The 70,273-nt window shown below is 40.0% G+C and overlaps 1 protein-coding gene and 9 gene segments (V, D, J or C); all 10 read left to right on the plus strand.

Moving 5' to 3' along the window:
• The first annotated feature begins 30,373 nt into the window (after nt 1-30,373).
• LOC117374740 (immunoglobulin alpha-2 heavy chain-like) lies at nt 30,374-31,970 on the plus strand. Its single transcript, XM_033970928.2, has 3 exons — nt 30,374-30,426; nt 30,501-30,814; nt 31,653-31,970. The coding sequence occupies exons 1-3, from the start codon at nt 30,381-30,383 to the stop codon at nt 31,968-31,970; spliced, it is 678 nt and encodes a 225-aa protein (XP_033826819.1). The 5' UTR covers nt 30,374-30,380.
• A 762-nt stretch (nt 31,971-32,732) lies between these two features.
• LOC129456466 (Ig heavy chain V region XIG14-like) lies at nt 32,733-35,390 on the plus strand. The segment is given in 3 exon segments: nt 32,733-32,775; nt 32,859-33,183; nt 35,129-35,390. Coding segments are annotated over 3 exon segments (630 nt in total).
• A 532-nt stretch (nt 35,391-35,922) lies between these two features.
• Nucleotides 35,923-36,469, plus strand: LOC129456445 (Ig heavy chain V region 1-72-like). The segment is given in 2 exon segments: nt 35,923-36,017; nt 36,096-36,469. Coding segments are annotated over 2 exon segments (366 nt in total).
• A 3,165-nt stretch (nt 36,470-39,634) lies between these two features.
• On the plus strand, nt 39,635-40,122 carry LOC117374742 (immunoglobulin heavy variable 2-26-like). The segment is given in 2 exon segments: nt 39,635-39,677; nt 39,764-40,122. Coding segments are annotated over 2 exon segments (402 nt in total).
• Nucleotides 40,123-41,404: 1,282 nt separating this feature from the next.
• Nucleotides 41,405-41,841, plus strand: LOC117374746 (immunoglobulin heavy variable 2-26-like). The segment is given in 2 exon segments: nt 41,405-41,447; nt 41,531-41,841. Coding segments are annotated over 2 exon segments (354 nt in total).
• Nucleotides 41,842-42,992: 1,151 nt separating this feature from the next.
• LOC117374747 (immunoglobulin heavy variable 3-33-like) lies at nt 42,993-43,525 on the plus strand. The segment is given in 2 exon segments: nt 42,993-43,132; nt 43,203-43,525. Coding segments are annotated over 2 exon segments (372 nt in total).
• Nucleotides 43,526-47,327: 3,802 nt separating this feature from the next.
• On the plus strand, nt 47,328-47,806 carry LOC129456467 (immunoglobulin heavy variable 4-59-like). The segment is given in 2 exon segments: nt 47,328-47,370; nt 47,454-47,806. Coding segments are annotated over 2 exon segments (396 nt in total).
• A 6,714-nt stretch (nt 47,807-54,520) lies between these two features.
• LOC117374569 (immunoglobulin heavy variable 3-33-like) lies at nt 54,521-54,987 on the plus strand. The segment is given in 2 exon segments: nt 54,521-54,594; nt 54,665-54,987. Coding segments are annotated over 2 exon segments (372 nt in total).
• Nucleotides 54,988-58,542: 3,555 nt separating this feature from the next.
• LOC129456469 (immunoglobulin heavy variable 3-48-like) lies at nt 58,543-59,003 on the plus strand. The segment is given in 2 exon segments: nt 58,543-58,585; nt 58,660-59,003. Coding segments are annotated over 2 exon segments (387 nt in total).
• Nucleotides 59,004-68,104: 9,101 nt separating this feature from the next.
• LOC129456444 (Ig heavy chain V region 1-72-like) lies at nt 68,105-68,625 on the plus strand. The segment is given in 2 exon segments: nt 68,105-68,199; nt 68,278-68,625. Coding segments are annotated over 2 exon segments (366 nt in total).
• Nucleotides 68,626-70,273: the final 1,648 nt, after the last annotated feature.

The following is a 70,273-nucleotide window of genomic DNA, read 5'->3' on the forward strand; positions in this document are numbered from 1 at the left end:
GACTGAACCAGGACTAAACCAGGGCTGAACCAGGACTAAGCAATTATTGAACTAGGACTAAACCAGGACTAAACCAGGATTTAACCAAGACTAAACCAGGACTAAACCAGGACTGAACCAGGACTAAACCAGGGCTGAACCAGGACTAAGCAATTATTGAACTAGGACTAAACCAGGACTAAACCAGGATTTAACCAGGACTAAACCAGGACTGAACCGGGACTGAACCAGGTCTAAACCTAGATGGGCCGAAGCAGTACAAAACCAGGACTAAACAATGATTAAACCAGGGCTAAACAACAAAGCTAAACCAGGTCTACAGCAGGGTTCAGCTGAGGACAAGTCGCATGGTACAGGATAGAGACCACACCCACATTGCCAAAAGAAAATATACAAATAAAAAGAGAAAGAAAACCCAGACTGAGCCAGGACTGAACCAGGAATAAACCGGGACTAAACTATGCCTAAAGCAAGGCTGAACGATGACTAAACAAGGACTAAACCAGGACTAAAGCAGCACTAAATCAGGCCTAAACAAGGACTAAAGTAGGGCTAAAGCAACACTGAACTAAGACTAAACCAGGGCAAAACATGGATGGGCTAAAGCAGTACAAAACTAGGACTAAACCACAATTAAATCAAGGTTAAAAACCAGAACTAAACAGGGTTCAGCCGAGGACAAGTCGCATGGTACAGGAGAGAGACCACGCCTACATCGCCAAAAGAAGAGATGCAATGGGAACGAAAACCAGGACTGGACCAGGACTGAACCAGGGCTAAACCAAGACTAAACTAGGACTAAACCAGGACTAAGCCAGGACTAAACAACAACTAAATCAAGACTAAACCCTGAATGAACCAGGACTAAACAAAGACTAAACCAGGTCTAAATCAGGACTATAAACCAGAACTAAGCCCGAGCTGAACCAGGGTTCAGCTGAGGCCATGAGTTCACCTGAGGACAAGTCACATGGTACAGGAGCAAGACAGCGCCCACATCGTCTAATAAAGAGAGCCGAAAACCAGGACTGAACTAGGACTGAACTAGGACTGAGCCAGGACTGAGCCACGACTCAACTAGGACTAAACCAGGACTAAAACCAGGACTAAACCAGAACTAAACTTGGTCTAAAGTACTTGCTCTAAATGATGACCACTCAAGAATGAGCAAACAAGAGCAGAGCTAAAGTTCCAGCACAGTACTAGCCTTGGACTAAACCGGGACTAAACCCGGGGTTCACCTGAGGACGTACGTTCACCTGAGGACAAGTCACATGGTACCAGACGAAGACCACACCCACATCGCCAAAAGAAGAGACACGGAGAGAGAGGAGAAAACCAGGACTAAACTAGGACTGAACCAGGTCTAAACTGTAACAGAACCAGGACTGAACCAGGACTAAACCAGGACTAAAGCAAAACTGATCTAGGACTAAACTAGGACTGAACCAGGCCTAAAAAATAGCTGAGCACATGCTGAAATGGGAATAAACTTGGTCTATAGCAAAAGATGCGCCAGATGATGACCACTCCAGAATGAGAATACCCCATAAAATCTGTGCAAAACCAGGACTAAACAAGGACTAAACTAGGACTAAACCAGGACTAAACTAGATCAAAACCACTACTAAACTAGAGTTAGTCACGGAAGCGGTATCTGAGAAAGATCACGCCCACATCGCCAAAGAACAGGAAGAGGTACGGAGAGAGTAGAACTGCAAACAAGGACTAAACTAGAATCACGATTAAATTACAAATAAAATGACAGATCCAGCATTAAACCAGGGCTAAACCAGGTCTAAACTAGGACTAAACCGTGACTAAGCGCGTGCTGAATTGTGGTTCACCTAAGGTCATGAGTTTACCTGAGGACAAGTCACATGGTACAGAGACCACGCTCACATCACCCAATAACTGAAAGTAATACGGAGAGAGGAGAACAAACTACTGACTGAACCAGGACTAAACCAAGACTAAACCAGGACTGAATCAGAAGTAAACCAGGACTGAATCAGGACTAAATCAGGACTAAACCTAGGCAGGGTGCAGCTGAGGACATGGCCTCACCTGAGGACATGTCACATGGTACCAGAGAAAAACCACGCCCACATCACCAAAAGAACTGGAAGAAATACGGAGAGAAGAGGGAATCCAGTGCAAAACCAGGACTAAGCTATAAGTATAAACCTGGGCTAAACTTTCAGTGAGGAGGTTGTGGGTTAGACTCCTGATCTCACTGAGTGGATTGTGCACGTCCTCCCGGTGTTACTGTGGCAGAGTGGTTTTCCTTTTGGCGTCATTGCGTGTGATTATTATCTTATCAGGTGAAATGGCAGAATTCACTTGTGTCATATTAATTGGTCTCTAAAGGTCACCAAATCTACCACACACCCATGTTGTCGCATTCTCAAACTGTAGGTGTGGTTTGTTTTTAGATTTCACATGTTTGAGAATGATAACAAATGAGGACCGTTGCCATAGCATTTAACAATGTACAACAAAATATTACATCTTTCGAATGGGAAAAAAGTCCTCAAAATTTTGCGTATAACAGGAATCTGAAACACACAGGGGAAAAAAGTATGACGTCTGAATTCCTTTTTATAATCTAATAGTGTGTTTTAATTAGAAAATCTGAAAGGTTTGCGCTTGCGTTTGCTATATAGTTCAAATATATGACACCCGTGGATTATTATGTCATATTTTGGACATTTAAATTGCAATATTAAACTAAAACAACTTAAAAGAACAAGTCTGCTGAGTGCATTAGAAAAGTGGGAGCAGACATCGTCATAAATGTCATCACAACAAAGAGCCATGCAGCTGGCGGCACCTCTGATGGAGAGCTGCAGATCACACTAGCGAGGAAAATAACTGTGCGATGCTGCAGAATCCTACAAGTATCACCGATTAAGGAAATAAAATTGTAGAAAGAAGAAAGTACGTCACAGTTGAGCATGTATAGGGACGGTGAAAATGGGGGTTGATAAATTTTACTCAAACATGCAAGATTCACACTAAATACAACTGTGAGAAGATACATGATAAAGGGAAAAACTATAACATGATTAAAGCTCTAAAAAGTTGATTCTGTACAATAAGTCTCCTTTAAGAAAATTGCCCTAAAAATTCTCACTTGACAGAATATCATTTCTCAAATAATAACCATAGACTGTAAACATCAATGGACAGAGCTAACCTGCTAGCTGCCGTGTTTAGAATAGGAAGTGAGCAGGGGGAACTCAATCGGTTCCATTGACTCTGGTTTCAATTCACTTTCTATTGAAAAATTGTTGCTCCTCTCTCCATAGCTGCTGCTGTCAGACTCGTCATTTTGGTAATTTTAGTCTTAAAATGTCCGTATTGACCCTGGTATTTTTATTTCGCTATTATCTCCGTAAATCAAGATATGAACATTAATAACAGGCAAATCAGGCAGCTTCTTTCTCCGAGGTTGCCCCAGCTAGCGTTAGCAACAGGTTTGATTGACAGCATTGCTAAGTGTCTGCTCCCTGCTAAAACAGCTATGCGGATGGGAAGGAGGGGTTACCTTCATCAGCCTTGCTTTGGATTGGCTCTTTGGTTGCTATGATACTCACAGTTCGAATTCCAGATATTAAACTCGGCATCAGCTCAGCCTTCAACTCAATGAGGTTCATTTGTCATTTAACAGTTCATTTAACAGTTTAGTCTATGATAATACCCAATAAAATCTCTGCTGTTTCCATTGACACATCTCCAGTGCGTCATGTGCAAACAATAAGACTGTGCAATATAGTTTTGTTCAAAGAGTGATTATTAAAAGTAAAGGTTTTAAAGGGCATGCAGTAGTGTAGCAGTTGTGTGGTGTACAGTATATTATTATTGCTCATACCCCTGAAGACCTGGACCTGTGCTCAGCTAACCAAGTGTTTGTTTTTCATTTGCACAGAACCGGTTTAAGAGAGAGGAAGAGGAAAAGAGGAGAGAGAGGAGAAGAGAGAAATGGAGCAGAGACGGGAGAAGAGGAAAGAGGGAGAGAGAAAGGGGAGAGGAGGGAGGATGCCAAAGAGAAGAGAGGAGACAGGGAGCAACACAGGGGAGAGAGAGAAAGAGAGAGTGGATGGATAAAGGGATAGAGAGGGTGGAGAACCAGAGGAGAGGGGGAAGCGAATATATGAGGAGAAATAGACTGTGGAAAGAGAGAGAGAGAGAGGAGGGAGAAAAAAGAAGAGGGGAAAATGAGAGAGAGACAGAAAGAGGGAAGGGGAGTGAGAGCGAATGAGAGAATGTTTGTGCGTGAGAGAGAAGAAAGAGAGAGAGGAGAGAGAGAGAGAGAGGAGAAAGAGAGGTCATAGTCCTGCTGCTCTGAGCTGTTACATAACTCTGTTCTCTGCATTCCAGGTAAAATCTGTCCGCTCCAAATCCTGCGCCAATTGTAACAAAATAAACCAGAACTAAATCAGGTCTAAACCAGGTCAAAACCAGGACTAAACCAAGGTCTAAACCAAGACTAAACTGAGGACTAAACCAGGACTAAACCAAGACTAAAACAAGGTCTAAACCAGGACTAAACCAGGACTAAACCAAGGTCTAAACCAAGACTAAACTGGGGACTAAACCAGGACTAAACCAAGACTAAAACAAAGTCTAAACCAGGACTAAACCAGGACTAAACCAAGGTCTAAACCAAGACTAAACTGGGGACTAAATCAGGACTAAACCAAGACTAAAACAAGGTCTAAACCAGGACTAAACCAGGACTAAACCAAGGTCTAAACCAGGGCTAAACCAGGACTAAACCAAGGTCTAAACCAAGGTTTAAACCAAGGTCTAAAACAAGGCCTAAACCAGGACTAAACCAAGGTCTAAACCAGGACTAAACCAGGACTAAACCAGGACTAAACCAAGGTCTAAACCAGGACTCAACCAAGACTAAACCAAGGTCTAAACCAGGACTAAACCAGGACTAAACCAAGGTCTAAACCAAGGTTTAAACCAAGGTCTAAAACAAGGCCTAAACCAGGACTAAACCAAGGTCTAAACCAGGACTAAACCAGGAGTAAACCAGGACTAAACCAAGGTCTAAACCAGGACTAAACCAGGACTAAACCAAGACTAAACCAAGGTCTAAACCAGGACTAAACCAGGACTAAACTAAGGTCTAAAACAAGGCCTAAACCAGGACTACACCAAGGTCTAAACCAAGACTAAACCAGGACTAAACCAAGGTCTAAACCAGGACTAAACTAGGACTAAACCAAGGTCTAAACCAAGGTCTAAACCAAGGTCTAAACCAAGGTCTAAACCAAGGTTTAAACCAAGGTCTAAATCAAGGTCTAAAACAGGACTAAACTAAAGTCTAAACCAGGACTAAATCAGGACTAAACCAGGACTAAACCAGGACTAAATCAGGATTACACCAAGGCCTAAACCAAGGTGTAAACCGTGTCTAAACCAGGAATTAAACCAAAGTCTAATCCAGGACTAAACCAAGACATAACAGGACCAAACCAGAACTAACCCTAAAATTAGGTCTAAAACTGCTGTATAGTAGTAGTAGTAGTAGCAGTAGTAATAGTTTAGTAACAGTAGTAGCAGTAGACGTCTTCAGCCTTCCTCAAGTGCACATGAAGCAGGAATAGACCCACAAATTCCTGTGTACTATTTTTTGCTACAGTGCCACCTGTGCAGTAGTAGTAGTATAGTTGTAGTAGTAGCAGCAGCCCCTTTATGAGGCTGCTACTACTATAACATTACACCATAACTCTGTGGCTTAAGTGACTGTGCTGCAAAGTTAAAGTCAATATTGTTAAAGTAATATATCTGTTTTTGAAAGAAATATCCTACGATCCACAAATATTGAACCTTATCATTATTTGTTCGGGATTGGCTCCACAAACTTGTCAAACTGTTTTCTATCTTGAAGTCCTTTTAACTGTTAGTCACATCATTGGGATGTAAAGAGAAAACATTGGACTTGTGCCAGTTTTTGTTTCATACGGACAGGCCCAGTCATTACAGAGACGTTGGCCGTAAACTAGGGCAACAAACCTGCAGTCTGACAGTTTAACAGCAAATTCCACCATAAAGCTCCAGATCTTCCACGATTTTGTGATGTCCCATGAACGCAACTGTACACGTAGCATAATATAAAACCACTGAGAATCAATGAAAACAGTTATCGAATCAACAAAAACAAACTCAAAATCTGAAAAACTATCAAAATAAGATGTAAATGAATGTAATTTAAAGCGCATGACACAGGTTACACTACTAATTTCACTAAAACATTGTTAACATGTTTAGATTTGGAACTTTACCTTGTTTTTTTTTCCTTTTTTTATAGTTTCTAAGTTTAGAATTTTACTTCCTGATTGGACATGGGCTGCAGATATGACATGCATAGAGGTCGGTATTACCTAGCAACCATAATGTAAACAAGGCCAAAACATGCCTCATTTGCACGATAGTTATGATTAGATTGATACAAATATGTGTATAATAAACACATTATAGTATATATATAACAAATTGTCTCTACATTTTATATAGAAGTGATGACATTTGATGCTACTGTTGTATTTTCCAACTTTCTATTTTCTGCTTTTCTTCACAAACTGCCACTTCACTGATGTTCAATTAATATGTTTCAATTGAATATGAAGAATATAATACATCTTGTCATAAGAACAGTTTCTTCCCCTGCTGTTGGCCTCATAAACACTTTATAATCTGTAGCAAGTGACGCCTTTAGAATATTTGTACGAAACTGGACACTTTATAATACCGGTCACCTTAATACAGGGGTGTCCAAACTTTTCTCATTAAGGGCCACATATAAAAACACGGACAAAGCTGAGGGCCATAGACTAGTCATCAATACAGTGAATACTTCAAATCTGTGTGTTTATTACAAGTTAGACTGAACCACTAGACCTTTAGTCGTTCTTACATCCTCAATGGGACACATTAAATATTTGACATGGGCTTGTTAAAGTAGATTCTTAGAAATGTACAGTAAAAAGTGCAGTTTAAGGTAATAAGGGCCAATTCACCTAGAAGCTTGAGGGCCTAGAAAAATTGGTTTGAGGGCCGCATTTTGCCCCTGGGCCACAGTTTGGGCATGCCTGCCTTAATATGTCATGTTTGCACTGATGTTCTGATGTTGTTGTACTCTGAAACATTGGTTGAAAAATAATCAAACATGCTCACACAGGTAGATTATCTTCTTCTTGGGGCCTCAGAGAGTGGTCTATTGTGGTTAACTTGTTGTCATGTCTATGTGCACTTTTGTCTCATCTGTGTGTCTCTCTAAATGTTTTGTGTTTCTGACCTGCCTTAGGACAATGGATGTAAACTAGCTATTGTGCTAATTTCGGCATATTTACATTGATGCTGTTTGTTGACCTGTTGATTAATATGCACTGTCCTAATTAAAATAAATAAATAAAACTTTTTTTTAATTATAATACCTATATTTCTACTTTTTTTATATTATTATTATTATTCAGTGTTTTTATGTTGCACTTTTTTTGTGAGTTGTGTTCACTGATAATGGCAATAAAAGTCTGATTCTGATTTACCACAGGTTCTATCACCAAATCCATGTCATAATTAGACCAAATATGAGTCTGTCAAATGCATATATTTTGTCATACAGTGGTTTGCTTCTGTCTCTTGTACAAAGCAGGGCCACGGTTGTTTAGCTCGTCTTTGGGTTAGAGTTGATTCATGTTTTCACCCACTTCACAGCGCAGAAACAGCGTCGCGGTGCTGAATAATACAAAGCCGAGACTGACCTAGTTTCCCGAGTGGAGAGTACATGCTGGCCGGAAAACGCGCACTGGAGTCTGGCACTAGAACGGACCGGATTCAAGGTGGGAGGGAGGGGAGGGAGTGGAGGAGCTGCACGCGGAATGGACGAGAGCGTAGAGGGGGCGGGGCCACTGCTGAACAGCCGCAGCGGAGAGCATGGCAGTACATGTGAGCAGGGTTGCCAAGTCTGCGCATTTATATCGCCATTGGGCTTATTTTTTGGAAAGTCTCTTGCAAATTTGATCTTATTTTGAGTTCTGCTTCTCATGAATAGACTCAAACCTTTTAATGTTAATTTTATGATGATTATTTGTGATTATTTATGTTTTGATTTGTGTGATTTTAATGTTTCTTATTCTTTAAAGCACTTTGAATTACTTAATATATAAATAAACTTGCCTTGCCTTACAGTCTAAAATAATGACTGAAATAGTAGCTTTTGTGTTTTAAAGGGCACTATGTAACTTTTCTAGTGGAAGTCTGCCACCTGCTTGTCGCCATGGAACTGTTATTGCTTTGAATCCTCCACAGTATGGCATTAAACTTATCTACCTTGCATGTTTTCATTTATAGGTGTTTAATTTCTGGAAAACACTTGATATAACATGCATTTCTACTGTGAGTCGCTTGTTTTTTCCGTCACAATCTGGCAACCCTGGCGCAGTCCCGCTCCGGAGCCGGGTTGGAGACACCGGACCGCGGCTTGCAGGTGCCCGCAGATGTGATTAGAGAAGCGGACAGAGGAGCACGGCCCTCGCCCCTCCGTGAGGCCCTCCCGGAGCGAGGAATGCGCCTGGGCATGGACTCTCCATCCGAGCAACACGTGTGTCCAGCAGCCTGCAATATATCTGCATTATTCCACTTTTTTTTTTCTTTCTTTTTTTTCCAAATATAAACTGTAGTTACAATGAAAACGAGTTGTAAGCTTATATATATATATATATATATATATATATATATATATATATATATATATATATATATATATATATATATATATATATATATATATACACAACAACAATAATAATAATAATAATAATAATAATAATAATAGTCTGATTATAATAAATTATAAAATCAGAGCAGGTGACAGAGAATTTTGTAGTATAAAGTATGTCAACAAGATATTTAAATTATCAAATATTATCTCAGCAGTACAGGTCTATGTAGGACTAAAAACAGGACTAAAAAAGGTCTCAGGATTAAACCAGGACTAAACTAGGACTAAACTAAGACTTAACCAGGACTAAACTAGGACTAAACCAGGACTAAACTAAGACTAAACCAGGACTAAACTAGGACTAAACCAACTAAACCCGGGTCCACAGAGGTGCGAAGAGGTGCATTGCAACCTCATTTTAAAATGCTAGCTCCTTCATATTAAGCGGGTTAAATAGTGAAGTTTACAGGTGGAATATTGTCTTTGCAGACTTTTGAAACTCAAATGCATTCTCAGTCAGTTTGGTCTGGACCTAATACTGTCTCTACCACTTCTGTCAGTGCAGATGTGAGGGTATTTGCTCTAATAATTTGTTTATTTCCACAAACTGTTTTTTCCCCTTCCTGACTGTACGTCATGTTATTCACCACAGCCTCCCACTGGGAAACTGTAAACTCATGCTGCCCCTATAGGCCAAGTGGAGTACTGCATGTTCAGTTTAAAGCAGCTGCCATTGCACAAAGAATGATTACCCCTGTTAAAGGTGCTAAAGGTTAAAGGTACCTGATTTTTACTGTCTTAAAAATGTGAAAAACAGATCTAGTTCATTTTCAGCTGTTTACAGTGGGCCAAAGTTATTCCACCCTCACCTTATGCGATCTGAGCATCGTAATTATTCACCACGATGCATTTCTACGCTTTTCATAACTCTCAGAGAACACTAGCATTGCACACTAGAACTAGCATGCTAACACACGTTTTCTGATTATCGGACAATATATAAATATATTTTGACCTCAAGAGCTGCTTACACAATATATCTGCAGTAGGGTAAGAGTTTTTCAAGACGTTTGCTCAAATACATAAGGAAACATTCAGGTACACGGACTAAAACTTTCTTTTATCACACTGCAATGTTCGATTATTTGAACTAAAACTTGATGTTTTATTTGCCTGGAATGTTCCACAGTGAGGCATTACGTTCTAGTATCACTGTAAAGACAAGAAGTGGGTGAAATTGCGATTGCTGGTCAGATCTGTGAGGAGGCGAGCCCACACACAGTGAGATATTGCGTATTTTTCATGGCATAAGAACAAGTCTAATTGAATAAATGCAAGATAGATACGTTTAATGCATTTTATTTTTTATTGAAAGAAAAAACATTGAGTGAGTTTGGCTGGAGGATTTGACCTACTGTGCATGTTTTAAGTTAATGGGGGAAACCAGAGTGCCCAGATGAAACCCACACAGACACAGGGAGAATATGCAAACCCCACACTGAAAGTCCTAGAGTTTTACAGGACCATTTTGGTAAACAATCACAACTAAGTGCTGATATTGTACTGAAAATGGGACGACTGTAATGCAGTTGATAGAGTTTTTCCACTGATCCGAAGGTTGCCAGTTCAAATCCTGCTCTTGACGTAAACATCATTGGTTTAGCGGTCAGATGCATTGACCCATAGGTTGTTGGTGCAATTCCAGCTCCCACAGATGATAGCTGTCGTTGTGTGTCCTTGGGCAAGACACTTAACCAACCTCGCCCCCATTTTCTGCGTATACTGGTGGAAAAGCGCTATATAAAATTACTATAGAATTACTTAAAATATAACTCTGAGTAAGTCAATGATAATAATTATTAAAAACCCGTAGTTGTTTGTGTATAATATATCCTCTTTATTAAAGGTTTAGTATGTAAGTATCTGGAGATGGCATGTCACCTGCATGATTCCATCGAAAAAGAAAGTTAAAGCCATACTTTGGAGCATTCTTCATGGAGATAGATACGTTTTATGCCATACTGTGGAATATCATAGCCAGATGAGACCAGGTTTGTGGAGACTTCAGTGCAATAAACTCAACCAAATTGAATCAAACAAAACAGTGACGTCATGTTAAACTTTCTCAAAATCTACATATAACCTGAAATGTTGTTGTGTTTTTTTTACTGCATCTCTTACCTCATCCTCCCCAGTACTCTCTGGTCTCTGAAGGAGCACATTTCATCACTTCATATGAGGCTGTGGACCTTATGTGCGTGACTGTCAATATGTATGAGACAACCATTTGTGTTTGTGAGTGCAGCTCTTATATGATCATTTAAAGACAACTCCTATAGATTACTTACCTGGACGACTCAGGTGTTAGGCAGTATCTGTTTGCTCTTTGGTGATGTGCAGGTCTGCAGACTTGTGGATACATGGAGATTATAGCGTATGTACAATAACTATTTCTTATACAGAGGGATATCTGTCAGGTCACCACACCCTCTGTCATGTCTCGAGGTCCCAAAAACACGATCATCCAATCAGATTTGTTTTTGTTCAGCCACACATGTTAAACAAAGGAGCTCATCAACAACAAAATCACAGTTCGCTTAGTTTAGTGTTTTGCTCATTGATTCTGCTGAAATTGTGATGTTTTGTGATTTTTATCCCGTTCATTTTGTTTCCTCATAGTGTGTCCCTGATTGGTTGATCCACCTGTCACTCACTCCCAGTCCAAGTTACCAGAAGGTAGTATTAAAAGTAATTTTGATTTATTTTACCAACTCAAAAATCGTGCTTCCTAAATTCGACAGGAAAATTGAATTGCACTTTTGTTGTCATATCGCCATATAATTTGCATTTGTCATTATTCACTGCACAATAACTTGATTTTATTGTTGAAAAATGGCTACAAGACATTTTTAGCCCTACATGTATGACCTAGAATGCTTACAAATGCTTACAACCAAGTATAGAACTGTGGGCGGAGATAGAGGGTAGGTTAAAACAAATTTTCTGTGTACGAAAGCCTCAAATGCGAGACAATACAGGATGAACCAAAATACAGCTATGGGAACGAAGGACCACCATTATAACATTGATTTTACATAATATGTCCCCCCAAATCCTACTACAGTTTAGTAACCACATTACATCTACAACCACAGACACTGCTGCATGTGACCCCCCCCCCCCCCGTGACCCTCCTGTTGCATCATGGGAAACACAGTCACAAGAGGAAGAGCGTGAGCGTGTTATGTACTGATCGTATGTAGTCACACAGACAGGGTCATGTAATGTGCCTGTTACCATGACGACAGGTATGTTTATCTTATGAGTGCACGATTTGAGTTTCCAATCACGTCGTTTCACCTGAATTAGATTTAAAGTGATGCTTAAAGGAGGAGACATATGAAAAATGGAAGTTTAACAATGTTGTAATAGCTTGTGTTTTGGTTTATTGATGTATTTGAGGAAAAGCTAAACGTGTATCACTTTTAAAAAAATCAAAACCTGGTTATAATGATCTGCACAGGTTATAGTTTCATGTTTATATGGGAGATGTTCTTGTTTTTCTATTTATATACTGGCGGCATTGTGCCAGTGGTAATTATTAATCATAGTTTTATATCAGTCAAGTTAACCTGGCTCACAACAGATTATGTGCAGCGCTTTGAAGTGAGTTCTACACGTCTGGGACAACTCTCACTGAAAGCGACAGGGAAAAGGTGGAACGTTGCGACAAATATTTGAGTCTGAATGGTGGAAGCGTCATAACATCAGAACAAGCCAAAACAAATCAAACTTTAGTTAAATCCAGTTGAGAGAAAAGCACAGACACCTTTCCCAACATAAGTGCACAAAGCAATTCCCATTTTTATATAGCGCTTTTCCACTTTCAAGGCACTCAAAGGGCTTTACATCAAGAAACCACTCACCCATTCACACACACATTCAGCGGTGTACGCAAACACTGGGGGTGAGATACATATTGCTGTGCACGGTAGTTAAAGGGCAGTTTGTGAAGTAGAAAAATACAGGAAGTAGCGCTGAGTTTGAAAATAGTACAACTCTATCTATGTTATCAACACAGAAAATTAAATCCAAGATGCAGAGACAATTTATACACAATATATACAATTTCTGGCAGGTTAAACCTTCATTTAACAAGATAAAGGTGTCATGTATTTTAAGTTTTGACCTTTGTTTACATTATGGTTGGAAATACCTCTACGTATGTTATAGCTGCTGCCCACGTCCAACCAGGAAATAAAATGATAAACTTCACAAAATTAGAAAACTAGACAAAACTAGGCAAGATTTTTTGTAAAATAATATACTTTAATATATCAATATTAGCTATGACTTAGTAAAATGACTAGTCTAACCTGCCATATTCACTTTAAATTGTCTAAGCCTGAATTCTGCATTGTGCTAATCCTCTTGTGTAAGTTTCTGTCCTGTGTATTGAACAGTAGCTCTGGACATCTGCAGTTAACAAACCAGCAACTCCAGGGGTCACGAGGTCACACAGAGATCATGCACGGGACAGTTTTTTTCTTAATCCTTCACTTAGTTTAAAAGCACCAGAGCCACGTTTCAGCTAATCTCAACAAAAGCTACATATAAACAACATACTGCACTCTCTGAGGTAATTTAATGATTAGTATAACAAGCTCCTAGTTTCAGCTGAGATGGAAACAGGTCAGATTCTAGTAATAAAGGATTACTCAAACATCTGTAAATGACACAAAACACCACTCTGGGTATGTTTTTGAGGAGGTAACAACATTATAACATGGATAAAAACTCACAATAGTCAATTTTGCATATATATCCTTTAAGGCATGAGATGGAGCCAGGTTTGTGGAACCAATCCCAAACAAATAAAAAGGTTCAACAATTTTGTATATTTCTTCCAAAAACAAAATTTATAATTTATATAGGCTCCTGCTGTCCATCAGAAATTATAATACGGTCAACACAAGCCATATGTAATTGCAAAATAGACAAATCTGTACAAATGTTTCATATGTAGGGAGGGAAAGAGATTAAGAGTCTAACCCACAACCTCCATACTGAGAGAAGGAGGCAGGATAACCACTCTGCCAGCCTTTACACAACCCTTTCTATATAACCGTGATGTGTCCATCGAGTGTCGTTACACACTTACACATGCCATAATGCAAATGGATCTTACATCATCAACATGTGTGTTACAAAAGGAGAGGAAGGTACAGGAGAATGAAACATTTCAACTGTTTAATAATATTTAATCTAAAGGTACACATGACTCCAGGGCAAGTGAGTCAGTGGAGACAGTAAGAATATGTTCTTATAAAGGGTGAACAATGTGAACAAAATAAGATGTACTGATGTCTTCTGATCCCCATTAGAAAGAGGAGTGACCGCTGTTGTGTGAAAAGTGGTTGTTGGTTTCTGTGGGAACAGAAACAGCTGTGAACAAGACATCATTGGTTGAACAGTAAACTCCACCGACCCACAGGGTGGTGGTGCGATTCAAGCTCCCACAGGTGAATGCTGCTGTGGTGTCTGCGTACATTAGTGTATGAATGTGTGTCTGGATGAGTGAGTGGTTCCTTGATGTAAAGCGTTTGAGAGACTTGAAGATGGCACTATATTAAAATGTATAGGGCCAGGTCCAGCCAAGCAGCTGTGTAGGCCCCTGAGGCCACCAGAGGGGCCCCAAGAGCCCATACATATATATTAAAAATAATATAATGTAAAGTTTTATTGGGAACAGGGCTGTGTTTACAGCAGCCTAAATATCCCTCTCTAACCATTACATTTGTTTTTCTTTCTATACTAGCAAAATATCTGCTGCAGCAGTTTCCATCCTGGTTTAGTCCAGATTTAGTCCTGGCTTAATCCTGGTTCTGTCCTGGTTCAGCCCTGGTATAGTCCTAGCTCAGTTCTAGTATAGCCCTGGTTTAGTCCTGGTTTTGCCCTGATTTAGTCCTGGTTTAGTCCCAATTTAGTCCTGGTTTAGTCCTGGTTTTGCCCTGGTTTAGTCCTGGTTTAGTCCTGGTTTAGTCCTGGTTTAGTCCTGGTTTAGTCCTGGTTTAGTCCCAATTTAGTCCTGGCTTAGTCCCGGTTCTGTCCTGGTTCAACCCTAGTCCATCCCTGGTTCAGTCCTGGTCCAACCTTGGTTCAATGCTGTTTCAGTCCTGATTCAGTCATGGTTCCATCCTGGTTTAGTTTTGATTTAGTTCTGGTTTAGTCCTGATTTAGTCCTGGTTTAGTCCTGATTAGTCCTGGCTTAGTCCTGGTTCTGTCCTGGTTTAGTCCCGATTTAGTCCTGGTTCTGTGCTGGTCCACCCCTGGTTCAGTCCTGGTTTAGTCCTGGTTTATCCCTGGTTTAGTCCTGGTTTAGTCCTGGTTTAGCCCTGGTTTAGCCCTGGTTTAGTCCTGGTTTAGTCCTGGTTTAGTCCTGCTTTAGTCCTGGTTTAGTCTTGGTTCAGTCCCGGTTCAGTCCTGGTTCAGTCTTAGTTCAGTCTCGGTTCAGTCCTGGTTCAGTCCTGGTTCAGTCCTGGTTCAGTCCTGGTTCAGTCCTGGTGAGGGAAGTATGTAGCGTATGATTGACAGGTGAAGTGGTGCAGCATTTGACTCCATACATTTCATACAGTTTTTCTACACAGATTTTCTGTCCCGTTACTACTAGTTGCTGCACGGGTCACAGTTCCCCTGGTGTTTTTTCATGTCCAGAAGCTGTGATCTCTCTTCTCTGCTGTGCTCTGTCTTCTCTCTTCTCTCTTCTCTCTGTTGTCTCTGTTCTGAGCCAGACTTTTCCTCGTGATGTTTAGTGTCCTGCAGCTCTGACCTGCTCCAGTCTCATGACCAAAGCGTATCCTCAGACATCTCAACTCCAAACCAGACAAACGGAAGGGTTTTACTGTAGTTCAAATGAGGCAGAATGCAGGGTTAGTTTTCTAAATGCAGAACAGCTTCAAGTCAATATCAGTGTCCTAGTTGACCAAAAATGTTATTATTTAATCAGTAATTTTATGTAGATTATAATGAGTTATTTGGGACAACAGCCCAGAGTTAGCTGAAGATTTATTTGGTATTTATGTGTAAAAGGCTCATGCTCATGATTCACATCTGTCTTCATAAAAATACACTGTTTGGTAATACTTTTTCAGCATTCTGTCTATAGTTTTGCCTGAACTCCTGTGTTGATGTAGTCTTGTGAGTGCATTTTGGATCAGATTCATATAGTGATGTGACGTTCATGAGTTGACTCTTTAGACCGGTTCTTTAACAGGCAAGAGATCCGACTAGAACCAGATCTTATTTTTTAAAAGAATCAATCATCTTTTCTTTTTCTTTCAAATTTTTAGGGCTTTTTATACTGAACCATCACAAGAATCTGTACAGAAACAGAGCAGGGAAGAGCAGTGAGAGCCTTGCGAACAAAAAAAAAACAAAAACATATTTGGCATTGTAATAAGTTAGATTTTTTAACTAGGCCATTATTATTGTAGTGCAGTGTTTTATTTCGATTATTCATAGTTTCCAATGGTAAACACACTCCCACTCTCAGTTTGAACCATTTTAAACACATCTGATCTGTCTCTCTCAGTGACTATTTTGTAATTAAAATTAGTTCTCACATTGGCTTCTGTCATATAAATACATAGTAAAAGAGCCAGTCTTTTGAACGGCTCTGAAATGAACGGATCCAAAAGATTCAGATCCGCTAAAAGAGCCGAAAGTTCCATCACTAGATACATAGAGATGCGTAAAAGTTTTGAGAGCTTTCCCTACGCCCCCTAATCAAACTGTCCTGAGTTGACTATAGCCCTAGTTAATGGTGCGTTCCAGTTCTCGGAGGTCAGATTTTCAAGTTTTGATGTATGCATTTAAACTGGAACGCCCTTCCATCTCAGAATTCCTACTTGGAAATTCGCTACAGAAGTTAAGTTAGAGAATACAACACTTTTCCTTTCTGTCACCTCCTGAATTTGGGGAAAACCAGAAAACCTTACAGTTAAAATATTGATGGTTCTAGGGCTGCAGTCGACTAAAGAAATTCTTGATCGACTAAAGACGTGTCCTACCGATTCGTTGACTAAAAAGGGGGCGGAGCAAAATATCTCAAAACAAACTGCACTCTTAAGACTACACCTGCACGGGAGTTCATGCAAAAGCAACAATTTCTGCAGAAAGTAGTAGAAAACAATTTATTTATATTAAACTTGTGAATCATGAGTTTAAATTTAACACATAAATAAATTCCAAAAAATACCAAATCTACAGATAACTTACTCTTAAACGTCTCCTTTCTGCTGTTGTCCCAAATAAATCCTAAATCCTTATAATCGAAATGAAATAATTAGATGACTGATGCAGTTTTTGGTTGACCGAGACTCTATTGACCGATTAATCGACTGAAAGACTAAAGTACTTGTGTTATTTTCTCTTAAGTCAAGTCAAGTCAAATTTAATCATAAAGTACATTTAAAAACAATCACAGCGGCCCAAAGTGCTGCGTACACAATAGAACAATGCAATAGAACAATACAATACAAGTGTCTTGTTCTAATACACAAAGGAAGACTGTTCCAGAGTCAAACCAGCGACAGCAAAAGCCCGGTCCTCTTGAGTTTTTAGCCGGACACACATGGACAGACAGAAGCTTAGAGAGACAGGAAGGGGCCAACCCATGGAGACATTTAAAAATCATCATCAGAATCTTAAAATCAATCCTGAAGCTGACAGGGAGACAGTGCAGAGAGGCCAACACAGGAGAAAAGCGCTCATATTTTCTGCAGCATTTTGGATGAACTGTAAGCAGTGGATGGAGCTCTGGTCTAACCCACAGTATGAGGAGTTACAGTCGTCTAATCTGCAGGGATGGCTTCACCTTACTAAGTAAACGCAGTTGGTAAAAGCCTGATCTGACTACCTGGCTGATCTGTTGGTCAAATTTGAAAGAAGCATCTAAAACAAACATCAAGATTTCTAGCAAACTGATGATTATTGAACTCAATTTCTGTTTTTGGTTCGTTTTAGCTTTAAAAAGTCTATATTGTCCACTCTCTGCAGTTATAAATGTGCTGTTATGTTAATGTTATGCTAATGTTGCTAACCTGCACACACAGGTAATGTCAATAAAAGTAGAAATCCACTCTCAAACGTCACTTTACAAACTGTCAGGGTCTGGGATAAAAGTACAACTAAACACTAAATCCACCTTTTTTTGCTACTAATCTGTGTATATAGTGTTTTAATAGTATTTAATAGTAATGTCTACTCTTCCTAGTCATTTTTGTTGGTAATTTCAATACAAACTGACCAGCTTTCTTGTCAAAAATGCCTAAATCTCTGTGTGTGCCGCCTTCAATTTCAAGTACTATGTGACATCACTGCTACGGAGTTTGAAGTGTGGCTACCTGTTAGACCAATCACAGTGTTCCTTATACCTCCAAACCCTGCCCCTCCTCCACCCTCACCCTCTTCTTTAATCCTCAAGGTTTTGCCCAGTTTAGCAGCTCTGTTCGAAATGTGGTTGTGGGCAGAGTTTAGGTGTTTAGTTCCACTGTAACTGTCACTTGGCTATTTTGGCTGATTGTGCACTTTCCTAGTTTTTTTTATAACTCGTGTGACTCGTTACTGTACTTATACCGTAATGTGCTGCTAATTGTTTTTCCGACTCGATGACTAGAACACAAAAACTCGGAGAAAACATCATTCCAAGGTCTAAAATCTGACCTTAAAAGACAACTGGAATATTGCTTAATCCACCACCATAGTACTCCAGACCAAGTATACTTCAAGATTTGGAAATAAATACATCTAGACTGTCTAGAATGTTACATAGTATGGCATTAAAAGTATCTATCACCTTGGAGGCAAGCGAGTGATGCCACCAGGACAAATTACAGGTCAGAGCTGTGGAAATGTCCCCAATGACAGGTATTTTTGGCAATTAAACACACCAATAAATAAAATCTAATCATGTTTAAGGTCAGATATTGTGGGACGTTCAAAGAAAAGAAGATCATCTCCACAGAGACAGACAATCCATCAGAAAAGTTGCACAGTGCACCTTTAATAATGATATTTAAATGCTTTAAAATGCATGACTAAACTAAATTCAAACACAGCCTCCACAGTCTCTCGCTGCAGATTTTATCAGTTTGTTTTTTGGGGGATGCTGCCGTTGCCGTGGTGACAGTCTCTGTTGGCAACTGCACGTTTCCCAAAAAAGAGCAGAGCATTTGTCTACCCCTCCCACCGCGGCCTGTCCCAGCATGCCCCTGTCCTCACCTGCCCCTGTGCAACAAGAAGAGGGAGGGCAAGATGGCGGATGCAGAAATCTCACAGATGAAACTGAACTAGATCTATATAACTCTATGGGAGGTTCATTGTTTTTGAAAGAAATATCCAAACTTTTGATCCACAAATGTTGAACCTTACTGTTTGTTGGGCTTTGGATGCACAAACGTCTTTCAAAGTCACATACGGGCTGAATAATGGCACCACATTCTAAGTAACAAAAACTATTTCACTTTGCTCATTTATAATAACCGAGAAGACATGACACTTTTGCCTCGTGTGGATAGACTCACTAAGTACACAGATATTGTCCATAAACCAGGTCAACAAATCTGCAATCTGACAGTTAAACCGCAGTTTCCACTATAAAATTATGACCTGTCCCAAAAATCAAACTTTACTTTAATCTGTTGAGAGAGAAGCACAGACATATTTCCCTCCACAAATGCACAATAACTTGTAATTCTGTGAAAATAGGCTGAAGTACGTCCATCTGCCTCTCCGGCTCACTATTGGCCCACGCCCAATCATGAGAACTCACCTTGCTGCTCATGGTTAGCTCAAACTATCAGGATTTTAGAATATTTCATGCCACAAAAACACAAGTTATTCTAAACAGGGCTGTACAAAAGCTACTAAAATAAACGTGTGCTGCAGTGACGTTTAACTCTTACATATTCTGTTAAAGACTAAACCACTGCTGCACAAGCTCTGACCTGGAGTCTCATTACCCCCCTCTCTCTCACTCTCTCATCACCTCTGGACTCATACAGAGCTCTTCATCACTCTTCCTCCTCTCCAGAGTCTCCACGGCGACACAAGCCTCTGGTCACCATGGTGACGGCCTCCAACACAGCATCAGCACCAGCAGCAGCAGCAGCAGCTAAGATCCAATTTACACCATGCTCCATATACAGAAGAATACAATGGTACAGGCGAAATAAATCTCTGCAATAGTGCATTAAAAAGGGCTTTACACAAACACAATAACACTATGGACATATCCTGATATTCTGTTCTGGCCGTATGACTCCACTACCTTTTAGATTGTCTGATTAGTTTTAATATAACTATGTTGATTTCAATAAACAGCATTTTTTGTTATCTTCTTAATCCATTGAAATCAAAATGAGTCAAAACTAATGAAAATCAAGATTATAAACATGCTGAATATGATTGATTTGAAAATACTAAAATTTGGATGTCATATTCTAGTTTTAGTGTTTAGAATTTTATTTTAAATTTTTATTTTTTTTGTAAATGTATAAGGTTTTGTGTATTGGGTGCACTTTTTAAACCTGTTGAAACATATTGCATGTCTTACTACTGCCCTCGTGTGGACAAGATAGGTATAACAGAGACGAGACCAGAGACCAGACACCAAATCATAGACCAGAGACTTGAATCAGTTGATATAAAGTTGAGCAAAATATAAAATAAATAAAATAAATAATTAAATTAAATTAAATTAAATTAAATTAAATTAAATTAAATTAAATTAAATTAAATTAAATTAAATTAAATTAAATTAAATTAAATTAAATTAAATTAAATTAAATTAAATTAAATTAAATTAAATTAAATTAAATTAAATTAAATTAAATTAAATTAAAATAAAATAAAATAAAATAAAATAAAATAAAATAAAATAAAATAAAATAAAATAAAATAAAATAAAATAAAATAAAAAATAAATAAATACATGAAAAAAATATAAATAAATAACTGATATTTTTTAGTTTATTTAAATTTCAGTTTAATATTTAAGTAACACAAATACACAGGTGCATCAAATTATCACAGTACTGCACACATACAATGACAAATCACAAATAAAACAATTAAATTCAACACACACACATTCCTTCCACCCCATCCGCAACATTCAGCCATGAACCATATCCATTATATTTTTTCTTTTTTTTTTCCTGTAAATTAATTGAAAGAGTTTTGTTTTTTGTTTTTGTTTATTTTTTTTTTTGTGGCCCTGCACGGTGTCTGTATTGTTAAATTTAGTTGAGAAAATTTGTAACTGTAGAAAAAGCTGCCTGTAGCTGCCTAAATGACTGAACAATACTGCCATCCTATAAATCATAAATAAAGCTAATGCCATAATTATCCAACTCTTTGAAACCTACATCCATGAAGGAAGGAACTAAATTTGGATTATCAGATAAAGGAGGTAGTACTTATGTGAAAATTCCCTCTTAATTGTATTCCATGTGTTTAAAATATTGCTAACTATGAAACTGTTTTGTACGAGTAACTCTCGTTGTAAATTTTGTAGAAAAGATACTTTTGAAAGAAGTTGTATCTTACATCCTAATGATTCTAGATTGAAATTTCCATAATCTCATACAACTCAGACAGATTATTGAGCTATGACAGGCAGGTGTAATTTTTCCAATCTCATTTTGGGGAGACCGTTATTCCAAATGAATTCAGCAACTCTTTTATGCAAATAGTTTTTGGTATAGTTTGAGCATTTGCATGGAATACAGAAGCTTTAGGAGTATAATCATTTTGACAACTGCTCTACGCCCCAATAGAGACAAGGGTAATGATGCACTGGATGCACTATGTTGCTCAAAGATTCACTGAAGAACAAGTTCTATATAAATGTTGGCTCTAGCACAGTGACTCTGAATGGACAGAACATGCAGCCTGGAGACACTGCAGTGTACTACTGTGTCAGACGGCCTCGCTCATCACAGTGAAAGTATCAAATTAAAGAAACTCCAGCTTCTGTCTTGCTCCTGAAGTCGCAAGAATAAAATCACACTTCTTAATTCTTATGCTGTGATGAATTGACCTTTACATCTCTGGGTTGTGACAGTAAATGAGTACATACATATTATAAACCTCATGGATCCTTTGTATATTATTATTTGTGTTATTCATGTTAGAGGAAATTTCTGATTACATATCAGGTGGTGTAGAAGAAGGGAACATCACACTCTAGGGACATGGTTTGTGGGACTGGTTTGTGCAGTAAACACCAGCTATTAAACAACGATACATTAGGATTTTTGACATGGTATATGACTACAGATGACTCTCCTTGTTTGGTTGGACATTGTGATTTACTTTTCACAGAACACAACCCTATCATGTTACGATAAGAGAGTTGTAGATATTATTATTATTATTATTATTATTATTATTATTATTATCATTATTATTATTATTATTATTATTATTATTATTATTATTATTATTATTATTATTATTATTATTATTATTATTTAAGTGAAGTAATATAGTTTAGCATTTTATCGTCAACTGACCCAAGAAGGCCCTGCTGGCCGTGCTGGTACACCACTAACCAAAACATGTTCAATACTAACAAACAAAAAAATTATATGACCTGTCCATGGTTCACAAATATGCACTGACATTGTTACACCCATGCTCAAACACACAGATGACCCTCCCCATTTCCTTAAATGCAAACTCCTGCTGTGCTCCTGTGTATCTATATAAGGCCCATGTGAGAGTGTGACAGTGCACTCCACACTGATGATGTTGTCTGTTGCTCTTCTGCTGCTGCTGGCAGCTGGATCCTGTAAGTCTCTGTTCACATCAGTAAACTCTGGTACAACTAAACAGCACAGTTTGATCCTCAATATTGTGCTCTGTTCTCCACAGATGTGATGTGTGAGACACTGACACAGCCAGCCTCTGTGACTGTGCAGCCAGGGGACACTCTCACCATCTCCTGTACTGTCTCCTATGATATTAAAGCTGGACAAGGCTACTGGACACACTGGATCAGACAGCCTGCTGGAAACGGTCTGGAGTGGATTGGACGTGACTGTGATGGATGCACTATGCTCATCAAGGATTCACTGAAGAACAAGTTTAGTATAAATGCTGTTTCCTCCAGTAAAACAGTGACTTTGAACGGACAGAACATGCAGCCTGGAGACACTGCAGTGTACTACTGTGCCAGACGAGCACAGTCACATAAAATATATCTAGAGCTGTACAAAAACATCAGGAGAGGGAGCCCTCACTCCACCATTATACAATAGCTACTAATGGCATGAGAGCAGTAACTTCATCTAGACATAAGGTTTCATATTTTCCTCAACCTTTTAAAATATGCTAATAAATAATAATGCAGTTCCCAGTGGCTTGTATCGACTGTATGACAATTGAATGTTGATAGAGGTGGGACTTGACAAGTTTTCTTCTTCCTACTCCTTTTAGAGCATGTATAAGAACAGATTGTGAGATGAAACGAAATTTATGTTAAACGTGGATAGACATTTGTAATCATTTGTAACATAATATTTTAGAGAATGTCAACCAATTGTATGAAATTTGTTTAAACATCACCACAAATTGCTTACGTATGTGTAGTTTTGATTGGTGAAGTTATTAGCAGAATGCCTATTGTGATTGTATTTTACAATTGCTTTTGGTTCATTGTTAATACTATTGTAATACAACATAAGTTTTTAAATGTTTGAGTAATGATGTGTCATCACAGTTTGATCCTCTATATTGTGCTCTGTCCTCCACAGGTGTGCAGTGTGAGACTGTTACAGCCCAGGCCGTATTGTGTTGTGTTGCCGCTCTCCTCTCCTCCTCTCTCCTCCTCTCTCTCTGTGCAGGTCTCCTCACCTGCCTTCAGCTGTCCTGCCTACCACCCCACCCACCTGTGACAGGACTATAAAGGCCTGACTGTGCACTCACTCTTTCCGTGCTCCCATCGGACCTGCCCAAACCTGCCTTGTTGTCGACTTCCTCACTAGCCATCTCCATGCATTATTGAGTTTGTCTTTTACTTTACACACCACTTTCAGATCGCACATACATCATCTTCACTTCTTCCATCACATGCATTACAGTACTGATACTTACACGCTCACACCTCATCCCTTATTTTTTTTGTAAACATTAGTCTACATTTACTCCTTTATTTGTAAATGTAACCTTATTTTTGAGCATGTTAACTCTGGTGTTATCTGTCTTGATGTTATGGCATTGAGCCAGTCATAACAAAATGGGAGGGTCTGTCCTAAGTATAAACCCATGGTTTTCTTCAGTTAGTTTAAGTTTGCATTGTGCTTTGTTTGTAATCCGGTTTTTGTTTGTGAGCACTTGTGAACATTTGTCACATCAGTTCAGCTCCTGTGTTTGTTGAATTTAGCTGTTTGTGTGTTTCCTTATGGATTGTTGTTGCACTCTTGGGGAGATGTCCTGGAAGTTTGGTTGTTGTTTATCCATTGCTTTGGAGCAGGACAGGAGTTTGTTTTCCATAGTTTTGGTCAGCTGTGGTTGTTTATAGGCTCAGAAGATAATTGTATAACTTGTAATGTGCACTGAAGTTAAAAGGTGTGGATTCCTTTGCACGTTTAGCAGTGTTTCTCAGCAGGGGTTTTGCTGCATTGTGTCACAGTAGTGTGGAGGTACGTGAGGGTGGGTGGAACATCCGCTTTCCTTTCTCCCTGCATTGGCTCGGGAGCGTGCTGTGGTTTCTGAGAATTGCCCGCATCTTGATTGTTTGTACTGTGCCATCTGTATATGAAGCATGAAAACCTACCGCCGCTCTTCCCGAAAACTAGGGGGTGTGTTAACAAGCTCTCGATTAGGTAATCAGCAGGATTTCCTTGTCTGTAAGTATTGTGTACATTGATAAGATATCACCTCAGCTTCTGTAGGCTTGTTTGTTTGTGTAGTCATGGATGAAGTTGTAGAAGGCCACATTGAGTCGCCATGTTTCATCGGCTTGGAAATGTGCACAAATGAGCAACTGCAGAGTTCTATAATGTGGATATTGGACAGACTGATAGCAGCTCAAGTTAGAGCAATGAGTGTGTACGTGTGAAAATGTTCCTCCTCTTCCAGTCCATGTTCAGTCCAGGTGATGTGTTTGGTGCTCATGCAGTTACTCAGTCAAAGCAATTAAAAACTGAGGGCAAGGAAGAGGTTGTTGTTTCAGTGCCTGTTCCTCCCTTCTCCATCTCGCACACTGATCTGGTGAAGGACCAAAAGGCTGGCAGCACTTTGAAAGAACTAGTGGATATGGTTTGTTCTCCATATTACATATTGATTAGAAAATGGACATCTCACCTAGAAAATTTCAGACCCTGCCTACCAAGTAGTGATGCCTTTATTGTGAGGTAGCACTGCAGATCTCTCACGACCAGTGTGACTAACTTGGTGTTAGGAAGACTTATGAACAGGTCATGAGGTATTTCTTTTGGCCCCAGTTAAAGAGCTGTGTCTGTTTATTTTAGGTCCTCTGAAAAGTGCCAGTTGGCCAGTAAGCTTAAACTTGCAGTTCCACTTAGTCTTTTGGGCAGTCTTGGATCCTCTGAAAAATGGGACACAGATAAAGATGCATTTTGCCTGCTCTCAGAGTTTGTCATTTTCCTCTCAGCTGTGGCAGAGCTGGATCTGGAGGAGCTTTGTCAAGGTCCCATTAGAGTCCCTCAGTGGGGATGCTGCCTGCCAACCCAGACCCTCTCCTATGATAAAGGCCTAATTGACTGGATCTCTGTGCTCCCGTTGGGCCTGTCCAAACTGGCTTTGCTCCCGGCTGCCTCACTAACCATCTCCAAAAGCTTGGTGTTTCTCAGACTGTCCAACCTGCAGCCTGAGGACTCTGCTGTGTACTACTGTGCCCAACACGCGCTGCTTTTACTTTATTGTGAGGCTGTACAAAAAACAGCAGAACCTCCAGGGGGCAGTAGATGAAAACATTTATGCTCAACATGTGTAGGAAGTTGATCTTGTAGTTTTATCTTCTACTTTTCACTGCCCATTAATTCATATATTGTAATTACACTGCTGATAGTGCTTTATGTGTGGTTTATTTATTGTTTGTCAAGTGGCATTACACTGGAGTTGTATGTTTAATCATCAAAAATCATCCTTGCTACATTTCTTTATTAAAGGTAAAATACATATTAATGAGCAAAATGTATAGGCCTATAAATACATAATGTGGAAAGATGATGCAAATACACAACAACAAACAGGATGTGGGAAAAGTGCACTAAGTCAGTAAATAAGAAAGATCTCAAGTTAAAATGCACATCACTGGTGTAAATAAATCCTCACTGGTAAATTCAATTATTGATATTTTTACTCTCAGCACATGTTTGGATTTAAAATAAATTACTTCCCCCTTTGCTTAAATGCAAACTCCTGCTGTGCTCCTGTGTGTCTATATAAGGCCCATGTGAGAGTGTGACAGTGCACTCCACACTGATGATGTTGTCTGTAGCTCTTCTGCTGCTGCTGGCAGCTGGATCCTGTAAGTCTCTGTTCACATCAGTAAACTCTGGTACAACTAAACAGCACAGTTTGATCCTCAATATTGTGCTCTGTCCTCCACAGGTGTGAAGTGTGAGACACTGACACAGGCAGCCTCTGTGACTGTGCAGCCAGGACACACTCTCACCATCTCCTGTACTGTCTCATACTCTGGCACCACTGCATGGATCAGACAGCCTGCTGGCCAAACCAATGGAGTGGATTGGACAAAATTGTGCAGGATGTACAGCTACAATGAAACCTTCACTGAAGAACAAGTTCAGTATAGAGCATCCCTCCAGCAAGACAGTGACTCTGACTGGACAGAACATGCAGCCTGGAGACACTGCAGTGTACTACTGTGCTCGGTATCCACAGTCACACAAAGTACATCTAGAGCTGTACAAAAACACATCATGGTGTTATTCACTATAGCCACCAGAGGAAGAGACCTCACATCAATCAGATAATAATTTGTTAAGACTTGTTTAACTGCAGCTGGATGTGTGGTGTCATCTTCTGCTTTAATAATATATTGTAACTGTAAATGTTGTATTAGCATAAGAAAAAGTCCTTAGTGGTTTACAAATACTATACCGTTCTTCTATTACTTTATCTGCATGTACAATAGGGGAAGAATGTCTTAAGCAGTGGGACCATCAATATGGGAATTCTCCAGGGCTGTGTACTTTCCCCTCTGATCTTCTCTCAGAGTCAGGGATCATTGTGAATGTGATTTTTATGAGAGCCTGAAATGCCATATCTGATAATTACTATGAAAAGGAGGTAGTCTGTTTGGTGATATTTAACATGTCTCAGTGATGGTCGTGGCAGTTTAATAATGAAAGTGAGTGTTCATAAGTGTAACAATACTACAAACCCCTTGGATATACTATACATTCATAATATTTTTTTTTTTAAAAAGTGACAGAGCACTTCACACCAGGGGCAGAGCCAAGATTTTTATTTGTATTTATTTGTATTTATTTTTTTATTTTTTTTACAGGCGCGGCTAGCAAGGGAAAGTTAAGTTTCTGGAGTAGCACTCAAACATGAATAAAACTTAAGTTGCCTGAGCAATAATATTAAATGAATAGCAGATATAAATTAATATAAATGTAATTGAAGGCACATTACACGATCTTTAGCAATATATGTATGTAAATAAATAGATAGATAAACATGGATAATTTAATGTAACAATTAAATGTCTGCAAGTCCTACTGTTTATGTGTCAGAGAATTCCAGATAAAAAAGAGCCATTGCAAACAAAAGCGGGGACAGGGAGCAACCCTGACATGTTCCTTTTTCCAGGGTAATAATATTGAATGTTATTCCATTTGACTAGACCACCACTTTAGGAGACTTGTAGAGTAATTTCACACACTGAATATAAGAGGCACCAAGACGAACATTTTCTATTAACGTTAGTGTGTGAATAACAGCTTTGCTCCAACCCTGTCAGGTCTGGTTTAATAATAGTGCTTAAAACACATTGTATCTCTTTCCAAATAGTGAAGACAATATTTTGTTTTCTATACTTTTGGTCCACTTATTGGTCCATAAATTATTTAACCTTATTTTGGGCAACTTTCGTATGGAAAGTGAATGCACAAACATTATACAAAATTTGTGCTTTTTGAATAATTTGTGTAACTCTGCAGGAAGCATCACCTTTCCCAGAGCGCAGATTTTCAATATCCTCTATAATCTCAGAAAGTGAAATGAATAGCTGCTGGTCACTTATCTGTGGGAAATTTATACCATTGACTGATTGGTAACTGTCTTAAAAAGGAGAACATTTACTATATTCATATAATTTTTTGCTTTAGTGAGAATGAACATTCCTCTACTTGCTGAGATGACAAAGTGTTAAGAACTGTTTTGGCAACCATACATTTCTTATAATTTTATACTTCACTGTCATCTAAATTTGTGGACTGGGTTTTGAATAGTTATAACTAGTGTAACAGGGCATGATCTGAATTGTGAATTGAACCTATTTTCTAGTCAATAATACAGGATTCTAAAATGCATTGGATAATAAAATAATCCAATTGAGAATTTGAAACACCAGATATCAACCCAGCCCAAGGCAAGGCAAGTTTGTTTGTATATCACAGTTGGTACACAAAGCAATTCAAAGTGCTTTACAGAACAACATCAACATTAAAAGAGAAGAAGGCAGAATAAAAAACGTTCAGTCGTATGCACAGCTAAAAAGAACTGTTTTGAGCCTGGATTTAAACATTGTCAAAGTCTCACATCTTCAGGAGTTTTAGCTCTCGGTTTTAGCTACATAAAACTGAAACACTGATTACTCATGTTTAGTCCTGACTCTGGCACCAGCAGGAGGTCGGTCCCCGAAGTCCTCAGAGTGTGAGATGGTTCATATGGCACTAACATGTCAGAGATATACTTTGGTGCTAGGCCATGGAGAGACTTGTTCATGAGCAGAGCTGCCTTAAAGTCTATTTTCTTTGACCCACAGGAGCCAGCGCAGAGATCTGAGCACAGGACTTATGGGCTAGTACTTCCTGGTTCTAGTCAGAACCCGAGCAGCAGCGTTCTAGATGTACTGCAGCTGTGTTAATGCTCGTTTGGAGAGGCCCGTGAGCAGGCCGTTACAGTAGTCTAGCCCAAAATCAAGTCAATAACATCTGCAGTAAAAAGCTGCTGATGTTGTTGATTTAATGTGGCTGTTAAAGTTCAAGTCTAAGTTCATTATCACCCCTAGATTTCTAGCCTGATTTGAAGGTTTTAGAGAGAGAGAGACTGGAGGTGACTGCAGACATTTTCTCTATGTTTCTGTGGGCCAGTGATGATGACTTCAGTCTTGTCTGAGTTTAGCTGGAGAAAGTTGTTTCACATCCACAGACTGATCTGTTGGATGCAGTGGCAGAGTGAGTCCACTGGTCCATATTCACCTGCTGCAGTGAGACATAGATCTGAGTGTCATCTGCAGAGTTGTGGTCGGACACATTATTGTTGCGTATTAACTGGCCTAACGGCAGCATGTAGAGATTGAACAACAGGGGTCCCAGGGACATTTTATCAGAGACACATGTTTCAGTTTCAACAAAGTACTCCCTGTCTTTTAGATAGGACTTGAACCAGTTTAGTGCCATACAAGAGATGCCCACCCAGTCCTTTAGTCTCTGTAAGAGGATTCCTTGATCGACAGTGTCAAAGGCAGCACTCAGATCTCACAGGCTGCACAAAAACAAGCACAACCTCCAGGGGGGCAGTGGATGATGGGAAATATTTGTGCTCAACATGTGTGTTAAGTGTTAAATGCAGCTGGACTTGTGGTTTTACCTTCCTCTTTTCACTGCCCTTTTATTCATAAATTTGTATTATTATTTATATTATGTAAAGTTCCTGTTGGTTTCTCAGATGTATAATATTATGTCAAGTGGTTGTACACAGTGGAATTGTAGTCAAAAAAAGCATTTTCACTTTTATTTATTGCATTATCATTGTTATATTTATCAACAGTACAATTCGTATTAAAGAACATACAATGTAAAAAGGCAAGTAGCCCACTGACTCATTCCCATTTGACTGACCTTTTTTGTACAGATGTATTAATACATATTCTGATGAAATAATACAAATACACAACAACAAACTGGGAGAAATAATGAATGATTAAAACATTATGTGACGTCGGCCTACAGTGAAACTCATCCCAAATTATATAAAAAATGTGCAACACTAGCACACAACAATCCTCACTGCCCAATACAACTATTGAGTTTTACTCTCAGCTAATGTTTGGATTTCTAAAAAATTACCCTCCCTGTCAGCCGCCACACAGTCTGTGCACTTTGCCCTTTCTTCAGAGTCAGAAACGACAAAGAAACGACAAGAGACTGAAATGTCTTCTGTGATGCTTGTATAAAAGGGAAGGAGTCTGTTTTACTAAACTGGCCTCATTGTTGATTGTAACTTGAATGTTACTAATGAGATTTTAAATATTTCATAAATGTTTCTTTGAATGGGCAGAGTTATGCAAATGATTAAAGATATACAAGCAGAAATTAGGAGGTGTCTCCATGAGAACAGCATGAGTCCGACCATGAGGAGTGTGTGTGTGCTGCTGCTGCTGCTGGCTGTTGGACACAGTGAGTTTGATTGACTGAATATGACCGACTGTTGACTGGATCACACTCACTGTGTCACTCTGTTTTCTCCACAGGTGTGAAGTGTGAGACACTGACACAGCCAGACTCTGTGACTGTGCAGCCAGGACACACTCTCACCATCTCCTGTACTGTCTCGTACAGTGTTAACAACTTCCACACACACTGGATCAGACAGCCTGCTGGGAAAGGCCTGGATTGGATTGGAGGTCACCGTGCAGGATATGATATGTACCTCAAAGATTCTCTGAAGAACAAGTTCAGTGTAAATTTAGACACTTCCAGAAACACAGTGACTCTGCATGGACAGAACATGCAGCCTGGAGACACTGCAGTGTACTACTGTGCCAGACAGACACAGTCAAACAAAGTATACGTAGAGCTGTGCAAAAACACTTTGGAGTGTTATTTACTGTAGTCACCAGAGGAGGAGCTCTCACACCATTAACATAATTTATTAAGGATAAGCATTCTGTAATAGCAACTGGACCTGTGGTATCAACTTCCTCTTTTTACATCTATTTTAATAGGATATTTTTTACAGTCATAGCTGTTGTAAAGATGATGAATTTGGTTTTGAAATTATGCAGCCCCATGTTGCCATTGACAAATATGTATGATACTTCATAATGTAATTCACCCTTGCCACACTGAACACTTTATTTAGATGTAGTCAGCACACAGCGGACTTATTTTGATCTTAAGCTGCTTTTACAATATATCTGCACTGGAGCAAGAGATAATTTATTAACCTCCATTGTATTAAAACCGTCTTTGAAGGCTAGTATTTGGACTTTTTTGATATATTGGTTATATGAGTCCCTGGAAGAGCAGAAAATAGTTGCCAGAATAAACTAAAAATATGTAGTCTTTTAACAATAATTTATATTTAGCTTTTGGCTGCCTTGAAGTTGGAGGAGTCTCATCCATTTGCACAGCCTGCTTGTGCCAGTAAACAGTATTGTCCTTAACATTGAATCACCATGTAGGCCAGACTCACAAACCCCCTCCTCTCCACAGCCCCATGTAAATAATGTATCCCTGAAGTCTACTATTATAAAGTGACAGAGACATCATTTTCAACACAGTCTGACGATGATGAACACACTGGTCCTCCTGATGGATGCTCACCCTGCCCTGTGAGTTCATTTCTCCACAAACATGTTCAGTATGGTTGGATTGTGCATGTATTAAACTTATTTTTTCAGATCTTACAGTCCATTCCCTCTTCTCCGGTGCTCAAAACCCCTCAGGAGTCTCTCAATCTTTCCTGCAGTGGAGCCGGGTTTAACTTTAGTAGCTTCGGGATGCACTGGATCGGACAAGCTAAAGGAAAAGGGTTGGAATGGCTGGGGGTCATTTATTACGATGCAAGTAAGACGATCTATGCAAGCAGTTTTCAAGGGTGCACAGAAATCAGCAGAGACCATGGCAAAAGCTTGGTGTTTCTCAGACTGTCCAACCTGCAGCCTGAGGACTCTGCTGTGTACTACTGTGCTGGATACACAGGCTGTGACTCAATTTGACGGTTGCACACTTCGTCGCACACTACACAGAGGATCACTCTTTGTTGGCTGGGTACTTCGAAGTGTGCAACCAGGGGGCAGTGGATGCTGGGAAATATTTGCACTCAACGTGTAGAGTAAGTGTTAAATGCAGCTGAACTTGTGGTTTTAACTTCCTCTTTTCACTGCCCTTTTTTTCAATATATTTTTATTATAACGCTCCTATTGGAATCTAAGGAAAGATGTATAATATTATGTTGTGTTTTTGTAGATACAAAAAGCATTTTCATTGAAACCCCATACATTTTTATAATTGCATTGTGATTATTGTCATATTTATCAACTTTGCAATTCATATTAAAAACATACAATGGCCACTGACACTTTCCCATTTGACTGAACTTTTTTGTACAAGTCTATTAATACATATTCTGGAGAAATAATACAAATACACAACAACACACTGGGCAATGTGGGAAATAATGAATGTTGCCAGTGAGATTTTAGATTCAGTGCTACATTTATACCCCCCCCCCCCCCCCCCCCCCCCCCCCCCCCCCCCCCGATGTTAAACAAAACAAGTTCAACACAAACAAAAACAATCAGATGTGACGCGGTTCAAAAATAACCATAGATATTTCCACAAATATGCTCAAACATATATTTTATTTTTAGTTTCTCACAAATGACCCTCCCTGTTAGTTTGAATACAAACTCCTGCTGTCCTCCTGTGTGTCTATATAAGGCCCATGTGAGAGTGTGACAGTGCACTCCACACTGATGATGTTGTCTGTAGCTCTTCTGCTGCTTCTGGCAGCTGGATCCTGTAAGTCTCTGTTCACATCAGTAAACTCTGGTACAACTAAACAGCACAGTTTGATCCTCAATATTGTGCTCTGTCCTCCACAGGTGTGAAGTCTGAGACACTGACACAGCCAGCCTCTGTGACTGTGCAGCCAGGACACACTCTCACCATCTCCTGTACTGTCTCATACTCTGTGAGCAGCTACAACACACACTGGATCAGACAGCCTGCTGGGAAAGGCCTGGAGTGGATTGGATACAAACGCACTGGAGGCTTTAATATCAAAGAGTCACTGAAGAACAAATTCAGTATTGATTTAGACAGTTCCACAAAAACATTGAATCTGAATGGACAGAACATGCAGCCTGGGGACACTGCAGTGTACTACTGTGCTCGGGAGCCACAGTCACACAAAGTATATCTAGAGCTGTACAAAAACATCGAAGAGTGTCACACACTGCAACCACCAAATAGAGCGCCGTATACACAGTATATCACTGAGTACCTTTATATGTTGCATGTGGCTCTAGATGATTGCTTTTGCTTTGCCCTTAATGAGTTGGGATCAACAAGATTTGTTCATATTTGCCAGATAAAGATAAACTAGATAAACTGTACTTTATGTTTTATGGCAATGCAGGCTTCTTCTTTCTTAGAATATAAACTAAATGCCCTTAATAAAATGCCCTTCATCAGGTGATGCCATGGACACCAGTTAAACAATAATGTTATACAACTGTGTTTGAAATGCCATATAATACACCTCACATCTAAATAATTCATAGTGATAAAGATAATAAATAAGGGGAAAAATCAAACGTTCTATTACAAAACATTTCAAATAAACGCTATAATAAGTTAAAAAGTTGGCATGAATAAAAAACACTAGATGTAAACAAGTTTAAGAATAAGATGTATTTGTGTTATGCATTCGTGTTCAGGAAGAACAGAAACAGTCAGTGTTTTTTGCATGTGTGTGTGTCACTGTGTGGAGCAGCACAGTGAAATAAGCCACTACAAAAACCTGGGACAAACAGAGAACAGTGATAATCATAAGAACATGAGGTCAGTGTACTCTTCAGAGCCACTAGAGCCAGAGCCCAATGTTATACCTTTTGTACTATTGTCAAACGTCATGTCACATGAAGGTCGACTCTTGTTAATGTTAATTTTACAATGAAAACTGATTCTCAGCCTTATAAACTGCATGATAATTATCCCACCTCTGTTGTACTATGGAAACTTCATGATAACCCATGTTTTACAGAATTTTAAGTCATTTCTATCAAAATTAGCAAGAAAAAACAAAATGTCTGCGTGTCTGAATGGGTCATATTCTGTATAAAACCTGCTAACTCTGTAGTTTACACCACTACAAACATGTCATTGCATGTTATTCCTGTATTAGAATATTTCAGTCTTCTCTCAAATGAATGAGGATGTGTGGTCTTCTCTATGAGCTGAAAATAGTGAACCTCTTCATGACTTATGGAAGCATTTGTTATTAAATAGTTCAAAAAACAAATAGACCTTGAAGATTCCATATTATACCCCAGAATATAAATAAATGAAGCTTTTATATATATCCATCCTCTGCCCCTTCAAACATGTAACAGTGTATCAACAGTTCTCATTGGGGTTTGAGTTATTGTAATTCCCTGCACCACAAACTCTATTCATCTTAATAAAAAGATTAAAAGTGCTCTAAAATGCTTCCATCTTGTGCTTCAGTAATGTTATTGGCTCCCTGTCTCTTCTAAAAGTTGTCTTGCTTGTTTTTTAGTCCTTAAATGGTCTCGCCCCTGTGGACTTGTGTCTTTTTCTGCTCCTGTCAGAGCCTTGAGGTCATGTGACTCTGCTTTTAGAGTTTTCCTTATCAAGGATTAAAACCACAGTTGACAGTTTTCCAAATGAAGACATTATTTTAAGTTCAAACATGTGAAATACTTAGAAATACTTATCCTAAGGTGACCAAAAGCATGTTTAAAGCCACACAGCCACAGGACAATAATCACCATTATAATGACAGACTGAAGTGGTGTGTTGAAGTAGGAGGTGTCCACAATATGCAAAAGTCAGTCCTCCTCTTAAATTAGTGGGATAAGGTCCAGCATCTGCACCAAACCACCACCAGCAATGATATCTGTCAAATATTGCTTGGTTCTTCTTGTGTTTGTCAGCTGTTCAGGTGAGGCCAGTATTTGCTTTTTACCAGATTATCTCACTAAACTAAACTAACGATTAAATGTGTTTTAGGCGCTGATGGCCAATCCCTGGTTCAGTCTGAAGCAGTGGTCACAAGTCCTGGAGGGTCACACCAACTGATCTGTACATATTCAGGATTCATTAGTAATTATGGCACTGCTTGGATCAGACAGGCTGCTGGAAAAGGCCTGGAGTGGATTTCTTACATTAGCGATGGCAGTGCAACCAAGCTCTACTCTGATTCAGTGAAAAACCGCTTCACCGTGTCCCGAGATAACAGCAGAAAAGAGGTGTATCTGCACATGAGCAGCCTCAGAGCGGACGACACTGCGCGGTATTATTGTGCTAGAGACACAGTGAGACGGGCAGTGGCAGAGCTGTACAAGAACTACTTCCTCAATAGTTTTAGGAGTTTCACTTACATCACTTAAATGAACAAAGTGCTGCAGTTAATGTGAAAGTGCAGATGGTTAGTCCTGTGGAGAATAAGTCTGGATATTTTGTTCACTAATAGTAAATCTCCCATAGCGTTACAGTATATGTTCATTTCTGTGTGAAACTATGACATCATAAAAAGTAAATAAAATAAAATAAATTACATAAAATACACACTCGCAAACAACATACAAACTAGAAGATGAATGCAAACCCTGACCCTGATAAAACATCATATTTGGCCACTATTTTCCCAATAAAAATCCAAATTATCAATGTGAAATATTTGTTAAAATCATGTTTAAACTAATTTCTTGTCTTTGTATTTTAATATACCAGTTAGCATTAAGTAAAGAGAAATTATGTAAAACAGGCTAGCACTGGGGGTGGAAAATACATAAATGAGCAAGTTTTAGTTTTACAATCCTGTTTATGTCCAGCAGAGGGAAATATATGCAAATAAACTCTCTTTATATTGACACAACTAGTTATGTATCATTGTGCCTCAGCAAACAGAATTAACTGCTCCATTTTGAACTCAGTACAAAACACAGAGTGACAGTTTTATTTAAGAATGGGAACTGTTATTTTGATGACTTTTGTCTTTATAGCTACAATAAGCGGTAAATATGTATGCATGATTTAATGTGTGGTTGGTGGTGGTTTTGTGTATATTAAATGGATATGTTTTTCCTGTACAGGTGTGTGGACAGAGATCAGACTGGAGCAGGAATCTTCTTTGGTGAAAAGAGCTGGAGAAAGTGTGAAAATGTCCTGCGTTACATCTGGTTTTTCTATGACAAGCTACTACATTCACTGGATACGGCAGAGGCCAGGACAAGGGCTCAAGTGGATCGGCAGAATGAACGCTGGCAGTAATGATGCCATTTACGCCAGTGCCTTTCAACAACGCTTCACTCTGACTGAAAATGTCCCCAGCAGCACCCAGTACATGGAGATCACAGGCCTGACAGCAGAAGACACTGCTGTTTACTACTGTGCCCGGGAAGCACAGTGACAGGAAGAATGCAGCTCATGTACAAAAACATCCAACCAAGTGCTACTGTGGATGGACTTTTCAAGCACAGGCTGAAAATAAACTCCAAAACAAATACAATGACATTTGCTATTTTTCATATTCTATTAAAAGCACAAGCCAAACTAATGCCTTATAACAATAAAAGGTCACATCCTATATCACCTCACAAATCACTATAAACATCTAAATGAAGAACTTATGCATTTGGAAGAAACTTTTTGAAAATAAAGCTCTTTTTTTGTATAGACTTAGATTAGATGATGATGTGGCTGAAATTAGAATGTGCAATTTTTGGAACCTGCAGGGGACAGTTTTACCTCCAACGCTCTTTTGACAATGATGTTGTAAAAAACGCATGATCATTGTGCTAGTGTGTATGTGTAAGTGTGTGTGTGTGGGTGTGTGTGTGTGTGTGTGTGTGTGTGAGTGTGTCTGAACATGACAAGACAGACTTTTATTTGACAAATTCCCCTCACTTTCTTCAAGCATGTAGTAATATATATATATATATATATATATATATATATATATATATATATATATATATATATATATATATATATATATATATATATATATATATATATATATATATATATATATATATATATATATATATATATATATATATAGATAGATAGATCATAAAATTAGAGGACATCTGACCACTTATTGGATAATTTTATTAATGAAAATTGAACTTTTGCTTATATTTTAACAACACTAACAGGTGATGATTGTGCTGGTCTTTCTTTCTGCTGCCAGAGCCAACCAAGACCATACATGCAGCTAACGTCAGCGTAACTATCACACATATTATTTTTATTCACCTCATTAAAAGTGGTTATTCTTTCAGTCTATTATTTCTTTCATCAGATTACTGTGAAAATGCCAAATATTCCCATGTATGTTCTTAATATGTTTGCAACTATTTAACCAGTTTTTGCTTCTACTTTTGATACAAAAATTAAAGTTTTTATAAGAAGAATAAATGAAACCAATGAGATGTCATGAGATTTCAATTTTATGAGATCAAATGTATGTACACTTTGTTGATCCTCATGGGGAAACTTTGGCTCTTTGTGTGTGTGAGGGGAGGAGTGTATGCAGAGCAGATGTAAATGTGTGTGCAGTACATAGTGTGCTGCTGCTCCTCCTCGGTCACATGTGCAGTCTCAGGATGGACACACTCACTCTGCTGTGGGCTGCTCTCTGTCTGCTCTGTGAGTTTTCCTCTTTCACACTCGACATCAGCTCCTGTTATTGAAGCATCTCCTCAACACATTTCTGTCGTCCACAGGTGTGAAGTGTGAGACACTGACACAGCCAGCCTCTGTGACTGTGCAGCCAGGACACACTCTCACCATCTCCTGTACTGTCTCATACTCTGTGAGCAGCTACGAGACACACTGGATCAGACAGCCTGCTGGGAAAGGCCTGGAGTGGATTGGATATCACTGTCGTGGATGTACCGGAGCACTGAAAGATTCACTAAAGAACAAATTCAGTATTAATGTAGATTCTTCCAGTAACACAGTGACTCTAAATGGACAGAACATGCAGCCTGAAGACTCTGCGGTGTACTACTGTGCCAGACGAGCACAGTCACACAAAGTATATGTAGAGCTGTACAAAAACCCTCTCCTGTTATTCCCTGTAGCTACCAGAGGGGGGGGGCTCTAAACCCACTGAAACATTTTATTATGGCTCCATAAGCCTACAGACTGCGTTGTCTTGATTTAAACAACAAGACTAAAGGAGTAGTTGATGTCATAATAGAAAAACTGAAGTTTATGTTGACTCCTACTTGTTGCAGAATGGTGTTTGTAGGCTGTTATTCTGACGTTTTTTTTCTGATATTGGTTATGTTTGTCATCGGAAGTGGAAAAAGGTAGTCAACAGTTTATTCATGATTATGATTTAGTCTTATCTGGTGTAGGTTATTTATTTGGCAGCAAAATAACATAAAGCCTAAGAACGCTTAAAATACTGTTAAGTGGCAAATTAGACAATTAATAGTAATTTACATTTAGCTTCTGGCTGCCTTGTAGTTGGAGGAGGCTCATCTGTTTGCACAGCCTGCTTGAGCCAGGAAACGGTATTGTCCTTAACTTTGAATCAGCATGTAGAACAAACTCACAAACCCCCTCCTCTCCACAGCCCCATAGAAATATTGTATCGTCAGAGTCTACTGTTATAGATACAGTCTGGTGATAATGAACACACTGATCTCCCTGATGAGGCTGTTACAACATTAACATGACTTATTTATGATTCTCTGTCCAGTATGTTTGTTTATGCCCAATGTTGAGTCTGCATGTTTGAATCACACTGAGAAAATATGATTTTGTTATAATTTCTGAAGCTCCTCCCTTGGGAATTCCACTCCTTAAAACTTTTTGAGAAAATAAATGTATGTCCACAAGACGAATGCAGGTGGATTATGAGAGGTGCTTATGGAGGTAAGACTTTTTAAATATTTCACACACTTTCTGGCTTTAAATGCAGTCTTTGTAAATGCATGGTTGTGTTTGCTTTATTTAAAATTAAGGTCAATATAAGGCTGGTTTCCACAAAGCAAGTTGTTAGCATGACTGTTTATCTACAAGAGTGCAAGAACTGTACTAAGATTTGAATGTATTTCCTTGACAGAGTCTGCAAACATGAAAGAGTGAGTGGGACCCATCAGGAAAGTTTAACCACCATGTCTCACCCCTTGGTTCAGCACGGACACAGTACACCAGTTTGGTATATCCATTTCTGCACACCATGATCTCTCCCCTGCGCCGTTTGGTTCACTGCACATATTTGAACAGACTGGCTCCTCTTTTTTTCTTTAATTATAATTGGAAAAAACTGTGGGTGAACAAGTATTTGAAGAAAACCTTTTTATTGTGGAGAGATGATGGAAATACATAATAAACAGGTGTTTGTGGGAAAAGATGAATGATTAAAGAAACATTACTTTACCTCGTGCCTACAGTGACCAGGAGTCAGGAAGAAAGAAGCTCATCCCAAGTTAGACAAAAACATGCAAAACTTGCCTTCACCAATCCCCAATATTAATATTTTTGCTCTAAAGTAATTTTTGGATTTCTAATAAATGCTCCTCCCTGTTAGTTTGAATACAAACTCCTGCTGTGCTCCTGTGTGTCTATATAAGGCCCATGTGAGAGTGTGACAGTGCACTCCACACTGATGATGTTGTCTGTAGCTCTTCTGCTGCTGCTGGCAGCTGGATCCTGTAAGTCTCTGTTCACATCAGTAAACTCTGGTACAACTAAACAGCACAGTTTGATCCTCCTCAATATTGTGCTCTCTCCTCCACAGGTGTGAAGTGTGAGACACTGACACAACCAGCCTCTGTGACTGTGCAGCCAGGACACACTCTCACCATCTCCTGTACTGTCTCATACTCTGTTGGCACATCTACCCACTGGGTCAGACAGCCTGCTGGACAAAGCCTGGAGTGGATCGGTTATCACTGTTCTGGATGTACTGGAGCACGGAAAGATTCACTGAAGAACAAGTTCAGTATAAATGTAGATTCTTCAACCAAAACAGTGACTCTGACTGGACAGAACATGCAGCCTGGAGACACTGCAGTGTACTACTGTGCTCGGGAGCCACAGTCACACAAAGTATATCTAGAGCTGTACCAAAACTCATCAGATTGTTATTCACTATAAGCACCAGAGGAGGAGCCCTCACACCACTAACATCATTTGCCAAAAGTTGAGTAATGACAAGTCTGTGGTATCACTTTCCTTCTTTCACAGATGTGAAACAATGATGAATTTTGTATTGGAATTATACAGCCCCATACTGCATTTGAAAAAAATATCAGATAAAACACAAAATTGTTGGTACCCTTCGGTACAAAGGACATTCCCCCAGAAGCCACAAACCTTCTCGGAGAATGTCCTGTAGACAGATTAGACAAGAATGGAACTTTTTTGCCAAGGCACATGAGCTCTATGTTCACAGATGGAAAAATTAAGCATATCAAGCTAAAGAAACATGTCATCTTGAAAAGGCCAAAGTGGGCCAAAATACCTGCTGAGAGGTGCAGAAGTCTCATTGACAGTTACATGTATCATTTGTTTGCAGTGACTGCCTCAAAAGGTTGTGCAACAAAATATTAAGTTAATTGACAAACTTGAAGATTGCCCGTGAGATTTAAATTCCTGCATAAATGTTTGTTTGTTTGTTTTTTTCTTTTTAATGGGTGGAGTTATGCAAATGGATCAAATAAATAAAAGCAGAAGGTGAAAAATTTGCCTGTGCAGTTGCAGCATGTTGTCAACAGATGCATTTGCTGACTCCCATTGAGACAATAAAAACACAACAGGTCAATGAATCTGAAACCTCCTATTTTAAAAATAAGAAATTGTTTTTGTTATGCTTATGCAAGCATGTGTGCTTGAGTGAATGAATGTAAAACAACCATAGCAGTAAATTAAAAACAAAACAACACAATATACTGAAGCATTATATTTATAGAGTGTAGTCTCTTGTCTTGGCACTAGAGGAGCTGATTGTTTCTTCCAGGTTCTCTTCTTACTGTTCATTTGTGTCCAGGGTGAGAAATTGAATGTTTTGAGAGTATAGTCAGTATACTGCCATAAGGTCGTAAATGTGCAGTCACACACAACCTCAAACAGAAGAAAAGGAGAGTACAGTAAATAATAAAAGTTTCATGTGACCACAGGTCTTCAGTGAAAACAGCTGATGATGATGATCAGAAGTTCTGATGTTAAACAAAACAAGTTCAACACCAACAAAAACAATCAGATGTGACACAGTTCAAAAATAACCATAGATATTTCCACAAATATGCTCAAACATATATTTTCTTTTTAGTTTCTCACAAATGACCCTCCCTGTTATTTTGAATACAAACTCCTGCTGTGCTCCTGTGTGTCTATATAAGGCCCATGTGAGAGTGTGACAGTGCACTCCACACTGATGATGTTGTCTGTTGCTCTTCTGCTGCTGCTGGCAGCTGGATCCTGTAAGTCTCTGTTCACATCAGTAAACTCTGGTACAACTAAACAGCACAGTTTGAACCTCAATATTGTGCTCTGTCCTCCACAGGTGTGAAGTGTGAGACACTGACACAGCCAGCCTCTGTGACTGTGCAGCCAGGACACACTCTCACCATCTCCTGTACTCTCTCCTACACCGGCTACAGCACTGCATGGATCAGACAGCCTGCTGGGAAACCAATGGAGTGGATTGGACACAATTGTGCAGGATGTACAGCTACAATGAAAGATTCACTGAAGAACAAATTCAGTATAGAGCATCCCTCCAGTAACACAGTGACTCTGAATGGACAGACCATGCAGCCTGGAGACACTGCAGTGTACTACTGTGCCAGAGCACCACAGTCACACAAAGTATAGCTAGAGCTGTACAAAAACACATCATTGTTATTCAGAGACTTGTTTAACTGCAGCTGGATGTGTGGTGTCATCTTCCTCTTATAATAATATATTGTATTTGTAAATGGTGTTTTTGCATATAGTGGTATCTCTACAGAATTGTATAACATTGTTTTACATGTTTCAAAGAAGATATGCATTTTGTTTACGTTAAATTGCCTTTGGTAAATCTAACTGGCAAAGACACATTTAACCTGCCCACTGTCTTTCAGGAGTTGTTACACCAGATGCACTTACTAATGCCTAATGGAGGAACAAAGAGACAACACGTCAAGTTATCTGAAATATTATACCATTCATCCATTATTTTATCTGCATTTACTGGATTCTTCTCCTGCTCTGTACAGTGCATAAATGTCATTAAAGTCCATGGTAATACAGTTGTTTTAGACACAAACACAGTAGGAGTCCTTGTGCCACTGCAGCATTAAGAACACTGATATTTTCATGTCGGGACATACAGCTGCATTTAACAAATTATTAATGCCTGAAGTGAATTAATGAAAAACAAGGATTGTCGTGGGAGAGTGAACCTGTACAAGATCATAGCTGTAGAGAAGGTTACATGTTTGACTTTGAGGAGAACCTGAAATAACTTGTGATAGTTAGAATGAAAAGGAGTGAGTGTGTTTGGTGATACTTACATGTCTCAGTGATAGTTATGGCAAACATGATATCAATTCCATCACAAACAATTTATAATGGTCATGTCTGGGTACAGTCCTCTGTGTTAATTGAGTTGAACACAGGAGGAGTGCATCTGTGTGCCACCTCTGCATTATGAACACTGATATTTTCACCACGTGTCACTATGTCCATAAACAGAACAGCGATTCACAAACACAAGGTGGATTGAACCTTTGAAACTTTGAAACACGCCTAGACACACTGCTTGTACACACAGCCTCATTAGGCAAACCCATGACTCAAGTGAATTAATGTGAAACAACTGCAGCAGAACATTAAAAACACAACACCGTGTGCTGATGCAATATATTTCTAGAGTGTAGTCTCATGTCTTGGCACTAGAGGAGCTGATTGTTTCTTCCAGGTTTGCTTCTAATTGTTGTGTCCAGGAAACGGTATTGTCCATAACTTTGAAGTAACCTCACAAACCCCTCCTCTCCACAGCCCCATGTAAATATTGTTTCCTTAGAGTCTACTGTTATAAAGTGACAGAGACATCCTTTTTAACACAGTCTGATGATGATGAACACACTGGTCCTCCTGATGGGGGCGCTCACCCTGCCCTGTGAGTTCATTTCTCCACAAATCCAATATGTGTGAATTGTGTGTGCATTTAACTTGTTTTTATTTGTCAGATGTGAGTTGCCAGATCCTCCAGTCCATTCCCTCTTCTCCGGTGCTCAAAACCCCTCAGGAGTCTCTCAATCTTTCCTGCAGTGGAGCCGGGTTTAACTTTAGTAGCTACGGGATGCACTGGATCAGACAAGCTGAAGGAAAAGGGTTGGAATGGCTGGGGCTCATTTATTACGATGCGAGTAAGACGATCTACGCAAGCAGCTTTCAAGGACGCATAGAAATCAGCAGAGACAATGGCAAAAGCTTGGTGTTTCTCAGACTGTCCAACCTGCAACCTAAGGACTCTGCTGTGTACTACTGTGCTGGATACACAGTGGTTTGACTTTATTAAAAGGCTGTACATAAACCAGCACAGCCTCCAGGGGGCAGTGTATGATGGGAAATATTTCTGCCAAACATGTGTAGTAAATGTTACAGGCAGCTGGACTTGTGGTTTTACCTTCCTTTTTCACTGCCCTTTTATCAATATATTTTTATTATGACGCTCCTATTGGTTTCTCAGATGTGTAATAGTATCTCATGTGGCATTACACAGTGGGATTGTACATATAAAAAGTATTTTCACTGAAACCTCACTGACTCCATATTTTTTCATAGTATTTTTTATCATTGTTATATTTCTTTATAAACAGGACAATTCATATTAAAGAACATACAATATAAACAGGCAAGTAGCCCACGGACTCATTCCCATTTGACTGACTACAAATACACAACAACAAACATGGGAAATAATGTGGGAAATAATGAATGAATAAAACATTATGTGACGTCAGCCTACAGTGAAACTCATTCCAAATTATATAAAAAAATGTGCAACACACCAATCCTCACTGCCCAATACAACTACTGATACTTTGCAGCTGATGTCATCAACATTCACTGAGAGTGTGATGCTAACTGTAGGCTCTGCTCTGTCTGAGGCTTTATTAGACTTTAATCTGAGCTTTATTTTTACACAATCTGACTATAAAGAAGAACATTGGAGATACATTTAAAACACCCCCAGTGTGATGTCACTGCAAAGTATCAATTGAGTTTTACTAATTTTTTTGAATTTCAAAAAATCACCCTCCCTGTCAGCCGCCACACAGTCTGTGCACTTTCCCAGTCAGAAATGACAAGCGACTGAAATGTCTCCTGTGATGCCTTTATGAAAGGGAAGGAGTCTCTTTTACTGAACTGGCCTCACTGATGATTATACCAAACTTGAATGTTGCCAGTGAGATTTAAAATATTTCATTTTTTTTTTTTTTTTTTTTTTATGGGCGGAGTTAACCAAATGATCAAAGAAACAAAAGCAGAAATAGGGAGTTGTCTCCATGAGAACAGCATGAGTCCAACCATGAGGAGTGTGTGTGTGCTGCTGCTGCTGGCTGTCGGACACAGTGGCTGTGTCTCAATTCGCCAAATGCACCCTTCAAGGGTCCTTACGAAGTACTCTTCAAAAGTGTAGTTTGAAGGTTCCGGTCGAGAATCTGCCCTCCTCAGTGTAGCCGTCTTGCTGAAGTGGGACAGGCCCACACCACGGACCGCACTTCCACCGCTGTCTTTGAGCGTACGATACGTACATTATGTACGTTATTTTTAATGATTTATTATTTAATAGAAAAAAAGTCAAGATGTCGTCTTCGCAGCCGTTTCATTTTTTTTAGATTGAATATCAATAGGCAAATATAACGTTCGAGGTGATTTTTTTACTCAATTGTAGCTACTTCATAACTTAAACAAAATATACCTTGTGAAAACGTAATAACAGAGACAGAGGTAACAATATAATTTCTACATTCATAGTCTATAAACCAGAGAACACTGATTAGTTGTACATATAGTGGGATATTGCAGTTTAATGGTTCGGTATTTTGTCCAGTGTCTACACCACTTTAATAACAGTAGAGGGCACAGTTTCCCTTCTATGCCGTGCCAGTTCTTTTCATCTGATTATTATAAGGTATTTTCTAGCAGTGCAGCGCTACATCAAGCTAGTATCTTGATTTACTAACACGAAGGTAAATGACACATGCCCACGAGGGGCGCAGACCTATGGAATGTACCGGAACACATGAAGATTTTGTGCACGTCTCAGGACTCTGTTCTGTCCTTTCCTCAGAGTCCGTTGCTTCATTGTTCACATTACCTGTGTAGAACTCATTAAACCCTTCTGACTTTACGTTTCAGTCTCTTGGTCTTTGACGCTTACAATAGAAACGAACATTCTTACATTATTCTTATTGCAGTAATAATTTTTAATGATAAAAATGTCTTCTTATTGTCTAGCAATAACTGCACATTCCTTTATTCCATGTAACTCCTTTTTAATCATCAAACACACTGTACAGATCTTTATTCAGATTTAACAGTTTCATGTCGCTCTGTTGTAGATGAGGTAAACCAGTACGAACATTTGAACGTATATTGCGCAGTGGACTCCATTTTCTTCCCTTTTTTGCGTAGACGCGGTGCATGACGGGATATAGAAGTGCGTGAAGTGTGCACGGATGCAGGCTTCGGTTACGTCTGATCTCCATAGAAACGGTGCAAAGGGAAGGGCAGGTTTGTCGGCCGCATTCAGTAGGGTGGGTTGAAATGGGACAGCCCTTGTCGCGCCGGAAATTACGTCACTGCCCTTCGTACCGCCCTTCCAATGGTGATTCTAAGACCAGGTGGGCGAATTGAGACACAGCCAGTGAGTTTGACTGACTCAATATGGCTGACTGTTGACTGGATCACACTCACTGTTTCACACTGTTTCCTCCACAGGTGTGAAGTGTGAGACACTGACACAACCAGCCTCTGTGACTGTGCAGCCAGGACACACTCTCACCATCTCCTGTACTGTCTCATACTCTGTGAGCAGCTACTGGACAGCCTGCTGGGAAAGCACTGGAGTGGATTGGATATCATCTAGCAGGATCCACACTGTACCTCAAAGATTCACTAAAGAACAAATTCAGCATAAATGCTGTTTCCTCCGGTAACACAGTGACTCTGACTGGACAGAACATGCAGCCTGGAGACGCTGCAGTGTACTACTGTGCTCGGTATCCACAGTCACACAAAGTATATCTAGAGATGTACAAAAACACATGAGGCTGTTATTTGCTGTAGTCACCAGAGGAGGAGCTCTCACACCTCTGAAATCATGTGTTAAGATTTGATAAACTGCAGCTGGACCTGAGGTGTCAACTTCCTCTTTTCAGAATATAAATACAATATTTGAAAATGTTGTGGTTGTATTTGCATTAAGTTCTCTGTTTTGTTTTAAATTCACACTGTCACTTGTATTACAAAGAGCATATGCATTTTATTTAAACTTTTTAAACTGTCTTTGATAAATCCATCTGACAAAGGCACATTTGAGCTTTTAAGAAATGCAACTTTGCTGAAAAACCTGCCTGTGCAGTTGCAGCATGTTGCCATCAGATGCATTTGCTGACTCCCATTGGGACAATAAAGACACAACAGGTCAATGAATCTGAAACCTCCTACTTTAATAATAATTATTATAATTTGTTTTTGTTATGCTTATGCAAGCATATATGCTTGAGTGAATAAATATGAGTGAATAAATATAAACCAACTATAGCAGTACATTAAAAACAAAACAACACAATATACTGAAGCATTATATTTATAGAGTGTAGTCTCTTGTCTTGGCACTAGAGGAGCTGATTGTTTCTTCCAAGATTCTTCCAAGTTTTCCTCTTTGTGTCCAGGTTGTTGTGAATGAATGAAGAGAAATTGAATGTTTTGAGAGTATAGTCAGTATACTTCCATAAGGTCGAAAATGTGCAGTCACACACAACCTCAAACAGAAGAAAAAGAGAGTACAGGAAAATTAATAAAAGCTTCATGTGATCACAGGCCTTCAGTGAAAACAGCTGATGATGATGATCAGAAGTTCTGATGTTAAACAAAACATGTTCAACACCAACAAAAACAATCAGATGTGACACGGTTCAAAAATAACCACAGATATTTTCACAAATATGCTCAAACATATATTTTATTTTTAGTTTCTCACAAATGACCCTCCCTGTTAGTTTGAATACAAACTCCTGCTGTCCTCCTGTGTGTCTATATAAGGCCCATGTGAGAGTGTGACAGTGCACTCCACACTGATGATGTTGTCTGTAGCTCTTCTGCTGCTGCTGGCAGCTGGATCCTGTAAGTCTCTGTTCACATCAGTAAACTCTGGTACAACTAAACAGCACAGTTTGATCCTAAATATTGTGCTCTCTCCTCCACAGGTGTGAAGTGTGAGACACTGACACAGCCAGCCTCTGTGACTGTGCAGCCAGGACACACTCTCACCATCTCCTGTACTGTCTCATACACTGGCTACTACACTGCATGGATCAGACAGCCTGCTGGGAAACCAATGGAGTGGATTGGATATAATTGTGCAGGATGTACAGCTACAATTAAACCTTCACTGAACAACAAATTCAGTATAGAGCATTCCTCCAGCAACAAAGTGACTCTGAATGGACAGAACATGCAGCCTGGAGACACTGCTGTGTACTACTGTGCTCGGTATCCACAGTCACACAAAGTATATCTAGAGCTGTACAAAAACACATCAGGCTGTTATTCACTTTAACTACCAGAGGAGGAGCTCTCACAACATTGAAATCATTTTCTAAAGGTTGTGTAACGGCAACTGGTGTGTGGTGTCACCTTCCTCTTTTGTAACTTTTGCATATTTATTATACAGTGTATGTGTATATATGGCGATTTTGTGTTGAAATTATGCAGCCCATACCACATTTGAAATTTGTTTTAATTAAAATATGAAATTGAAATGAATTAATTAATAATACCATATCACAGGTCAGGACAAATGAAACTAGTATCTATGTTATATTTAAAAATCCAACTATTCTTCCATGTTGTGCATGTGCAACTGAATAAGGCCATTATGAACAGTCCAACAATCAACTCTGTAGCACCCCAGGACTGTGCACTTTCCCCCCTGCTCTTCTCCAAAATCAGTCAGAAATCACTTGTAAATGTGAAGAGTTGCATTGCCAAATCAGATGTCTCCAAAAATGTACCATTTTCTAGAGATATTATCAATGACAATAATGTAAAGTGGATTTGATCAAGAAAGGAACAATATTTTGATAGCAGTAAAATATATTTGGCTTTTGAAAATATTAGAATAAACTGCAACCCTGCGATGAGTGTTATATTGCAATTATCTGTTTTTGCAAATTTCTTCAAGTGGTTTTGATAAGAGACTGAAATATCTTGTGTGATGGTCTGTGTTTTTTTAATGGGTGGAGTTATGCAAATGAATCAAAGAAATAAAAACAGAAAAAAGGAGTTGTCCCAATGATAACAGCATGAGGAGTGTGTGTGTGCTGCTACTGTTGGACTCAGTGAGTTTGACTGACTCAATATGGCCGACTGTTGACTGTTGACTTCCCCTCCCCGAACCGCCACCTTAACGTGGTGGAGGGGTTTGAGCACCCGAATGATCCTGGGAGCTATGTTGTCGGGGGCTTCATGCCCCTGGTAGGGTCACCCATGGCAAACAGGTCTTGGGAGATGGGTCTGACTAAGAGCGGTTCAGAAGCCAAACATGAAGAGGAAAAGATCAAGGCCAGTTACGTCGCCCGGACTGGCGTTACCGGGGCCCCACCCTGGAGCCAGGCCTGGGGTGGGTGCTCGGCCTGGTGGCCGGGCCTTTCCCCACGGGGCCCGGTCGGGCCCAGCCCGAAGGAACGACGTGGGGCCGTCCTCCCGTGGACCCACCACCTGCGGGAGGAGCCATGCGGGGCGGGTGCAGAGAGATCCAGGTGGCAGTCGAAGGCGGGGACCTCGACGACCGGATCTCCGGACATGGAGACTAGCTGGGGACATGGAATGTCACCTCGCTGGGGGGGAAGGAGCCTGAGCTTGTGCGGGAGGTTGAGCGTTACCGGCTAGATATAGTCGGCCTCACCTCCACGCACAGCTTGGGCTCTGGAACTCAACTTCTTGAGAGGGGTTGGACTCTCCATTTCTCTGGCGTTGCCCGCGGGGAGCGGCGGCGGGCTGATGTGGGCTTGCTCATTGCCTCACAGCTCAGCCGCTGCGTGTTGGGGATCACTCCGGTGAACAAGAGGGTCGCGTCCCTGCGCCTTCAGGTCGGGTACAGGTCTCTCACTGTTGTGTCGGCCTACGGGCCAAACAGCAGTGCAGAGTACCCGGCCTTCTTGGAGTCCCTGGGAGGGGTACTAGACAGTGCACCAACCGGGGACTCCGTTGTTCTCCTGGGGGACTTCAACGCCCATGTGGGTAACGACAGTGACACTTGGAGGGGTGTGATTGGGAGGAACGCCTCCCCGATCTGAACCCGAGCGGTGTTTTGTTATTGGACTTCTGTGCTAGTCACAGCTTGTCCATAACAAACACCATGTTCGAGCACAAGGGTGTCCATCGGTGCACGTGGCACCAGGACACTCTAGGTCGGAGGTCGATAATCGACTTTGTTGTCGTGTCATCTGACCTCCGACCGCGTGTCTTGGACACTCGGGTGAAGAGAGGGGCTGAGTTGTCAACTGATCACCACCTGGTGGTGAGTTGGATCCGCTGGCGGAGGAGGAAGCCGGACAGACATGGCAGGCCCAAGCGCATTGTGAGGGTCTGCTGGGAACGTCTGGCAGAGCCCTCTGTCAGGGGGGTCTTCAACTCCCACCTCCGGGAGAGCTTCTCCCTGATCCCGAGGGAGGTTGGAGACATGGACTCCGAGTGGGCCATGTTCTCCACCTCTATTGTCGATGCGGCTGCTCGTAGCTGTGGTCGTAAGGTCTGCGGTGCTTGTCGCGGCGGCAATCCCCGAACCCGGTGGTGGACACCGGAAGTAAGGGATGCCGTCAAGCTGAAGAAGGAGTCCTATCAAGCCTTGTTGGCTCGTGGGACTCCTGAGGCAGCTGATGAGTACTGGCGGGCCAAGCGTGCCGCGGCTCGGGCAGTCACAGAGGCAAAAACTTGGGGTTGGGAGGAGTTCGGGGAGACCATGGAGAAGGACTATCGGACGGCCTCAAAGAGATTCTGGCAAACCGTCCGACGCCTCAGGAGGGGGAAGCAGTGCTTCACCAACACTGTTTACAGTGCGGGGGGAGAGCTGCTGACCTCGACTGGGGATGTTGTCGGGCGGTGGAAGGAATACTTTGAGGATCTCCTCAATCCCACTGTCACGTCTTCCGAGGAGGAAGCAGAAACTGGGGACCCAGAGGCGGACTCGTCCATCACCCTGGCTGAAGTCACTGAGGTGGTTGGCAAGCTCCTCGGTGGCAAGGCTCCGGGGGTGGACGAGATCCGTCCTGAGTACCTCAAGTCTCGGGATGTTGTGGGGCTGTCTTGGCTGACACGTCTCTGCAACATCGCGTGGCGGTCGGGGACAGTACCTGTGGAATGGCAGACCGGGGTGGTGGTCCCTCTGTATACGAAGGGGGACCGGAGGGTGTGTTCCAATTACAGAGGAATCACACTCCTCAGCCTTCCCGGTAAGGTCTATTCCAGGGTACTGGAGAGGAGAATCTGACCGATAGTCGAACCTCGGATTCAGGAGGAGCAGTGTGGTTTTCGTCCTGGTCGTGGAACACTGGACCAGCTCTATACTCTCCATCGGGTCCTCGAGGGCTCATGGGAGTATGCCCAACCAGTCCACATGTGTTTTGTGGATCTGGAGAAGGCATTCGACCGTGTCCCTCGTGGTGTCCTTTGGGGGGTGCTCTGGGAGTATGGGGTCCGGGGCTCTTTGCTAAGGGCTGTCCGGTCCCTGTATGACCAGAGCAGGAGCTGTGTTCGCATTGCCGGCAGTAAGTCAGACCTGTTCCCGGTGCATGATGGACTCCGCCAGGGCTGCCCTTTGTCACCGGTTCTGTTCATTATATTTATGGACAGAATTTCTAGGCGCAGCCAGGGGCCGGAGGGGGCCTGGTTTGGGAACCACAGGATTTCATCTCTGCTGTTTGCAGATGATGTTGTCCTGATGGCTTCTTCGAGCCAGGACCTGCAGCAGGCACTGGGGCGGTTTGCAGCCGAGTGTGAAGCGGCTGGGATGAGAATCAGCTCCTCCAAATCTGAGGCCATGGTTCTCGACTGGAAAAAGGTGGTTTGCTCTCTCCGGGTGGGTGGTGAGTCTCTGCCCCAAGTGGAGGAGTTCAAGTATCTCGGGATCTTGTTCACGAGTGAGGGAAGGATGGAGCGGGAGATTGACAGGCGGATCGGTGCAGCGTCTGCAGTGATGCGGTCGCTGTATCGGTCCGTTGTGGTAAAGAAGGAGCTGAGCCGGAAGGCGAAGCTCTCGATTTACTGGTCAGTCTACGTTCCTACCCTCACCTATGGTCATGAGTTCTGGGTAATGACCGAAAGGACAAGATCGCGGATACAAGCGGCTGAAATGGGCTTCCTCCGCAGAGTGGCCGGGCGCACCCTTAGGGATAGGGTGAAGAGCTCGGTCACACGGGAGGAGCTCGGAGTAGAGCCGCTGCTCCTACACGTTGAGAGGAACCAGCTGAGGTGGCTCGGGCATCTGCTCAGGATGCCTCCTGGACGCCTCCCTAGGGAGGTGTTCTGGGCATGTCCCACCGGGAGGAGGCCCAGGACACGCTGGAGGGACTATGTCTCTCGGCTGGCCTGGGAACGCCTTGGGGTCCCACCGGAGGAGCTGGAGGACGTGTCCGGGGTGAGGGAAGTCTGGGAGTCCCTGCTTAGACTGCTGCCCCCGCGACCCGGCCCCGGATAAGCGGAAGAAAATGGATGGATGGATGGATGGATGTTGACTGAGTCACACACACTGTTTCACACTGTTTCCTCCACAGGTGTGAAGTGTGAGACACTGACACAGCCAGCCTCTGTGACTGTGCAGCCAGTGCACACTCTCACCTTCTCCTGTATTGTCTCATACTCTCTTAGTAGCTGCAGAACACACTGGCTCAGACAGCCTGCTGGGAAAGGCCTGGAGTGGATTGAAGGTCACCATGCAGGATGTATATCAAAGAAACTCTGATCAACAAGTTCAGTATAAATTTATACACTTAACACAGTGACACAGTGACACTGAGTGGACAGAACATGCAGCCTCGAGACACTGCAGTGTGCTACTATGCTCGTGAGACACAGTCAAACAAAGTATATCTAGAGCTGTACAAAAACTCTTGTGTGGAAATAACTTAACACTGCAAGCAGCTAAAATGTATTTTTACTCCATGATCATCTCACATATTGATTACTGTCTCACTACATGGTCACTCGCATGCCCCACATCTCTGAAAATCATAGAGAGCCTCTACAAAAAAGCTTTAAAAACACTGGACAAAAAAACCATTGTCACATCACCACTGCCATATTCGGTACAAATATAAATTACTGCATTTTCAAAACACGATCAATCTAAAATCAGCATGTTTGATCTATAAAGTTCTGCATTCTCTCGCTCCTCCACCAATAAAAGAATTTATCAAGAGTAAAGAAAACACACAAAGAACCACACGAGCCTCCGCCAGAGGAGATATGGTCATACCCCACAGACGTACCACCTTTGGTCAGATGGTCCTGTCTGTCTGAGGTGGGAACCTGTGGAATAGCCTCCCTTTAACTCTGAGGGAGTGCCCAACATATAATTCATTTAAGGCTCAACTGAAAAACTGGCTCTGGGCAAACCAAACTTGCACACACTAGGTGAGAGGCTCTTTATTATATATTGTGTATCCTTTATGGACCGTTTTAGTATTGTATGCTGCATGTGGGTCTGGATAATGAGCTGAGTGAATGTTAATGGAGTTTTGTGCAAAGTGACTAAGATTGTAAGATTGTATGGTTGAAAACTGTATTTAAGGCCTGATCATTGTTTAATGTAAATTTTATTGTTGTTGTATTTTTGATCCCTGTGACCCTGACCCATGGGACTACGGATGGAAATTAGCTGTATGGCTACAATCCGGCGTGTTTACATTCGTGCTTTTGTCATGTATGGTCATTAACATGCACTGTCCCAATCAAATAAACAAATAAAGAAATAAAGAAAAGAATATAATTTATTATAGTCACCAGAGGAGGAGCTCTCACAGCACTGACATCATTTATTAATGGTTATTGTTATGTAAGATCTGTAAAATAGGTAAATAGCATGGTTGAAGACTATATTTGTACGCTGCTGCATATTGATCAGTAAATAGTAATATTGTAAACTAATTACTAACAAGACAGTTTAAAAAGTTTTGGGAAGTTTTATCTTTCCACAAGCCCACAAGCGTTGGCTCTGTGTTGCGAATCAGCATCACCAGTTTGATTGTAGATGGAGTAACCTCTGGCACAGATGTTTAGTTTGCCTTTAAAATTATAATTGAACACATAGATGATAAAATTAGTGGAGATAAACTACAAGATTAAATATTGGGAGAAAATTTAAATTCTCTTTATAAATATAAACATTGTGCTGGTACAAAAACACACCAGTGTTATTCACTATAGCCACCAGAAGAGGAGCTCTCACATCAGTAAGATAATAATATGTTAAGACCTGTTTAATTGCAGCTGGATGTGTGGCGTCATCTTCCTTCTTTCAGGCAAACACAGAGATCACTTGTGCATGTCATTTTCATGAACACCTGAAATGCCTTATCTGATAATTACTATGAAAAGGAGGGAGTCTATTTGGTAATACTTAACATGTCTCAGTGATGGTCATGGCACTTTAATAATGAAAGTGAGTCAGTCATAATACAGAAATACTCTTGGATGTACTATACTTTTATAAAAAATTATTTAAAAATGGGAACACATGGGTCATCTCTCTCTTGAGGAGAACCTGAAATAAATTGTGATAGTTAGAATGAAAAGGAGGGAGTCACATCACAATGAACCTCTTGGTGTGTATTGTGCATATTCCTTCACAAACATTGCACTTGGGTCATGTCTGGGTACAGTCCTCTGTGTTAATTGAGTTGAACACAGGAGGAGTGCATCTGTGTGCCACCTCTGCATTATGAACACTGATATTTTCACCACGTGTCACCATGTCCATAAACAGAACAGTGATTCATAAACACAAGGTGGATTGAACCTTTAAAACTTTGAAACACGCCTAGACACACTGCTTGTACACACAGCCTCATTAGGCAAACTCATGACTCAAGTGAATTAATGTGAAACAACTGCAGCAGAACATTAAAAACACAACACCGTGTGCTGATGCAATATATTTCTAGAGTGTAGTCTCATGTCTTGGCACTAGAGGAGCTGATTGCTTCTTCCAGGTTTGCTTCTACTTGTTGTGTCCAGGAAACGGTATTGTCCATAACTTTGAAGTAGTTAAGTGACAGAGACATCCTTTTTAACACAGTCTGATGATGATGAACACACTGGTCCTCCTGATGGGGGCGCTCACCCTGCCCTGTGAGTTCATTTCTCCACAAATCCAATATGTGTGAAATGTGTGTGTATTTAAGTTGTTTTTATTTGTCAGATGTGAGTTGCCAGATCCTCCAGTCCATTCCCTCTTCTCCGGTGCTCAAAACCCCTCAGGAGTCTCTCAATCTTTCCTGCAGTGGAGCCGGGTTTAACTTTAGTAGCTACGGGATGCACTGGATCAGACAAGCTGAAGGAAAAGGGTTTGAATGGCTGGGGCTCATTTATTACGATGCGAGTAAGACGATCTACGCAAGCAGCTTTCAAGGACGCATAGAAATCAGCAGAGACAATGGCAAAAGCTTGGTGTTTCTCAGACTGTCCAACCTACAGCCTGAGGACTCTGCTGTGTACTACTGTGCTGGATACACAGTGGTTTGACTTTATTAAAAGGCTGTACATAAACCAGCACAGCCTCCAGCGGGCAGTGTATGATGGGAAATATTTGTGCCAAACATGTGTAGTAAGTGTTAAATGCAGCTGGACTTGTGGTCTTACCTTCCTTTTTCACTGCCCTTTTATCAATATATTTTTATTATGACGCTCCTATTGGTTTCTCAGATGTGTAATAGTATCTCATGTGGCATTACACAGTGGGATTGTACATATAAAAAGTATTTTCACTGAAACCTCACTGACTCCATATTTTTTCATAGTATTTTTTTATCATTGTTATATGTCTTTATAAACAGGACAATTCATATTAAAGAACATACAATATAAACAGGCAAGTAGCCCACGGACTCATTCCCATTTGACTGACTACAAATACACAACAACAAACATGGGAAATAATGTGGGAAATAATGAATGAATAAAACATTATGTGACGTCGGCCTACAGTGAAACTCATTCCAAATTATATAAAAAATGTGCAACACACCAATCCTCACTGCCCAATACAACTACTGATACTTTGCAGCTGATGTCATCAACATTCACTGAGAGTGTGATGCTAACTGTAGGCTCTGCTCTGTCTGAGGCTTCACTAGACTTTAGTCTGTGTTATATTTTACACAATCTGACTATAAAGAAGAACATTGGAGATACATTTAAAACACCCCCAGTGTGATGTCACTGCAAAGTATCAATTGAGTTTTACAAATTTTTTTGAATTTCAAAAAATCACCCTCCCTGTCAGCTGCCACACAGTCTGTGCACTTTCCCAGTCAGAAATGACAAGAGACTGAAATGTCTCCTGTGATGCCTTTATGAAAGGGAAGGAGTCTCTTTTACTGAACTGGCCTCACTGATGATTATACCAAACTTGAATGTTGCCAGTGAGATTTTAAATATTACATAATTTTTTTTTTTTAATGGGCGGAGTTAACCAAATGATCAAAGAAATAAAAGCAGAAATAGGGAGTTGTCTCCATGAGAACAGCATGAGTCCAACCATGAGGAGTGTGTGTGTGCTGCTGCTGCTGGCTGTTGGACACAGTGAGTTTGACTGACTCAATATGGCTGACTGTTGACTGGATCACACTCACTGTTTCACACTGTTTTCTTCACAGGTGTGAAGTGTGAGACACTGACACAGCCAGCCTCTGTGACTGTGCAGCCAGGACACACTCTCACCATCTCCTGTACTGTGTCTTATGCTATTACATCTGGAGGTCATTACACAGCATGGATCAGACAGCCTGCTGGGAAAACACTGGAGTGGATTGGATATCATCGAGAAGCATCCACGCTGTACATCAAAGATTCACTAAAGACCAAATTCAGTATAAATGCCGTTTCCTCCAGTAAAGCAGTGACTCTGACTGGACAGAACATGCAGCCTGGAGACACTGCAGTGTACTACTGTGCTCGGTATCCACAGTCACACAAAGTATATCTAAAGATGTACAAAAACACACAAGGCTGTTATTTGCTGTAGTCACCAGAGGAGGAGCTCTCACACCTCTGAAATCATGTGTTAAGATTTGATAAACTGCAGCTGGACTTGAGGTGTTAACTTCCTCTTTTCAGAATAGATTGTATTTGTAAATGTTGTGGTTGTATTTGCATTAAGTTCTCTGTTTTTTTTTTTGTTTTAAATTCACACAGTCACTTGTATTACAAAGAGCATAGTCATTTTATTTAAACTATTAAACTGTTTTTGATAAATCCATCTCAGAAAGACACATTTGAGCTTTTAAGAAATGCAACTTTGATGAAAAATCTGCCCATGCAGTTGCAGCATGTTGTCATCAGATGCATTTGCTGACTCCCATTGGGACAATAAAGACACAAGTGAAGTGTGAGACACTGACACAGCCAGCCTCTGTGACTGTGCAGCCAGGACACACTCTCACCATCTCCTGTACTGTCTCATACTCTTTTAGAAGCTGCAGAACACACTGGATCAGACAGCTTGCTGGGAAAGGCCTGGAGTGGATTGGACATCACTGTTCTGGACGGACGGAAAGATTCACTGAAGTCCAGTATAAATAAAGGGTCCTGGCTAAGGTCATTTCTATTTCTGCTGCTGTCAGACTGTACAATGAACACTGTTAACACTGAACATGTGTCATTCAATTATACCCATTTGCAATACTGAATACCATGTAAATCTACTGAAGTCACTTTACTGAGATTTATTCTGTTTATATGATGCACTGTTACTCTTTTGTACATAATAAGAAACAGTGTGTTACATTCAAGTCTATTTTTAGTTTATTTTTAAGTTTATTTTAAAATTATTTTAAGCTATTATCTATTATCTTGTTTTATTGCATGTTACCATGCAATTTCCTGCTGTTCTTGAACTGTGCGGTGCATTACTGGAATTTTCCCACTGTGGGACTAATAAAGGCATATCTTATCTTAAATGTAGATACTTCAACCAAAACAGTGAATCTGAATGGACAGAACATGCAGCCTGGAGACACTGCAGTGTACTACTGTGCTCAGGAGGCACTGTCAAAGTAAATCTAAAGCTTTCCAAAAACATATCTACATGTTATTCACTGTAGACACCAGAGGGGGAGCTCACACTCTCCTCATCACTAATGTGATTAGACAAACTGCAGCTGGACTCGTGGCATCAACATCCTCTTTCAATAATACATTGTATTAACACAATACAATTATTATTCAAGTTTTGACAAACTTATATTAATAATGGAAATGAGTATTCAAACATAATAAAATTAACCATCAAATTGGAGAAAGCGACAGAAGATGAATGTACGAAAAAATGTGTCAATACAGTGAATTAGAAAAAGTTATTTTGACCACAGGACTCCAATGAAAATGGCTGGTGATGATGTTCAGATGTTCTGAAGGTAACCAGAACCTCAATCAACTTACTCTTGTCCATCTTTTTGTATATTTTTACTCTCATAAATGTGTAAAAATGATTAATTTTGTGTTGAAATTATACAGCTCCATGTCACACATGAAAAATGTGTTTAGTTGCTACAGTCAAAAAAAAAAAAAAAAAAAAAAAATTCTATCTAGCTTTCACCAGATGCCTTTCTGACTCCCCTCCGCAAATATGACTCAGTAATACCATATCATAGGTCAGGACAAAATAAGCTATAATGTATTTTATATACATTTTTAAATGAATTGCAAAACCAGATACCTCCATTTTGAAAAATTGGAAAAATTGGATTTTCTCAAGAAGGGAATAATATTTTGATAGCAGTAAAATATATTTGACTTTTGAAAATATTAGAATAAACTACAACCCTCTGGTGACTTTTTCAAATGGCACTTTTTGCAAATCTCTTCATGTGGTTTTGACAAGAGCCTGAAATGTCTTGTGTGATGGTCTGTGTGAAAAGGAAGGAACTTTATTAATGACTACGACAAAGTTGAAGATTGCCTGTGAGATTTAAATTATTGCATTTTTTTTTTCTTTTTAATGGGTGGAGTTATGCAAAGATCAAAGAAATAAAAGCAGAAATAGGGAGGTGTCTCCATGAGAACAGCATGAGTCCAACCATGAGGAGTGTGTGTGTGCTGCTGCTGCTGGCTGTTGGACACAGTGAGTTTGACTGACTCAATATGGCTGACTGTTGACTGGATCACACTCAATGTGTCACACTGTTTCCTCCACAGGTGTGAAGTGTGAGACACTGACACAGCCAGCCTCTGTGACTGTGCAGCCAGGACACACTCTGACCCTCTCCTGTACTGTCTCATACTCTGTGAGCAGCTACTGGACAGCATGGATCAGACAGCCTGCTGGGAAAGGCCTGGAGTGGATTGGATATCATCAAGCAGGATCCACACTGTTCCTCAAAGATTCACTAAAGAACAAATTCAGTATAAATGCTGTTTCTTCCGGTAACACAGTGACTCTGACTGGACAGAACATGCAGCCTGGAGACACTGCAGTGTACTACTGTGCTCGGTATCCACAGTCACACAAAGTATATCTAGAGATGTACAAAAACACATGAGACTGTTATTTGCTGTAGTCACCAGAGGAGGAGCTCTCACACCTCTGAAATCATGTGTTAAGACAGGGGTCACCAACCCTGTGCCCGCGGGCGCCATGTCGCCCCCAAGCCCCACATGAGTCGCCCGCAGACCGGTTCTAAAAATAGCACAACTCACTAATGAGCTGCATCTAAAATGTAATTTTATTCCCTTGCTATTTTTTATATCACCCTTGCGTTTATATAGATTTAAAAATGACAATATCTTAAACATATGTTCATTATACGTGAAGTTTAGATAAGTTAAGGTGAACTTTGACCTACTCACTTCAAAGGTCAGTATTGTGCGCGTGACAAAACCAGAGCTCCGCTCTGCGCTGTGAGGATGCGCTGAATGCAGTTTCTTACTCCAAAACATGGTAGAAAATAAAGAGATCACTTTCACAACGATTTAAGACTGTAAAAGAAACCTGCGCGTCTCTCATCTGCGGAGCGACTGTGGTGACGGCAAAGCGGCACAATGTGGAGGGACACTTCACTACGTCTCACAAAGCTCCACACTAACTCCCCACGGGGACGCGCACTCCCCACGGGGACGCGCACTCTCCACGGGGACGCACACTATGGGCAGAACAAGCCCAGAGCTAAACGCAGCTTTGGGGAAACAACAGGCTTTTTTCACGACACCGGTGAAAAAGTCAAACAACCCAACCGAGATTTATTTAAAAATATGTAAGCTTATTTTTCTTTAACATTACATAATTGATAACTTTATGAAACATGGTGCAATGTATATTATTTATGTTTTGTTAAAAATGTTTGTCAATGGATGGTGAAAATGGGACACTTTTCCTATGAGATGTAGTGATGCAAGTGTCATCTGGAAATTTAACAATTACTAAGATTAGTAAAGTTAAAGTGCTGAATACTGATATCTGTTTCCCTCCTTGCTCATTGTTGATAATTATTTTGAGAAATCATTAATGTGATCAGTGTCTTGCAACGTGATCAGTGTGTTCACATAGATGATTATCATTTATCATTATTAATAATGTATAACTAAAGGCAAACTGTTTTTGATAAATCTATCTGATAAAAACACATTTGAGTTGCAACTTTGGTGAAAAACTTGCCTGTGCAGTTGCAGCATGTTGTCATCAGATCCACTTGCTGAGTCCCATTGGGACAATAAAGACACAACAGGCCAATGAATTTGAAGCCTCCTTTTTTTAATAAAAATAATAATTTGTTAATGTTATGCTTATATAAGTTTATGCTCTATTGTAACACAGATGTTCCCCAGGGCTGTGTACATTCCCTCCTGCTCGTCTTCCTGAGTCAGAAATCACTAGTACATGTGACTTTGAAGAGAACCTGAAATGCCTTGATAGTTAGTATGAAAAGGAGGGAGCCTGGTAATAACATGTCTCAGTGATTCTCAAACACGAGGTGGAGTGAACCGAGTTTCACATACACCTAGACCCACTGCTGCACACACAGTTACATTAGGCAAACTCATGACTCAAGAGAATGAATGTAAAACAACTATAGCAGTAAATTAAAAACAAAACAACACAATATACTGAAGCATTATATTTATAGAGTGTAGTCTCTTGTCTTGGCACTAGAGGAGCTGATTGTTTCTTCCAGGTTTTCTTCTTACTGTTCATTTGTGTCCAGGGTGATGTGAATGAATGAAGAGAAATTGAATGTTTTGAGAGTATAGTCAGTATTCTGCCATAAGGTCGTAAATGTGCAGTCACACACAACCTCAAACAGAAGAAAAGGAGAGTACAGTAAATAATAAAAGTTTCATGTGACCACAGGCCTTCAGTGAAAACAGCGGATGATGATGATCAGAAGTTCTGATGTTAAACAAAACAAGTTCAACATCAACAAAAACAATCAGATGTGACACGGTTCAAAAATAACCATAGATATTTCCACAAATATGCTCAAACATATATTTTCTTTTTAGTTTCTCACAGATGACCCTCCCTGTTAGTTTGAATAAAAACTCCTGCTGTGCTCCTGTGTGTCTATATAAGGCCCATGTGAGAGTGTGACAGTGCACTCCACACTGATGATGTTGTCTGTAGCTCTTCTGCTGCTGCTGGCAGCTGGATCCTGTAAGTCTCTGTTCACATCAGTAAACTCTGGTACAACTAAACAGCACAGTTTGATCTTCAATATTGTGCTCTCTCCTCCAAAGGTGTGAAGTGTGAGACACTGACACAGCCAGCCTCTGTGACTGTGCAGCCAGGACACACTCTCACCATCTCCTGTACTGTCTCATACTCTGTGAGCAGCTACTACACAGCATGGATCAGACAGCCTGCTGGGAAAGCACTGGAGTGGATTGGATATCATCAAGCAGGATCCACACTGTTCCTCAAAGATTCACTAAAGAACAAATTCAGTATAAATGCCGTTTCCTCCGGTAACACAGTGACTCTGACTGGACAGAACATGCAGCCTGGAGACACTGCACTGTACTACTGTACTCGGTATCCACAGTCACACAAAGTATATCTAGAGATGTACAAAAACACATGAGGCTGTTATTTGCTGTAGTCACCAGAGGAGGAGCTCTCACACCTCTGAAATCATGTGTTAGGATTTGACAAACTGCAGCTGGACTTGAGGTGTCAACTTCCTCTTTTAATAATAAATAGCATTTGTAAATAAAAATCAAAGAATATACCAAGAACATATGCATTTTATTTAAACTATTAAACTGTTTTTGATAAATCCATCTCAGAAAGACACATTTGAGCTTTTAAGAAATGCAACTTTGGTGAAAAACTTGTCTGTGCAGTTGCAGCATGTTGTCATCAGATACATTTGCTGTCTCCAATTGTGACAATAAAGACAAACAGGCCAATGAATTTGAAACCTCATATTTTAATAATAATAATGTGTTTATGTTATGCTTATATAAGCTTATGTTGTATTGTAACACAGGTGTTCCCCAGGGCTGTGTACATTCCCTCAGAATGTCAGAAATCACTAGTACATGTGACTTTGAAGAGAACCTGAAATGCCTTGATAGTTAGTATGAAAAGGAGGGAGCCTGGTAATAACATGTCTCAGTGATTCTCAAACACGAGGTGGAGTGAATCGAGTTTCACATACACCTAGACCCACTGCTGCACACACAGCAGCCAGGGCACACTCTCACCATTTCCTGTACTGTCTCATACTCTTTTAAAAGCTGCAAAACACACTGGACACTCTATGCATATCAAAGAATCTCTGAAGAACAGGTTCAGTGTAAATTTAGACACTTCCAGTAACACAGTGACTCTGCATGGACAGAACATGCAGCCTGGAGACACTGCAGTGTACTACTGTGCTCAGGAGCCACACACCCTCACACAAAGTATATCTAGAGCTGTACAAAATTTATTTTGTGGAATGTAATTTGTTATAGCCACCAGAGGAGGCTTGGCACTATGGCATCATTTGTTAATGGTTAGTGTTGTGTAAGATGTGTAAAATAAGCAAATAGCATGGTTGAAGACTGTACGCTACTGCATTTTCATCAGTGTATAGTAATATTGTAAACTACCTACTAACAAGACATATCATTATATTATATTTTTAAAAGCCCACAAGCATTTCTATTGTGTTCTTTATTTGCAAACTTGTTAGCAAAAGACTGAATCAACATCATTGTATCTTCACTGTATTTGAATGGCCGAATGTGTTGCTGATGTGATTGGACTCATCCAAATGATACAAACAGAAGAGGAAAGCTCCTGTCCCATCTGGCTGTATCCACTGTGTGCACTCACTGGATCATCAGCAGCTCTTCTGTGGCTCAGATGTTTATATCACAGAGAACTCGGCTCATTTGGTATTTTTGGAGGATATTTTCTTCTCTTAATCATTACAATATATTTCAATTCATGCATAGTTTCCTTCTCAAAAGTTATTTTCATTTAACTTTTTTCATGAACTTATTTTTGTACATTTGGCATTGTACAAAAACAGTATTGTAAGAGGCCATGTACAAATGTTTACAGTGGAATTTAAATAACAATATGGCACCAATGAAAGAGAGAGCCCAAGTACTCTCATTGGGTTCCCCTGTATAAATAAAGAGAAAGAAAGAATATCACCCCCACAGTAACACACTGAAACCTGCTGGTATGTAATGAATGTTGGTGTTTTGCTGAATTGTCAAACCAATAAAACTGTCCTTGTTTGAAGTTGGGGTGTTAAAGTAACTGTTATGTGGTATATCAGATTATCTTCCATAGGAGACAGTGAGACAGGCCTACATAATAAAATGACCTGAAATGCTGTGATACAATAGCATATTAGTTATTAGCTCTGACGCTAGCGCAGCTTTAACAGCCACTGCTTTGACTGAGGCCATGACAGTAAAGGCTCTGCTGAGTACTGCTGGGCAAGACAAGCCCGTCGGTGCCTGGACATTAACGTTCTGAACAGAATTAGAGGAAATTAATTTCAAGATATTATTGTCTTCTTCTTCTACTTCTGATATGGAAACATTGTCAGAAGTACTTATGATAACAATATATATAATTATAAATATTACTAAGGGCAAATGTATACACATTTCTGTTCCTTATAAGAGAACTTTCTGTGTCTATTTTTCTGTGAGGGGAGGAGTGTATGCAGAGCAGATGTAAATGTGTGTGCAGTACATAGTGTGCTGCTGCTCCTCCTCGGTCACATGTGCAGTCTCAGGATGGACACACTCACTCTGCTGTGGGCTGCTCTCTGTCTACTCTGTGAGTTTTCCTCTTTCACACTCGACATCAGCTCCTGTTATTGAAGCATCTCCTCAACACATTTCTGTCCTCCACAGGTGTGAAGTGTGAGACACTGACACAGCCAGCCTCTGTGACTGTGCAGCCAGGACACACTCTCACCATCTCCTGTACTGTCTCCTATGAAATTAAAGTTGGACCAGGCTACTACACAGCATGGATCAGACAGCCTGCTGGGAAAGGCCTGGAATGGATTGGACATCAGTGTGATGGATGCACTTTGGAGATCAAGGATTCATTGAAGAACAAATTCAGTATGAATGCTGTTTCTTCCAGTAACACAGTGACTCTGAATGGACAGAACATGCAGCCTGGAGACACTGCAGTGTACTACTGTGCCAGATTGCCACAGTCACACAAAGTATATCTAGAGCTGTACAAAAAGATTTTCCTGTTATTCCCTGTAGCTACCAGAGGGGGGAGGGTTGGGATCAGCAAGAATTGTTCATATTTGCCATGTTCTGGTAAAAGCTGTGAGCATAAGATAGATAAACTGTACTTTATGCTTAATGGTAATGCAGGTTTCTTCTTTCTTAGAATATAAACTAAATGATAAAATGCCCTTCATCAGGTGATGCCATGGACACCAGTTAAACAATAATGTTATACAACTGTGTTTGAAATGCCATATAATGCACCTCACATCTAAATAATTCATAGTGATAAAGATAATAAATAAGGGGAAAAATCAAACGTTCTATTACAAAACATTTCAAATAAACGCTATAATAAGTTAAAAAGTTGGCATGAATAAAAAACACTAGATGTAAACAAGTTTAAGAATAAGATGTATTTGTGTTATGCATTCGTGTTCAGGAAGAACAGAAACAGTCAGTGTTTTTTGCATGTGTGTGTGTCACTGTGTGGAGCAGCACAGTGAAATAAGCCACTACAAAAACCTGGGACAAACAGAGAACAGTGATAATCATAAGAACATGAGGTCAGTGTACTCTTCAGAGCCACTAGAGCCAGAGCCCAATGTTATACCTTTTGTACTTTTGTCAAACGTCATGTCACATGAAGGTCGACTCTTGTTAATGTTAATTTTACAATGAAAACTGATTCTCAGCCTTATAAACTGCATGATAATTATCCCACCTCTGTTGTACTATGGAAACTTCATGATAACCCATGTTTTACAGAATTTTAAGTCATTTCTATCAAAATCAGCAAGAAAAACAAAATATCTGCGTGTCTGAATGGGTCATATTCTGTATAAAACCTGCTAACTCTGTAGTTTACACCACTACAAACATGTCATTGCATGTTATTCCTGTATTAGAATATTTCAGTCTTCTCTCAAATGAATGAGGATGTGTGGTCTTCTCTACGAGCGGAAAATAGTGAACCTCTTCATGACTTATGAAAGCATTTGCTATTAAATAAAAAAAACAAAACAAATAGACCTTGAAGATTCCATATTATATCCCAGAATATAAATAAATGAAAGTTTATGACAAAACATGTTTTATTTACCCAGTATTACATCACAAAAATTCAACAGATTACATGTTAACTTTTTATTTTTGCAAGAACCATAAACAGCTGAAACAAACTGTCTAGCAGAGAAAGATACTGTATTTGCAAATTGTACTCTTTACATATATACACCACTAGTTATTCATAGAAAAATAACAAAAAAAAAAAAAAAAAAAAAAAAAAAGCAAATATGGGAAACAAATAAAAACAAAGCTGTACATTCATCTAGGGCAGTGCTTCTCAATTATTTTCTATCATGCCCCCCCCCCCCCCCCCCCCCCCTATGAAGAAGAAAACATTTCACAACATTCTTTTTTTTTTATTGTTGTTTCCTTATTTGAACTATACATATTTTTGGAACAACTGACTGAACCATTTGATAAAAAAAAAAAAAAAAAAAAAGAAAAAAGAAATTTCACTAAATATCAAATTTAAAAAAATAAAATTAAATAAACATCAAATTAATACATTTAAATGAAATAAATATCAAAGTAATATATTAAAATTAAATAAATATCAAATTAAAACAAGCTATTTAGCAATTTTAGCAACGCCACCTTATGATGCTAATAGTGCTTGTTGGTTTACTGAAGTGACATTAACAAAGTGGATGATTGGTGTTAATATATGACACGTTTACGCTGAAAAAACTCCAGCGTCTTATCAGCGTGACTGACGTGTAATGAGGTGGTGTCTTAACTTATTTGGCTTCATACTGTCCCCTGCCACAGCAGACACCGGTCTCTCCTCATGTCCCACCGGAGTCACGGTGAAGCCAAGTGCTAAACACGCTTCATCAGACTTCCTCGTACTTTTTGGGTGACTTTCATACATCTCATTACCTCCGTCTATCTCTGCCTTTCTTTTCATCCCTGTTAAATTGTTTTCCATAGTGTCTCTTTAGCAAAAGTGTCTCTTGTTCACTGCCCTGTGTCACGATCTGTTCGCTCTCTCCTGTTCTTTGCTGTGTGTGCGCTGTCTACAGTACTACAGTGTCATACGCGCCCCCCCTGGCATCTTACCACACCCCTCCAGTGGGGCACGCCCCGCTATTTGAGAACCACTGATCTAGGGGGATATAGTGTTTATAATAATACTGGAGACCTGCAGGGGACAGTTATAGCCCCTAAGCTCTTCACACTCGTCTGTATAACATAAATGCACTAGTGTCTTTTAATTCTGAGACAAACTTGTATTAAAAAACAACAAGCGTGTGTATATATATATAGTCACATTTCACAGATTTGAAACTTACAAAGCCTCCATCCTCTGCACCATCCTCCTCTTCAAACATGTAACACTGTATTAACAGTTCTCATTGGGGTTTGAGTTATTGTAATTCCCTGCACCACAGACTTGATTCATCTTAATAAAAAGATTAAAAGTGCTCTAAAATGCTTCCATCTTGTGCTTCAGTAATGTTATTGGCTCCCTGTCTCTTCTAAAAGTTTTTTAGTCCTTAAATGGTCTGGCCCCTGTGGACTTGTGTCTTTTTCTGCTCCTGTCAGAGCCTTGAGGTCATGTGACTCTGCTTTTAGAGTTTTCCTCATCAAGGATTAAAACCACAGTTGACAGTTTTCCAAATGAAGACATTATTTTAAGTTCAAACATGTGAAATACTTTGAAATACTTATCATAAGATGAACAAAAGCATGTTTAAAGCCACACAGCCACAGGACAATAATCACCATTATAATGACACACTGAAGTGGTGTGTTGAAGTAGGAGGTGTCCACAATATGCAAAAGTCAGTCCTCCTCTTAAATTAGTGGGATAAGGTCCAGCATCTGCACCAAACCACCACCAGCAATGATATCTGTCAAATATTCCTTGGTTCTTCTTTTGTTTGTCAGCTGCTCAGGTGAGGCCAGTATTTGCTTTTTACCAGATTATCTCACTAAACTAAACTAACGATTAAATGTGTTTTAGGTGCTGATGGCCAATCCCTGGTTCAGTCTGAAGCAGTGGTCACAAGTCCTGGAGGGTCACACCAACTGATCTGTACATATTCAGGATTCAGTAGTAATTATGACACTGCTTGGATCAGACAGGCTGCTGGAAAAGGCCTGGAGTGGATTTCTTACATTAGCAGTAGCAGTGCAACCAAGCTCTACTCTGATTCAGTGAAAAACCGCTTCACCGTGTCCCGAGATAACAGCAGAAAAGAGGTGTATCTGCACATGAGCAGCCTCAGAGCGGACGACACTGCGCGGTATTACTGTGCTAGAGACACAGTGAGACGGGCAGTGGCAGAGCTGTACAAGAACTACTTCCTCAATAGTTTTAGGAGTTTCACTTACATCACTTAAATGAACAAAGTGCTGCAGTTAATGTGAAAGTGCAGATGGTTAGTCCTGTGGAGAATAAGTCTGGATATTTTGTTCACTAATAGTAAATCTCCCATAGCGTTACAGTATATGTTCATTTCTGTGTGAAACTATGACATCATAAAAAGTAAATAAAATAAAATAAATTACATAAAATACACACTCGCAAACAACATACAAACTAGAAGATGAATGCAAACCCTGACCCTGATAAAACATAATATTTGGCCACTATTTTCCCAATAAAAATCCAAATTATCAATGTGAAATATTAGTTAAAATCATGTTTAAACTAATTTCTTGTGTTTGCATTTTAATATACCAGTTAGCATTAAGTAAAGAGAAATTATGTAAAACAGGCTAGCACTGGGGGTGGAAAATACATAAATGAGCAAGTTTTAGTTTTACAATCCTGTTTATGTCCAGCAGAGGGAAATATATGCAAATAAACTCTCTTTATATTGACACAACTAGTTATGTATCATTGTGCCTCAGCAAACAGAATTAACTGCTCCATTTTGAACTCAGTACAAAACACAGAGTGACAGTTTTATTTAAGAATGGGAACTGTTATTTTGATGACTTTTGTCTTTATAGCTACAATAAGCGGTAAATATGTATGCATGATTTAATGTGTGGTTGGTGGTGGTTTTGTGTATATTAAATGGATATGTTTTTCCTGTACAGGTGTGTGGACAGAGATCAGACTGGAGCAGGAATCTTCTTTGGTGAAAAGAGCTGGAGAAAGTGTGAAAATGTCCTGCGTTACATCTGGTTTTTCTATGACAAGCTACTACATTCACTGGATACGGCAGAGGCCAGGACAAGGGCTCGAGTGGATCGGCAGAATGAACGCTGGCAGTAATGATGCCATTTACGCCAGTGCCTTTCAACAACGCTTCACTCTGACTGAAAATGTCCCCAGCAGCACCCAGTACATGGAGATCACAGGCCTGACAGCAGAAGACACTGCTGTTTACTACTGTGCCCGGGAAGCACAGTGACAGGAAGAATGCAGCTCATGTACAAAAACATCCAACCAAGTGTTACTGTGGATGGACTTTTCAAGCACAGGCTGAAAATAAACTCCAAAACAAATACAATGACATTTGTTATTTTTCATATTCTATTAAAAGCACAAGCCAAACTAATGCCTTATAACAATTAAAGGTCACATCCTATATCACCTCACAAATCACTGGAAACATGTAAATGAAGAACTTATGCATTTGGAAGAAACTTTTTGAAAATAAAGCTCTTTTTTTGTCTAGACTTAGATTAGATGATGATGTGGCTGAAATTAGAATGTGCAATTTTTGGAACCTGCAGGGGACAGTTTTACCTCCAACGCTCTTTTGACAATGATGTTGTAAAAAAACGCATGATCATTGTGCTAGTGTGTATGTGTAAGTGTGTGTGTGTGGGGGTGTGTGTGTGTGTGTGTGTGTGTGTGTCTGAACATGACAAGACAGACTTTTATTTGACAAATTCCCCTCACTTTCTTCAAGCATGTAGTAATATATATATATATATATATATATATATATATATATATATATATATATATATATATATATATATATATATATATAGATAGATAGATAGATAGATAGATAGATAGATAGATAGATAGATAGATAGATAGATAGATAGATAGATAGATCATAAAATTAGAGGACATCTGACCACTTATTGGATAATTTTATTAAAGAAAATTGAACTTTTGCTTATATTTTAACAACACTAACAGGTGATGATTGTGCTGGTCTTTCTTTCTGCTGCCAGAGCCAACCAAGACCATACATGCAGCTAACGTCAGCGTAACTATCACACATATTATTTTTATTCACCTCATTAAAAGTGGTTATTCTTTCAGTCTATTATTTCTTTCATCAGATTACTGTGAAAATGCCAAATATTCCCATGTATGTTCTTAATATGTTTGCAACTATTTAACCAGTTTTTGCTTCTACTTTTGATACAAAAATTAAAGTTTTTATAAGAAGAATAAATGAAACCAATGAGATGTCATGAGATTTCAATTTTATGAGATCAAATGTATGTACACTTTGTTGATCCTCATGGGGAAACTTTGGCTCTTTGTGTGTGTAAGGGGAGGAGTGTATGCAGAGCTGATGTAAATATGTGTGCAGTACATAGTGTGCTGCTGCTCCTCCTCGGTCACATGTGCAGTCTCAGGATGGACACACTCACTCTGCTGTGGGCTGCTCTCTGTCTGCTCTGTGAGTTTTCCTCTTTCACACTCGACATCAGCTCCTGTTATTGAAGCATCTCCTCAACACATTTCTGTCGTCCACAGGTGTGAAGTGTGAGACACTGACACAGCCAGCCTCTGTGACTGTGCAGCCAGGACACACTCTCACCATCTCCTGTACTGTCTCATACTCTGTGAGCAGCTACGAGACACACTGGATCAGACAGCCTGCTGGGAAAGGCCTGGAGTGGATTGGATATCACTGTCGTGGATGTACCGGAGCACTGAAAGATTCACTAAAGAACAAATTCAGTATTAATGTAGATTCTTCCAGTAACACAGTGACTCTAAATGGACAGAACATGCAGCCTGAAGACTCTGCGGTGTACTACTGTGCCAGACGAGCACAGTCACACAAAGTATATGTAGAGCTGTACAAAAACCCTCTCCTGTTATTCCCTGTAGCTA

Source organism: Periophthalmus magnuspinnatus, chromosome 8 (genome assembly GCF_009829125.3).
Source record: "Periophthalmus magnuspinnatus isolate fPerMag1 chromosome 8, fPerMag1.2.pri, whole genome shotgun sequence".
In the NCBI taxonomy this organism is placed as follows: Eukaryota; Metazoa; Chordata; class Actinopteri; order Gobiiformes; family Gobiidae; genus Periophthalmus; species Periophthalmus magnuspinnatus.

What these genes read in the sequence shown, in the direction of transcription:
- LOC117374740 (XM_033970928.2), top strand. Translation starts at nt 30,381, where the DNA reads ATGAGGAGTGTGTGTGTGCTGCTGCTGCTGCTGGCTGTTGGACACA. An exon ending in GCTGCTGGCTGTTGGACACA is followed by an intron (nt 30,427 to 30,500) that starts GTGAGTTTGATT and finishes TTTTCTCCACAG; the next exon opens with GTGTGAAGTGTGAGACACTG. An exon ending in GACAGACACAGTCAAACAAA is followed by an intron (nt 30,815 to 31,652) that starts GTATACGTAGAG and finishes TTATTTTTTCAG; the next exon opens with ATCTTACAGTCCATTCCCTC.